Source organism: Nelumbo nucifera, chromosome 1 (genome assembly GCF_055504915.1).
Source record: "Nelumbo nucifera cultivar China Antique chromosome 1, China Antique-T2T, whole genome shotgun sequence".
Taxonomy (NCBI): domain Eukaryota; kingdom Viridiplantae; phylum Streptophyta; class Magnoliopsida; order Proteales; family Nelumbonaceae; genus Nelumbo; species Nelumbo nucifera.
This window is the reverse complement of record NC_142649.1, coordinates 64,240,927-64,313,015: the sequence shown is the minus strand read 5'-3', so window position 1 is coordinate 64,313,015 and position 72,089 is coordinate 64,240,927. Positions and strand designations below refer to the sequence as shown.

At 36.8% G+C, this 72,089-nt stretch overlaps 1 protein-coding gene across 2 annotated transcripts; it reads left to right on the top strand.

Moving 5' to 3' along the window:
- The first annotated feature begins 14,302 nt into the window (after window positions 1-14,302).
- On the top strand, window positions 14,303-61,314 carry SRT1 (sirtuin 1). 2 transcript variants are annotated; one of them, XM_010254471.3, is made up of 14 exons: window positions 14,303-14,534; window positions 15,960-15,989; window positions 16,234-16,326; window positions 19,178-19,297; window positions 20,471-20,571; window positions 20,721-20,829; window positions 27,037-27,116; window positions 31,284-31,362; window positions 32,743-32,796; window positions 52,526-52,625; window positions 57,132-57,214; window positions 57,695-57,762; window positions 58,286-58,388; window positions 60,450-61,098. In XM_010254471.3, the coding sequence occupies exons 1-14, from the start codon at window positions 14,436-14,438 to the stop codon at window positions 60,744-60,746; spliced, it is 1,416 nt and encodes a 471-aa protein (XP_010252773.1). In that variant the 5' UTR covers window positions 14,303-14,435; the 3' UTR covers window positions 60,747-61,098. The 2 variants fall into 2 exon arrangements, with proteins under 2 accessions (XP_010252773.1, XP_010252774.1); XM_010254472.3 differs by lacking the exon at window positions 60,450-61,098 and adding an exon at window positions 61,164-61,314 and having other exon boundaries at window positions 14,307-14,534.
- The last annotated feature ends 10,775 nt before the right edge of the window (window positions 61,315-72,089 follow it).

Genomic DNA, 72,089 nt, shown 5'->3' with positions numbered 1-72,089 from the left:
TCAATTAATCAAGAAAAATACAATGCAAAATGCCATATTCAGATATTTCAAAGCAATTGATATCCAAAGATAGAGTTCCATCGGGGATTTTTGCCAAACTTGAATAAGAGATAAAAGCAACAACTTCCTTCTCGGAAAATAATAATCAATATGTTTTAAATCTCAAAGACATAAACATTGGATATGCAATTATTATTGATTAAAGATTCATATTGAGAAACACCCATCAGAAGGGGGGCTACCCTAGTTTGGATTAATAAAAGGTAATTTAACGCAATGGGATTGGTTGCTCAGTTTAAGGCAGAAAAGTTGATGATCTCTCCAAAAATGGATATGTATGGAAAACTCCAAATGAGGGATGAGTTGAACTTGCTTGAATTGGGTCACTTCAAATGATTGATCACACAGCTTGATTACTCAATTTTCTGATGCATGGTATTTCTAACGAAGATATTCTTATTTTGGACCATTTTGCCCTGATTTTAAAGGATCACCAGGCTCAATTTCTTCTTTTCTTTTTTCTCTTCCCTTTTTTTCTTTCAATTCCTTCCTTGCCAGCTTATTAGATCCGTCCAATGTTACTTACCAATTTCTCAAGGATCAAGGAGTTCCGACTAGGATGAAACATGGCTTAGGACAAAGGGTTCTAAAACAAGGGATAAAAGGCTCAAGAAACTTAAACTATAATGGGCATCAAATGCTTGAATCCATATTTAGGGATTTATTCAAAATTATGCTCTTGTTCTCTTATTTTTCCTCAATCAAACACTCTCACAATCATAAATGAAACAAAGTACTCTTCATGTCTTTTAATACTATAGGTTATACACCCAGGTGATCAAGGAGGATTTTATTGTAGTACGAAATGTAAATATATATGGTTAAAATAAAAAAAGCTAAGAGCGGATGTCAATGTTGGATGGACAATATCTTATTGATTTGACCATCAAGTCTGCCCTAGTTGCTCTCACTTGTTCTTTTCTTCTTATCGCAACAGTTGGCTGCCCCAGTTTATCTTTACAACCCCCTTTCCCTTTTGCTCTTTTTTTCATTCTTATTCTAATTTGTACACTTGCCTTAATTTTTCAATTTCATTTCTTTCCTTCCGTTTTTCTCAATTTATTGAGATTCACATGTAGAATTGAACATTTCACATCTACCTCTTAGGAGGGTTTATTTGAAGGAATCATTCCTACAAAGGCTCAAAGGGATAACTAATGAAATGAATAATAAAGAGGATTTAACGAAAAAGGATAAAGCAATTGGCCAAAAAAGGGCCTCCCATCATTTCTCCATTAAATGCATAACACATAGGGAGGAAAACATGTCAAGCACAGCTCACTTTTAACTGACTCAAGGGAATTTATGTTATTTGAAAACTTTAACACTTGGAAACTTTGAGGTTACCCGAATGAGAGTGACTCTTTTTCCCTTTTTTTTCTTCTTTTCTTTTTTTACTTTTTTTCCTTTTTTATTTCCCATTTCCTCTTTTCTTTTATCCCTTTGGAAAGAAGCATCTTAAGAATTTAATTGGTTTAACAAAGAATAAAGCCTAATAAAATCAGATCAACGGATTAACTAGTGTTGTTGACAGTGGCAAAAGATATAGGGGAAATAAAAAAATGACCAATAATGGCCTCTAGTCCTTTCCTTAATTAATTAGCAGAGCATTAGGTTAATATGACACATTCGTTCTATATTGGCTTAGGAAACATATCAAATGGAGTGCATATCCCATTGCAATGACTTCAACCATATGACTGTCTTAGATTGAGCTATCAATGATGAATTTATTTGTGAATACACTTGGGAATAGATATTGCTGGCCTGATAGGGCTCCCCTCCCTCCTTAGACATTTCTAGCGATAGACCTTCAATTGACACTCATTTTTTCACAAAATTATATCTTTGAGACTTATTTTGAGCCTATGATCCAAGAGTTTCATGCTCATACAATCTTCCTGAGGGAAGCGACAACTTTATCCCTTTCCTAGGCTAGAAAGTCCCCTTATTAAAACTCATTGTTTTATTCAAAGCAAAAAGACCAAACTAAAATGAACCAAGTAAAAACTTTCATTAATACAAAATATGAGTTGTACAATGATCAAGTTCATTTCCAAACTACTAAAGAGAAAAAGTGAAAGGAATAACTAAAAATAAGTTCCTAAAGTAGCAAAACAAAATCGATGATATCCTCTAATGAATCAACTTCTTAGGCATTAGTGACATCATGTTTGGGATTTCCCTAGTGGGATCAAATACACCCTCATCAATGAAATCTTGAATAGAAAACTTCAGTGACCAACAATGATTGGTTATATGCCCAATCCTTTAGGGATAAGCACAAAATGCATTTTCATTGTACATCCTCGGCTTCGATTCTGGAGGTGGTTTCCTTTTCAATGGTTAGAGATATCCCTTCGAAATAAGAAAATGTAACAATTGAACATAAGAGCACGGTAATTGGGTGAGTACCCTTCTTTTCCTTCTTCTGGGGTGGTTGGTCATGATGGGTTGCTTGGGTTGGAGCAAGTGGTGGAGTTTGTGGTTTCGGCTTAGGTAATGAAGATGCGTGAAGTGAAATTGTTGGAGGTGAGATCGATATAACTAATGATTTCTTGGCAACTATAGGTCCACTAGGTAAACATCCTTGAATGACTGGTTTGGAAGATGAGGATGCTAGTTGAAGTGGTGGTCTAAAGGTTGTAGGAGTGGGCGTAGATGCTGTGGGGGTTGGCAAGGACAAAGGCATGCTAGATGGGGGTATGTGAAATGTGTTTGCCCCAGTTTGAGATATCAGCCAATCCATCTTGGAACCCAAGGCAACCACCATATGCTTAAGCTCATTAAACTCTTGGCGGTTACGAACCGGTTGTCAACAGGAGCATACATTTTTTTGAGCAAAACACCAAACTAAAGAAGTTGAACTTATTATGCACAATGCAAAAAAAAAAAGGATGAAAAGGAAAGATGATGAAAAGATTTTTTTCTAAGTAGACATTTTTCATAACAAAGAATTTTTTAACACAATTCAATAATCTAATAAATGGTCACTTCTATTTTGATTATAGAGTATTAGTAGCATGTCCAGAATTTTCAAGTTAATCTCATCTTGCTCTAGTGTTTCCCCTTTTCTTTTCCATCTGAAAGTAGCATTGATACTCAGACAACGGATAAAATATGCATGAAAATCACAAAGGGAAAACTTGTGCATGTGTGTGTGCATTGGTGAAGTGAATGAAGTGCAAGAAAACATACTATAAATGACAGGGCTGAGGTAGGGTAGGACCGATCAGGGAGGCATCCTAGGGTTGTTCAGTAGGTACAAAGAAATATAGCATTGAAAGGTTAGATAAATGAAAAGATGATTAATTGCCATTTCACTTGATTAAGAGACCTTATTTTTATTTTATTATTTTAGTTGAACCTGATAAGAATAAAAATTATCATATTTTTATCCCTAAATATTCAGTCTTTTAAACTTAATTAGACTTATTATGCTTGTTTTTCGATTCAGGGCATTAAAAAAGGCGTCAGGAGAAAAACAAGGCTAATCGGGTAATTTTGCATAGTTTCGGCGCCGTGTATTAATCTGGGCATAACTCTCTCATCCGAACTCCGATTGAGATGATTCAAAATGAATTGGAAAGACAAGGAAAAACTCTACAAATTTTATGTTTTGAGTTTTGATAAATTCGGAGTGAATCAAAGTTAAAATTGGGCCCGAAGTCTGAGCAAATTCGTAGCAGTAGCCCAATACGAATACAAGAATAAGCAAACCGCAAAGAGTCCTATCAGGTTTGATTTTCTGATGTAATTCTAGAAAGATAAAGAAGATTGAGATTACCAGATAAGAGATAGGATATGATTAGATCTAAACTAATTATTAGGAATTAGGACTTTCTATTTTTGAGAAAGAACTCAAAAAAGGAGTTGGAAACAGCCCCTCCTCCTAAAGCTATATAGGGGGGGGCTAGCACCAGGCATCAATCAATCTAGGGAGCAATCAAAATTCCTCCAAAAGAGCTTCAGCTTTCAAGGAAGCAGTCAGCAACCTAGGAGGAGAAGAAGGCGGCGGCAAGGAGAAGACAAGCTCATCGATCTCAACTTCAAGGGCGACATCATGAGTTCTTTCTTTTACCTTGTTTGTTTAATCTTCTTTATCATGAACTAGTTTATTTATAGTTAGGGCTATGGAAAGCCTAACCACGACCATGGATTGATTTTTATTTAATTCAACCAAGCTGTTTTTATTTTCATATTGTCTATGAGTTATTATGCGTAATGCAATTAGGAGCTTGGCCACCTCTTAGTTGATTTGGTTTATGTGAATGAACCGGAAGGGGAATTCATATAATAGACTAAATAACTCATAGTGTGAATTGAATGGTATATAGGAATATATATACATGATTCATCTGATGGCACAGGTTTTTCATAGAACTTAATGCACTTTCTATCTCGAGAACTCTAATCGAGGAATCGAAGAGTTATTTGATAGAAGTAGGTTTGATATATCCTAGAAGGGAATATTAAATAAATTAGGAAAAACTTCAGCTTATGAAAATAATAAATTATCTTGGTTAATTTAATAAATTTGATATTCATTGGAAAGGTTAGATAGACCAATTGTCCTGGCACTTTCAGTTAAATCGTTGCAAGTTCAGTCACTAATTGCCTTTGTTTTTATCTCTTTTCTTTTTCTATCTTTAATTTTCAGTAGTTCCTATTGTTAGATCTAAAGTTCGGTTGTCCAAATACTTATTTTGTTAAATCCTCATGGGAACGATATCTTTATACTACTTGATAACTAGTGCACTTGCTAGGGTTATATAATTATAGCTATCAGAACCCAAGCGCCACTGCCCAGGCTGCCTATGTACCCCTCGTGAGAGATCAGACTAAGCGTAATTCAGGTTATTTACAACTTTGATTATAATCAAGATGAAAAAGGAACACAAAACCACATGATGAAAACTTGTAGTATGCCACTAAGGCTGAAAGATTCCACTGTCGATAAGATTTTGTATTACAAGCCAGAAAGGTACACACTGATCAGTAGAATGTCTAGGCATCTGATGATAATTGTAGAATATATTCAATCTAAATCGAGGGAGCATATTTGGAACTGGTTTTGGCTAAAGTGGAACCAAACATCCATATTGTACCAGCCGTGGAAGTAACTGAGAAAGTGACATCGGAAGTGGAATAAATTTTCTCTTAACCCTTCTATCTGATTGGGAAGGAGAAGCAGGACGCTTAAAACCTGAGAGTCTAACTTGTTGATAATTACCAATAACGTCTTGTACTTCATTCACTTTCTGATATGGTGAAGGGCCTATAGTCGGACCACGGCTTCCTGACCAAAAGTTATGCTCAATTCTCTTTCCAATAGTGACTATGCTCTTGAAATCTTTGAAATCTTGATACTTCATAAATGTAGAGAATGGTGGATCTAAGGCCCTTAGAAACAACTCGATCATTTATTCTAAAGGGATGGGAATCTTCAATTGGACAGCAATGGATCTCCATCGATATGCATATTCAGCAAAACTTTTCTCGGGCACTTGTTGCATGCATTCTATTGTCTCTCTTGTCAGTGCCTAATCTATGTTGTAATCAAACCGTTCCAAAAAAGTTGTGGGCACTTGATTCAGGTCTTCTTCTCATCTGCTTCAAGTGATGCAAACCATGCTAGTGCTTCACCCTTAAAAATCCGCTGGAAAAGCTGAACGAGGATCCTCTCATCTACTCCAATCTAAATCATCTCTCCGTAGTAGGTGCTCAAATGCACCCTAGGACAATTTTTTCTATTATACTTCTCAGACTTTGGAATTTTAAACCCTTTTGGCAGGTCCAACCCTGGATGTATGCACAACTCATTGAAATTTGTTGCAGGAGGGGACTAAATATGCTTTAGTTCCTCCAGATCTTGCTTTAACTTAGCTATATCTTCACAAATGGGCACTATACTTAGTAGCAATGCTGCACTTACTAAGGACTGATGTTGATTCTCTATCCTAACATATGGCTCCCTAGAGTATTCTGATCTTGATGACCTGTAGTTCTTTGAGTCTGCTATCTTAACCTTTTTTGAACTAGCAGTCATGGTCTTGAAAGGAACTCCTCTAATTCAGAAAGGTGGCTAACAATTCTATCTTATTTATCCTTGCTCTTTTTAATGACGAATTTTCTTTTATTAATACATTATCTATTTTATTTGCACTTTTTTTATTAAATTATTTGACCAACCGAGGGGTGAGAAAACAACTAGAAACTATGTGGGGAGGTTTGCTTTAAGGCAACTAAAGTGGGATTTTCATAATGCAAAATTTATGTGAAAATCATGCAATATTGACAAAACATTGAGAAAATGATGGTAAAACTGGCCTGCTCCTAGTTCAGAACCAGATGGGGTGAACACCGAAGCAAATAAAGAAATATGCATTAAGGTAGGAGTGATTGGCCACCTATGAAGAGGGTAGGCTACTATGAATTAACTATCTAATCAAAGTGTCCAAGGGTATTAGTGGAAAGATGGGAACTAAGGAGTTGAGTGTGATGGATTGATTCATGAGGTTACAGTTGCACTAAAATGAAAATGAATTAACAAGGGGTAGTAGTGAAAAGCAATTTAGGAAGGTGGGTTAAGATTACCCTATGGCTGGAAATGGTTGTTAATGCTTCTATAGCCGACTAAGTTGAAGGGATGCAAAATGCAATATGATTCTAATAAGGTGGACCTCTATCATAAAAAACATAGAAATTAAGGAAATACTTTCAAACGAAACCAAAACTAAGGAAAATAGTTTATTCAAATTAAAACTAATGCATTAAGCGGTTTATTTGAATCACCACAAGTTTGAACAAAGTAAACTCATATTATTTCTTTCAATCCTCACTTTCAGAAAAAAAAAATATGCAGTCAATCAATAACAACTAGCACACATATTTTATTTAAGAACCCACAACAACATATTTGCATTATTTTATTAATTTTTACTTCACTCATTGATACTAACCTTTCTTTGTCGTTATTTTTTCTCATTTTTTAATTTTTCTTTGCTTTATTTTCTGTATTTCATTCTTCTTGTCCTTATCTTCTTTTTTATTTGATTTTTATTTTTCATGTTTTTTCATTTTTTATTTTTCATGTTTTTTCATTTTTTATTTTTTATTTTATTTTTATTATTTATGAACCTTTATGAGATTTCCTCTTGGTCTTTACTCCAACTTATTTAAAAAACTTAATTTTTTTTATTATCCTTTGCAGAATATTCCTAACCATTTCCCTCTTACTTTCCATTGCTTTCCTTTTTTTTCAGAATTTTATCCTTTTCTCTTTTTCTTATTTTTCATTGATTTTTATTTTTTATTATATTATATTATTTTTTATTTTTGTAATTTATTGTTTGTGTTTTTCGGCTATTCATGTAGTAGTAGTAGTAGTATTAGTAGTAGTTGTTGTTGTTGTTGTTGTTATTACTATTATACTTTATCTATTTATTTTTATTTGACTTTTCATTTTTATTATATTTTATATTTTTATTATTTTTTGTTTTTATTTTTATTTGCTTTTGAGATTTTGATCTTTTTATGATATCACACTATGTGGGTCCCACACCTTATATGCATTTTTTAACTTTCTCTCTTCTTTCTCCTTTTTCCTTTTTTTTTCACCACTCGTTCTTTTTATCTTTTATATATTTTTTATTTTTTTTTGGATTTCTTATGATTTTTTTTTTATTCTAGCATTTCTTGTTTCCTAATTAACTATCCAAAATAAACATTATTAATTTTTCCTTTTTAAATAATCTGGTTTTTTTTCTTTATTTTCCTTTTAATTTTATTATTTTTTATTTGTTATGAATTTCTACTAGATGTTTATTATATATATAAATTTTAATTTTTGAATTTTGATGATATATATTTTTTTGTTTTTTATATTTGTGCTATGATTGGTTTTTCTTAATTATTCAAAAGAAAAATGTAGAAATTTTCTTAAATGATTTTGTTTCTTTTAGCTTCTTTTTCTTTTTTTTCTTTCTTCTTATTTCTTTTTATTTTGCTTTTTGCTTTTTTTTCTATCTTTTCTTTTTTCTATTTTTAATTCTTTTCGTTTTTCTCTTTTTTGTATTTCTATTTTTTGTTGATTGTTGGAATTTCTTATTTTTATTACATTTTTGTTTTTTTTTTCACATATTTGGTATTTTTTATTTATTATGGTTTTTTTTATTTTATTTTGTTTATTCTGTAATTTTTTATTATTTTTATTATTTTCATAAAATTTTATTCTACTATTCTTTTTACCTTTTGTTTTCCTTACATTTTTTATTCTTTCTTTTTTTCCTTTGCTTTTTCTTTCTTTTGTATTTCTTACTTTTTCTATTTTCTCTACCTTTTTTTATTTTTCTTAGCTTTACTTTTCTTATTTTCCCTTGCCTACATCATCTTCTTCTCCTTTTTTTATCTTTTTCTTTTTGTGATGATTTGACCTTTTATTTTATTCTTTTATTCTTCTTCTTCTTCTTCTTCTTCTTCTTCTTCTTCTTCTTCTTCTTCTTCTTCTTCTTCTTCTTATTATTATTATTATTATTATTATTATTATTATTATTATTATTATTATTATTATTATTATTATTCTTATTATTATTGTTGTTGTTGTTGTTTGTGTTTTTGTCTGTTTTTTATCTGATGATGTTTGTATTTCATTTCCCAAAACCTTGTTTGATTAAAATATACTCTAAGAAATATAGATCATTCTCATCTTCTCTTTTTCACTTTTAATTCATTTTATTTATTTATTTATTTACTTATTATTTTTTATCCCTTAAATATTTTCTTCTTTTTGTTTTGTTTTTTTTTTTAATTTTCATTTTCTCTTTTTCTTTTCTTTCATTTCCTTACCTTCTTCTCTTTTTGTTTTCTTTTTTATTTTTGTGAACATCTTCGTTTATATATTTTTTAATACATTTTCATTTTTATTTTATTTATTTATATATTTTGTTTTTGGAATTTTAACTTTATTATGATTATTTTTTTGTTTACATTCTTCTGTTTTTTTCACCTTTTTTTCTTTTTCTTTCTTCCCTTGTTTTTGTTCCATTTCTATTCCATATTCTCTCATTTTTTTATTCCTATTTTTTATTTTATTATTTCTTATTTTTATTTTTGATATATTTGTAATTTGTAATTTTTTATTATTATATTATATTTTTTGCTTTTTATTTTATTTTGTTTTTTGTGACAATTTAATTTATTTTTGGATTTTCAAAAATATCTTATTATTTCTACCTTCCTTTACTTTTTCATTTTTATATATAATTCTTTTTCTTTTTCTTCTTCTTTTTTAAAGGCTTCACCTTTAATTTTTCTCTATTTTAACGATGTGGTTTGATGTATCTGGAGTTTAACGTTCTGGTTTTGATCAGTGCAGATGTGTTAAGATCGAGGGAATCTAAGTTGTGGGTGTTTGGGCTGGACTAGTGAGATGGCTCAGAATGGAATATTTGTTTGATAGAGGGTAAATGAAGGAATGTTGCTAAACTTTTATGAGTAAGTATTTTGGTTTGTTTGGGGTTTAATGCTGGTGTTTGATTTGAGAATTGAGGTATAGGTGGATGTTTATTGGGACCATCAAATTGGTATCGCACATATTTAACTGTGGATTTTATGGCTTTGGGGCTAAGAATTGGGCTTTTTGGGTATTTGGGTGTTTCAGAGAGATTGGATGGGTCTGATCGGGTGTTTGGGGCAAATTGAAGGTTCAGGCATAGACTGGACAAAAATAGGTGTTGACAAGTATAAAATTATTAATTATATGAATATTATTAAATCTACGATATGTTTTTTGTGTTTTTAATAAATATTTTAAAGTTATTACATAATTTTATTGCAATATTTAAATAATTCTTATTTTTTAATTCAAACTTTATTTTGATAGATATAGATGAAAAGTGGGAGAGAGAATAAATAGGAATTAGAGATAATTTAGGAGAAAAGTGGGGGATAGTGGTGCCACTTGGCTAGATTAAATTAGATTTTGGTAGAGAGATTTTAGGAATAGTTTTAGGAAGGGATATCCAAAGGGATAAACATAGTGGAAAGACGAGTGGGCCAAGCATGATGAGGTGTCATTATTAGAGAGGGATAAGGGAGTGATGATATGCCTTCATGAGAGAGCAAGGAAGGCTAAAACATGGTTTTCAAAACTAGACTGGACTGGACGATTGGACCGGAAAAACCAGGAACCGGTCAGGTGACCGGTTTCGGTTTTCCCCCAAATCGGATTTTCTTCAAAAATTGTTGATTTTGGTTAGCAAACTGCTGACCTGGGCGGTTAACCGTTCGAACGGTTTTGATCATTTTTTATTTTTATTTTGTCAAAACAGGCCGACCGTTTGACTCGATAGCCGGACCCCTGACCGGTTTGGTCTTTGGGTCGGTTTTAAAAACCATGGGCTAAAATGAGAGGGGCTGAGAGTTATTTGTTGGGGTAATGGAGAAAGCCCAAGCCATGATGTGGCATCATTCTACTTTAGTATATATATAGATTATGATTTAGATTGTGTACAAATAAAAAATGGCAAAACAATAGATTATATCAAAAAATAACACAATTTTATTTATAGGAGAAAATCAAATCTTCTATTAGTATGTATTAAAACAAAGGCGCCCATGTCAGATGGTTTCTCCTTTCTCCCCTTACGCAATCAAGCTTCTCCTTGCTCCTCAAAATACCATTCCTTTGCCACCTTAACACCACTATTTTTTTTTTCTAAAATCTCTCTCTCTCTCTCTCTCTCTCTCGTATAGTCATCTAAATCATATCCTCTCCTAATTTTTTCCTAAAGTATCTCCCCACCTAAAACTTCCTCCTAAAACATATCCTAATCTTGTCTCTTCCCTCCCCCTATATATCTATATTTATTTCCATCTCTATCTAAATACATGCATTCAATTTCTCGTCAATGTATTGAAATATTAATGTTTAAGTTAAAACTTTTTTTTGAAAACAATTTAAGTTAAAACTTAAAAATTGAAATAAGATGAATAAAAATATCTAAATAACAATTAGAGAAAACTAGATAATACAGCAAGACAAATAATAAAAGTAAAATAAAAATTTAATAATCAATTAAAAACCTTATTATAATTATAAGTGATGCAACTAAAAATAAATAAATACATTTGATTAATTAAATAGATTTAATTACTCTCAATAGTTATTTTTGTTCATTGAATACTCTATTAATTATTGAACTCTTCCAAAAAATAATTTAATAGTAAATTAAAATATTTATTGAATTATTTAAATTATAATTATTTTTATTTTAATTATTGCAAAGTTATTTAATAGTAATCATAAATAAATTATTATTGACAATTACTTAAATTATTAAGTATAAATATAATTACAAGTATGGTAATTATTATTGAAAATTACCATAATTTATGTAAATTGTGTTGCTTAATTAGTTATCGAACTATTTGAACAAAGTAATTTAATAGTAAATTACTAATTTAATGAATTCTTAAAGTAAAATATTAGTAATTAAAATAACAGTAAGTTAATAGTAAAATATTATTAAATTAGTGAATTTACCATAATTTTGCTATATAAAATAATTAATTAAATTACCAAATTATTTAAATAAAATATCATAGTAATTAAAATAATTTCATAATAGTTGAGTTCAACCCAAGTCCAACCCTTAGAGTTGGGCTTAAGGTCCAAGCCTGAGGTCAAGTTGGATCTGTCCAACCCAAGATCAACTTGCACTAAATTTTGGTTCACTTAGGTTAGGCTCAAGCCCGAACCACTGGGCTTGGGTTAGTCAATAAACACACACAGTGTGTGTGTGCATGTATAATTTAGCTAGGCTCGAGTTAGAATAAGGTCAGGTTGGGCTCATGTTGCCAAAGGGCTAAGCCTAGGCCCAACCCCAAAAATTAAGGAAGTCCAAACATTTAGGCTCAAACCTAACCTAAGGACTAAAGATCCAAGCCCAACCTATGTAAATTTGTGGGCCAGGTCAGTTTAGACTTAGGCTAATCTTGCCCAAGTTGCACCCCTATATATATAGGCCCTTCTTGAGTTTAGACCGTAATACATATGGGTCCATTAGTTTGATGCCAATATGGCTCCATGTGTTATACAACAATTGTAAGTGCAAACTATTTAACAAGCTTGTGCTTTAAGTTACCTAATATATATAAAACCTAAAGGCAAAAGGCTATACGACCAATTGCTATGCAATTGCCTAGTTGAATCTTTTTTTATATAACGTAAATGAAATCTTATAATCTTTCCATTTTCATGTTTTTAACCATTATCATTACAAATTTAATCAATTGCAATGATACCATTGAATAAAAAAATCATAACTTGTCCATTCTCCTTTTCGTCTTTTATATTTAATACTAAACATGTAATTATTTACAATGGTACCACTGTTAATTATTTACAATGATGCTAGTAAACGTTACCTTTTTTCATATTTGTTAAAAATTGTCTGTATCTCTCATTTAATTTTATAATAACTTTTTTTAATCGAAAGTCCAATTAAATTATTGATATTATAAATAAAAGTAATTTGTAATAATTTTTATAAATAAAAATAGTAATCTTATAAAATTAAATTTGCTATGAGTTAACTTTAAAACTATTTTTTTTATTAAATTGAATTCTATTTAAAATAAATACATTAATTAATCTCTATATTAGGCCTATACATAACTTGGCCCATGATCACACCAAATTAAGACTGTCACAGGGCCCTTTCTACTTCATTTTCTTTCGAAAAACTCCATACAAAATAAAAATAGAGCATATGAGAATAAGGATGTCAACCCAATGACTCATAAACCAATTTCCAACTTAAATTAATGGCTCTTGAATTTTCAAAATGCGTTACAAAAAATACAATTGAAAGATTGCAACATAGGTTAGGTTGGTATTTTGTTGAACATTATAGGGTTGAACGGGTTGGTACGGTTTGATTCAACTCTAACCCAACCCTCCCATGCTTTGACTCAAACCCAACCCAACCCAACTCAATGCTATGCAATTTTCTAAACCTACCCATTGTTTATAAGTTTAACTCCACACCAACCAAACCTGTCCTATAGTATTTCAATTGTATTTTTTTTGTGATATTTTTTTAAAAACTCAAGAACCATTAATTTAAGTTGAAAATTGGGTTATGGGTTCCAAGATATCACTTCTCCAAAGTGAAAGAAAAAAAAAAACCTCACAAACAAATAGTAAAATAAATCATATACTCCCCGTTGGGTACCCAGTCTTCCTATCCCTGGCGGGGTGGGGACGAGGATAGGGATTTAATAGGGATCCCGACAAGGGACGGGATCGGGGATGGAAAGTGAAGTCATTGCCATGCTTCAACCCCAATTATATATATAAAATATTGAGTGCATATTATTATTATATATGATATTATTTATGCATATTATATATGAACATATATATCAAAATATATTTAAAATGTTATCTATATGTTTAAAAAATTTCCTTATTTTGAGTAAATTTATTTTTTCAAAAAATATTGTTAATTAAAAAATTTTGGGGATTCGGGTCTTTGTGAGGAACCCATCTCCATTGAGGATTGAGGATGGAGGACAACTTTTATCTCCAATGGGGGGGTCAAGGTTGGGTCAATGAATGATTTATTTCAAAGTTGGGGTTGGGGACGGGGAATATGATCCTGACCCCAAACCTGCACCGTTACCATTCCTAAGGGTTAGCCACATTTGAACCTAATCAAAACTCTTACTTACCCCTAAATTCAAATTGGATTAAAACAATCATGAGAATAAATCATAAACTTGAATGTTAGGGGTTAGAAGTTAGACAAAATTACAAGAATACATATAGGGTATTATGACCCGATTGGCCAAATCAACCAAACCTGCACTCCATTTGAGTTAAATAATCAATAAACCATAATATGCCTGATCCTAACCGGGGTGAATCAAGATGATGTAAGGGTGATTCCAGATGAAGTTACCATTTAACTTTGACCTATTTACATCCGGTAGGTGATAAGTCCAACCTTGTCAGGCCCTGCCATGATTCCCAAGTTTAAAGTTTCCATCAAATAACAACTCTCTCTACTTCCCCTCTCTCTAGATTTGAAGTTTTAGGGTTTGTATGAGAAAGCTATTTGGAACGTTTGGGTTGGGTAATAAGGAGTTAAAAGGACATCAACATTTATTATGTGTGCTTTTGGAAAGATGGGCATTTTTGTCAATTGCTCTCTAATAGAAATCTTTCCTGTTGTGTAGGGGAGAAGCTTTGCGTACTTGGGAGAGCCAAAGAGACATACAAAAAAAACACTCCCACTTACGACTTCTCTTCTCGTTCGAAGAAACTTTCAGAGGGGGTTGAGAAAAAGAGTGTCCACAAAGAAACCAACATGTCTCTGGGTTATGCAGAGAAGCTTTCTTACAGGGAAGACGTGGGCACAGTTGGAATGTCCGAGATCTTCGACCCACCTGATCTTTTGCAACAAAAAGTGTGTGTTTTTTTTCTCTCGTTACCGTATTTCTCAAACGAGTTATCTGATTTGCTCTTGTTGTTTCTGTATCGGGTTATACTTGTCAGTTCAATTGAAGAGTTTAATCTTCCCAAAGTTGCAGAACTAATGTAATTTACTTATAAGCCATTCATAAAATTGGGAAAGTATAGTACGTCTGTTTACTGTATAACTAGTCTGTTGGCTTAAAATTGTGTTAGCTTTTTGTTGGATGTTTTGATCAGTGTGGGATTTTGTATGTGCAACATTGGAGTAATTCGCCTTTATTCTTCTATTGATTAATAACTTTGCTTTCAGTTCAAAATTGTTGAACATTGAAAATGCTTAATGCGTAGCGAGGTTAACTTGGATTCCCGTATCTTGTTTAATTATTTATTTATGCTGTTTAAGAAGCAAACAATGCCAAATCGTTGTTTTGGCTTTATTCAGGAGCGTGGAGGTTGGGAAAACCTTTTATCTTACGTTTTTTTTTTTTTACACTCTAGCTGATAAATTATTCAAGAAGATAATACATGATGGGAGCAAGTTTCTGATCAGGAAAGTATGATTCAAGCATGCATAAGTTTTTCCTTCGATTTTTTTTTTTGGAACCGCAAGTTCATTGTAAGCCAATTTGAGAATGAAATACCGAGAATGTCTGGTATGTATGGAGGAGTATGGAGATACCTGTATACCCCCGTAACCCCCCAGTCCACTCATTCAGATGCTATACTGTCTATGCTGTTGATTGAAGGGTTACCATATCCTTCATGAGATATAAATAGGTCATAACTTTGATGATTACAGTTGGGGAAATGACAGACTGGTGTAATCTGGTATTCTTTCATTACTTGGTGGGCAATGTGATGCTGTCATGTACGAGGCCTGGATGCGCAAAGAAATAGCAGAATCCTGTAAAGGCAGATAGTAAAACATTTCTATGGGTGTGGATAGGAATCTGGTAAAGCTGGGTGTCATTTAAGGTCTGCTTAGAGTTCGTAAGTAGGATCTTCATTTGTTATCAATTACCCTCAACATTTTTTCTTTGTTGTATATGAGTGTGGATAAATGAACTCTTGGATGTTAGCTCATACAATTGAGTTATAATCTTCCTCTGCATCTGGCTTTTAATATGTCTTTTTTGGACATTATGATGGCTCTATTATGAAGTTATTGATAAAATCTCTGCCACTGATGGTTGGCAGATAAAGTGTAAAAAATAGCAGAATAAAAAAATGATATGATCTATATCTCCACCTCACAAATGCTAGTATTTATTTTAGTTCTGTCTTGTTGAGTATTGTGGTTCTTGATTCTCCTGTTATCTTCTTATATTTGTTTAGTGGATTTTCTAATTTTTGAGATATGGTACTGTATTTTTCTCTGTTTTGCTTGTCCTGACTGTTTTAATTTGTTGAATGACAGATTGAGGAACTCGCTATGCTGATAAAAAAGGTTAGAACTTCCAATAAATTAATCAATTCTTTTTTCTCATTACCATTTTTAAGGGCATGTGCATATGATTCTGTTCCATTTAAACTGAATTCAGCTCAACTTAGCCTTAATCCCAATGCTTGTGGCTACATGAATCCTGTCCTACCCTTGTGCTCTGTCAAGGGCATAAATCTGAACTCTTTTTGGTTAGTTACATTGTTCTGTTCCATTTAATGTTTTCTAATTGTTTTGTCTGTTTTTGCAGAGTAAACACCTAGTAGTATTTACAGGTGCAGGAATATCAACCTCTTGTGGTATACCTGATTTTCGTGGTCCCAAAGGAGTTTGGACACTTCAGGTGAAAACCTTGGGCTTATTGAACAATTTATGAATCGGGATTTATTATGTTAGGGAAGTTATTCAAGACACCCCCTTCCCAGTTTAAAGGGAAACATAAGGTATCTCCATTTGTAGATTCTTTATCTTATCCAATCTAACCATAGTAGTATGCATATACACATGGCTCATGTGTGTGTGTGTGTGGGGGGGGGGTGCTATATACTTTACCTATGAAGCCTGAAATAGTGGGATCACATGCTCTTCATGATCTGTGCTATATACTTTAACTTTTTCCTAGCCATTTGAAAGAACAATAAATCCAAAGCATAGTAGCATGTATTGATATCCTTGGCTGTTTTATATTCTCTTGGTCAGTGAATAACTTGGAACTACTTGTATTCTCTTAGTAGCATATATTGTTCTCTTTTCTTCTCGTGGGTGATTGCTGGTCACCTTCCTTTGTATCCTGTCATTTCTTTTATTTTAATAAAAGTTTTCTTTTATTACCCAAAATTATCTAGAACTACTTGTTGGATGTAGTCATAGACCCTTGTCTTTTTGGGAGCCTATGGTACAGAGATTTACAAAGAGACTAGCATATTGGAGGTGAAATTATATTGATTTGTAGCAATCACACTCAAAATATACTTTTTCCCACTTCCTAATCTACTTTTTCTCAACCGTTAGTTGGATGCAAGGTTCAGAATTTTTATATGATACACCCTGTATTGGTATCATATTGTATTGAGAGGTCACCAGTATGCCTTTTTTAAGGCTTTTCCAAAATCTCACATTTTAAATGTTAAATAATATTTAAACGGGCTCCTGGTCAAAATATAGAAGTAAAAAAGGTTAGTTTTTGGTAGTCTTGAAACACCCAATATGGATGTTTGTGTGTATCGAGTGTATTGATACTTTGAACCATGGTTGGCTGCCAATGGGTTGAGTTTTGGTACAAGTTTTGCTTAACCTGACCAAGTAAAATGGGATCCAAGTCCAGTCTGCCCCTTCTCATGGATAATACTCCTATACCATGTCAATGAACCCGACCTGAGGGCTGAGACCCGATCCTGACTTGATAGGGTTGGGTCCCAAGGTGGGTTTTACCACTTAGCCCAACCCACTGACATCCCTAGGCTTTAGAGCCCCTATAAAGGTGAATAAGAGATTGGAGCATATAATGAGGGTTATTTTGTAGGAACTGATTCATCTTTTTTTTTTGGGTGTGGGAATTGGGAGATTCTAGGAGGGATCATCTTATAAAATGGGGAATGGTGTTTAGTATTGGGAGATGGACTAGGTAGATTAGCCTTGATAAACACCCTATAATCTTGTTTTGTGTCTTTGTCCAATACTTCTCTGTTATGGTTTTTATAGGGGTCTCAAGGATCATAGACTTACACTCTTGCTTCTAGAAATTTTAGAGGATGTTTGGTTGGATCATAATTTTAAGATGGTAGACTTTGAGGAATTGACTATTTGGCTACTTTTTCTTCTATAGCTTTTCTCAAGGCCCTTTTTTTCTGATAAAGGGTATATATTTATATTAAACAGCACGAAGGGAATGGGTAGATTTTCCCTGTACAACAAGAGGTTGTACTCGGGGAATACTTGGACCTTATCACCACACTTAATGCCTCCTTTCTCAATTTGCGATCCACTTCTGATCTCCTATTCTTTTGCTAGCAGTATCTAAGAATACCGTTTTTTTTTTTGTTTGGGGGGGGGTTGCTAGATGGTGACCTTTGCTTGATATATACACATTTTGGCCAAATTTTCTCTCCACAAAAATAGGAAAATATTATGGGAATGCATGAAAGCAGCCATCCCATGGATAATTTGGGAAGAATGAAATGCTAGGATCCTTTCAAATAAACAACAATCCAGAGATTCAATATTGGATTGATTGAAATCATATCTACTAATTGGGTGAAGACAAAGGAAGGAATTCTCATACTGGTCTATGGATGATATTTCTTAGAGGATGGTGAATGGTGGCAGCAGCAATGTTAGAAGGGAAATATATACTATTGCACTGACTCATCCTCCACATAACATGCTAAAATTGAATTTTGATGGTCTGGGAATCCTGGGGATTTAGGTATAAGAGGTGCCTTTTGGGGGGGCCACGGGAGGCGTTATATTGGTTTCTCAGGGTCAATAGGAGTTGGGAACTCATTTAGAATAGAATTATAAGCAGTTATTGTAGATTTGAGATTAGCAATGTCATCGGGTTTTAGTGGCTTGATTGTTGAAGGGGACTCTAAAATTGCAATAGGTTGGCTGAGAGGTGAAATGATGGGGCCATGGACTTATACTTAAGATCTGAGAGGCAAAATACCTGGATCATAGACTGAAGGCTGATTTTCCTCGCACCCCCCCCACCAACTCCCATGGTAGACTCATTGGTCTGTGAAGCTAAGTAGACATTGCCTAAACCGTAATCTTCTTTTGTAAGGAGAGGCCACACCTCATGCCTCTCCTTGGGATGCTTGTAGTAGTTCTCATATCATGCTAATAAAATCATACTTCAATTATAAAAAAAAAAGTCAAGTAAACATTGCCTAAAGTAGGATGATTATCCTTTAGACTAAAATTCAGCTTCATTAGGCTCTTTTGGGCATAGTTGAGGATGGGGGTGCATGCTGGTTACCCAGATTTGAAGAATTTACACTGCACAGGGACCGGGCTCTCGTGGTTGGCCCCTTCAAATTTTAAGCTATGCTCTGCCAAGCTTGCCCAAGTTTCACCATATACTTCTTTCTCTGTCATAAAAAATGTTTTACAAATTACTGATAAAAAAACACGATTTCTTTGTTAGAATTTTTTTTACTTGTTATGATTTTTTGCTTTTCCCTTTTGAGTTGTAGCGTGAAGGCAAAGGTGTCCCTGAAGCATCACTACCATTTCACCGGGCAATGCCAAGTGTGACTCATATGGCATTGGTTGAACTAGAGAAAGCTGGTATCTTGAAGTTTCTCATTAGCCAGGTATATTCACATTGTTGTTATCCTATGGACATAGGATATTAATATTTAATATCCATTGTGCACTGTGCATCTTCTGGTAAGAGAAATATGATCTTGGAGATGTTTGTTGAATTCTTTTTTCTGCAACTCTGAATTTTTTTTTTTTACATTATCTGAAGGCAAAGTTATACAAATCAGATGTTTTACGTTCCCTTACCTTCATCTTATCAAAAAATGAATTAGGGATGTTCATGCCCTTTCTTCCTTTTCCTCTTCCTCTTCCTCTTCCTCTTCCTCTTCCTCTTCCCCTTTCTTTTTTCTTTTTCTTTTATTTTGTTTTCTTTGCATGTTTCCATGGAATGCAAAACTGTCTTGCTGAAGAGATGTTGGTCTAATTTTTGGGCTTGTCCTTAAATGCCACATTTGATTGAATTGCCCTAATCAAATGAGTAGGAGGAGCAGAGCACTCTATTGGAGTTGGGCATCATTGAGGTTGTTGAATCTCAAGTCCTTGTATTGTTTTGACCTGTATCATTTTAATGGGTTCTTTTTGTATATATTATTTTTTTTTTCTAATAACAGAGATATGCCATCTTAGTGTTTTTATTTTTTATTTTTTAATTTCAATCTTGCGTCACTTTCTTGCTCCTTGAAAAATCTGATTGAGATTCTCAAATTACATTGGAGTACAGAACTTTATATATCCTTCAACTGGAACTCTGTTGAAAATTTGAATTTGCTTAATCAAAATGAAAGCTCAAAATTCTTGAATGTACATGCATATTGAAAGTCAAAACCCTGGTTTGGCTTGCCAGGTTGTAGAAGGCACTAGGGTGAAACTGAAGATACTATTGTCCTATTTTTGAATGCACAGCATTTCTGTTTCAACATATATTTTTCTGCATATGGATGGACTGCACATTTCACTTGCCATTAAGTGATTGACAAAACCTCAACATGACAGTATTATCAACACCTTGTAGGGATAAGCTGTTATTTCAAAAAAATAAAAAAAAGAGATAAGTTGTTTTGGTATCTTTTCTTTTCACATTCCTTGACTATTTGCTTTTACCTCATTAAGCCTTGCATCCTTTCTAGATGAGTATCTACCTGTATGTTAATCATCGTTAAAAATACTCAACTTTATTTTTTTTTTAATTTAACCTTTCTCCTTAAAATTTTTATACTTTCCAGAATGTGGATAGTCTTCATCTTCGATCTGGAATCCCAAGGGAGAAGCTTTCTGAATTACATGGAAACTCCTTCCGGGAACTTTGCCCTTCTTGTGGAGCAGAGTAAGTTGATATTTTACTTGCACTATCCGCTATGGAAACTGTAGTTGATGGATTGAGTGGGAAATTAGGTTTTAGTCTCTAGTGCAGAGTATAGACTTGGAAATTATTTGTCTTGATTCTCTTAGGGTTTGGTGTGTATTAATTTAAAGGTATTTGCGGGATTTTGAGGTGGAAACTATTGGAATGAAGGAGACATCTAGACGTTGTTCTGATGTTAATTGTGGTGCAAAGCTCAGGGATACAGTGCTTGATTGGGAGGTAACTTGTTTTCCTTTTCCTTGGTTGCCCTACAGTTAAAATGTTAAGATGTTGTATTTGTTTCTTTTAGTAATAATTTTTTTTTCCTTTATTGATCTTCAAAAAAAATGTTAAGATGTACAAAGTTATATTTTCTTTTTTCTGTTGTGAAGAAACATCTTTTAGGAATGGAAACCAATTGTGAGGGTCAACCCTTTGTTATATTTCTCCTTTTTGAAGGAGTGACACAAACTATGGGGAATCTGAATAATCACAAGTATTGGAAATGTATCCCTAAAATATTGATCTGTTCCAAACCTTGAAATATCAGTGATATCTGAGGCCAGAGAAATACAAAATTTCAAAAATTTAGGTAATATTGTTAAAGCCGAAGATTTAATGGGGAGAGTTTCTAAAGCCTAAATGATTACTTCAAATCCGATATTGTTTTTGTTTTTCACCATTTTGCTCCCAAATTCATTGTTTTGATCTTTTGATTTCTTGTTTTTTACTTTGATGTCCACTAAATAATTGCTGAAGTGGTTATCAGATATTTCTTATAAACACAAAGGAAGTTTACATGGAAATGCACATACTCTTGTGACTTTTTTTTTTTTTTTGATGAATTACTCTTGTGACTTTTTGGTTGCATTCTTTTAGTTCATCATGCTTACATGCATGATATTTCTTGTATTTATTTTTGAAAAAGACAATGAATTAATAGAGAAAAATAAAAAGAAAAATTATGAGCCAAATTGCAGCCGCCAATGAAGCGACAGCTCCATTTAGTGAGAAACTATACTATTTCAGCTCCAAAGTACATCTAACAAACTGGCTTACAACCCAAAAACATTTTGTCCCGTGTTATTGGCATGCATGGGTACATCTTTCAAGGCTCTGTCTTTTATTTTTTTGATAATTGAAGAAGAATTTTATTAAGAAAATATGAGAATTGTTACAAGCAGCCCACTGAGAGGCACGAGGTGCGACCTCCCTTAAAAAGTAAAAATCACATAGTACCAAGGATCAAGACCTGCCAACCCATTGTATGCTAACATTCATGTTTCTTAGTAACCAGTAGGCATTTTTTGATAGGATCTTGTAGCACCAAATACTTGAGTTTGGATCTGTTAACCAGCCTACAACAGTCTTGGAGTCACCTTCAGTTTGAAGGTTCTCAACACCAAGTTAATTAGCAATCTGAATACCTTGTAAAGCTGCCAACAATTCAGCCCTATTTGAGTGTCCTATTCCCATTGGGCCCGAGTACAGGACTAAGATATTACCATCCTTATCTCTCAAAACCCCTCCTATACCTGAGGGGCCAGGATTTCCTTGACTGCTTCCATCAAAGTTCAATTTTACACAACCTTCCGGTGGCGGATTCCATACTATAGATGTCCTTTCCTTCTTGAGGGAGGTACTAGCCACCTCTATCCAGTTCCTTCTAAAGTCATCAAAGGAGAACAAATGGAAGAATTCTGAAGTTCTCAACCAATGAATTGCCCTTATTAAGATACACTCTTTGATATTCGGGAGACTTCGTTCCTTTTCTTGAAAAATTCTTGCATTCCTTTCCTCCCAAATTGTCCAAAGTGTAGCTGCTCTGATACATTTCCACATGACCCTCCCTCTTTTTGTGGGCCATCCAAAGACTAACAGGTCAAAAAGCAGACTTACATCAGTGGGTAAATTCCACCTGGCACCTGCAACCATATAAGGCAAAAATCCAATCCCAAATAGCAACAACAAAGGAGCAGGAAATTAGTAAGTGGAAGCAGTCCTCACCATTAACTTTGCAAAGAATACACCAGCTAGGGGACAAGCACATAAAAGGCCTCCTTTTTTGTAAGAGGTCTAGCATATTGATTTTCCCATAAAACACTTCCCAACAAAGCAAGATAATTTTGGAGGGAACAGGCTTAGCCCAAAGCTCCTTTACAGGAAAAACCAACTCAATGGAGGAAGAACAAAGGACTTTCAAAAAGGAGGCACAAGAAAAGGAGCCTTTTGGGTGGGGGGACCAAATCCTCTTGTCTGATTGTAAAGGATTCAAAAAAACATTATAGGAATCAAAAGAAGTTGAGAAACATCACCAACTTCAGCATCCCTCAAGCCCCGACGGAAGCCAAAATCCCAATTTAAAGACATGCAAAAAGGGGGAGGAATGGAAATTAGAGACGACCTTATTCTTAAAAAAGGAAATAGAGTAGAGAGGAGGGAAAATGTCTTTTAAGGCTGAATTTCCCACTTTTATCTTTCCAAAAGAGAGCAGAAATCCCTGAGCAAACATCATACTTGACGAGATTAAGAAATTGGGGAAGGATGCTATGAATCGCTTTCCAAGGAGTTGTCAAAGTAGCCTGTTGAGAAACACCAACATCCCAACCATTATTTGAGTGGCCATGAATACTAGCTATCACCTCATGCCATAATCTCCCTCTTTTCAAGGGCCATCTCCATAGCCACTTACCTAACAAAGCTGTATTCTTCAAGACTAAATTTCCTATCCCCAATCCACCTTCTTCCCTACTTCTACACACACACACACACACACACTATATCCCACCTTATTAAGTAATCCTTCTTCTCTTCCCCTAGCTACCATAGAAAATTCCTCATTTTCTTCTCCAACTTCTTTGCCTCCCTAGAGGGGATTCTAAAAACAAAGAGATAATAAACTTGGCAAGTTAGCTAGAGTGGGTCTTAACAATGTTACTCTTACCTCCTAGAGAGATATAGTTCTTTCTTTTTCCAAGTAGCTAATCTTTTTTCAAACCTCTCTAGGATTGGAGTCCAAAAACTGCTTTCCTTCGGGTTAGCACCTAAAGGGAGCCCAAGATAAGACAGAGGCCAAGAAGCCACTTGACAATTTAAGCACTCAGCAATGGACTCAATGGTCCCTTCATCCAAATTTATTCCCACTACACAACTCTTATCCAGGTTTAGTTTTCAATTAGAGACACTTCAAAGTAACTTATCAAGCTCTTTAGATTCCTCACTCTCCATAAGTCACCCCCTTAATTGAAAATGATGATATCATTTTTTTTATTAGACTTGGAGTTTCCCTCTATCTCAATCTGCTGTAACCCCAATTGTTTGGCCAGTTTTACACCTTGATGTAGTGCCAAGATTTCCGCTCTTAAGGAATCTCCAACTCCTACTGGACCTGAATTTACCAACTCAGAAACTATACTTGGTCGAAGTTGTGTTTTCTTCCAAGTTCCAACTTCTAGGTAGAATTTGTATCCAGATACTTAAAAGAGGAAGCCTGCATGGTTCTGTGGACTATCGTGGATTTAAAGTGGAAAGAAAAAAAGGATAGGCTGTATGTACACTAGGTAGACTGCTTATGTTTTCAATTGTTATGGCTCAGTGATTTAAAAGGTGCGCCTAGGTGCTCAAAAGGCGCACGGCTAGTGCGCCTAGGCATGCGCCTTTTGAAAATTTGCCGCTTTTTCCTTTTTCTTGAATCTGACCGCTGGGCTTGGGGCTCCGCCCCCGGACCCCCGTGCCATACCCCTCGAGGCCAGCCCAAACAAGTCCATGTTAGGGTCTTAAATTCTTAGATTTCACACAAAAAATAATTTTATAGTTTTAATTGCTTTTAAGAAGATGTTGAAGGTTGGGCGAAATTTCAAAAATTTCTCTCTCCCATCTAGGAATCGCATTCCCTATTTTAGAAAACTACATTTTCAAGGATTGTTCTTGAATCCAAAACCAGACCAGATCTGAAACCAAAATAGAGGAGAGGGATATACTTGATACGAAGTAATAGTAACTCCCAATGAAGGTGTTTACGCCCAAGGAGAATACCAAAACCTGCTTCCACCGAAGACACAGTGTGAAATGAAGTAGGATCAGTAGGATGGCTCTTCAGCAAGAACCAGGATCCTTCAGCAAGAATCGTACAAGGGCTGGTGAGCACGACTTCAGATTGTTTCTTCAGTCAAGAAACAATATCAAGAACCTTTCTGGATCAATTCCTCAAGAGGAGATCGAACTGGGTAGAGATGGCAAGAATAGGAGAGAATTCTGCAGGTTGCTGTGTTGTATCACTAAGGAACTCACCCCTTTTATTTATAGCCTTCTCAAGATCAACCTCCTAATCTAATCAGGAGAGAGTTCCTTAATCCAAATATGATATTTGGATCTGGACTCTTGAATGGATAAGACTTATCTTATCCTTCAGCTAATCTTAATTAGATTATAAATCCTATCTTGCCTCCTTTTATTTAACTAACTTAAGCCCAGTTCGAATTGGGCTTTAGGCCCTTTAAGTTTATGTGCTCACTTAACCTCTTAACTTGCTGCCTAGTTGGCTCTCTTTGTATGGCGTGGGACCCAAACATTTTCCTACACATCAGCCACATGGGTTCAGCCCAACTTTTGTTACAAGGCTTGGCCGAATTCACTGTAGGACACAGTGAACCCTGAGTCCATCACCATTGGCTCTTAATGGGCCCAACATTTACACTAAATGGTCCTTGGGTCCCAACCACCTTATGAAAACCCAAGGACTATGGGCAGTTGCAAGATTAGCCCATCAGGTATTACCCTCAATGGTCTTACACTTAACCTCTCAACCCATAATGATTAAACACTGCCCGACAAGAGATTACCTCTCCCTTGGCTGCAAGGAACAGTGCTGCACTCTCTACTCACATGGATCCCGAGAATTAAAACCTTTTGCAAACATTTTGAAACCATAATATATATTTATATATATATGTATATCTCTATATAAATATATTTTGCAAAAACAAATTTCAACGGTTGAAATCAACTGTCGGTAGTTTAGATTTCCATCAGAGAGAGTGCATCCTCGATCATTCACTTTGTCTGACAAAGGGGCTGATCCTGTCACTATGATCACCCACTCAGATGAATTCTCGAACTGTCCCAACATACCCAGGTTTTGATCCCTTCTAAGGATCTCACTGATTGGTATATCAAAGGCAGCCTAATCCGACACCTAGTGAAGTACCATAATCGAGTCTAAGGGTCAGGTGTAACATTCCAGTTTTGCCCATCTATCTCCAAGGTTCAGGGCAATACTGGAATTTTGGTCCGGTTCAAGGTTTCAAGAAAACCCACACTGCATGTACCTCAGGTCTCACCTTGTTAGCTGAGACAAGCCACCCCAACCAACTTGGCGGCACATCAGTGTCAGCCTTGGTAGGATAAATCTCCCTAAATCTATCCAACGGCTGTGTAGATTCTAAACTAACACGAGTCTTATAAGTGTCCAGTTTAAGGGTATTACATAGAAACACACCACAATGACATGAATCAATTATGTATTTTATTCATTTACAATAAATGTCATAAGATACATCAATCTGATTGGAGCTAAGGGCATAACTGTCTAACAGATGCTTTATTAAGATGAATGAATGGACATCATTACCAAATAGGGGATTCTTGAAGCTTCGGTGAGTGAGCGAAATCCCCTATTTGGTAATGTTGTCCATTCATTCATCTTAATAAAATATCTTCTTAAAAGCAATTAAAACTATAAAATTATTATTTTTTTGTGTGAAATATATTTAAGACCCTAACATGGACTTGTTTGGGCTTGCCTCGAGGGGTGTGGCACAAAGGCAGCTTGTAGAATTAGGAATGTAATATGTCACATTAACTACTTGATGCAATTGAGAAAAAAAAAGAGATTGTGGGTTTTTATGCTTGAAAATGTTTTATATGTTTGATTTCATTTTTAAATTTTCATTTGAATATGCTTTACATATTGTATTTATGTATTTTAATTTTAGATAATGGGTTTTGTAAAACATTTATTTTAAAACTTAAGTTAATATTTTTATTAATATTATGTTTTATAATTTTTTGATTTTTTTGCAATTTTTAGCTCTTTTTTTATTTGTGCACCTTGCCTCAAAACGGCGTGCGCCTCGCCTTGCGCCTTGCGCCTTTTTTGCGCCTTGTGCTTTTAGAACACTGATATGGCTCAGCATTATGCATGCACTCATATGGGGGGATGAGGTATATGATTTCATGAACTCCATATAGAAGACACCTTACCCAGAATTGGCCCAACTAAATTAATTCAGTTATTTGGTCTTAATGTTACTTTCAGTTGTGAAAGAATTACACTAGTGGGTCTATCAAAAAATGTACTGGTCAAATTGCCATTTTTAACTAATCTTGAAGTTCAAGGTCATACTAAATTTGTTTCAATCTTTTTTTGTTCCTTCTCTCTCCTCTCAGGATGCATTGCCTCCAAAGGAGATGAATCTGGCAGAAAAGCACTGCAGGATGGCTGATGTTGTATTATGTTTAGGGACCAGGTATTTATTGGATTCTGCAACTTCTTTTGCCATCATATCTGTGTTTCCTATTAATTAGCTGATCAGATCTTTCTATTAGGATTTACATTATGTTTTATGAATTTGATAGAAAGCGCATTCCTCTAGATTTCTTTTAGTTGCCATGCTTTTTTCTGCTTATATTTATTAAATGATAAATAGACTGATCATTGAGGGAGACCCGAAAACTGTGATAAAATGGTAGCAGAAGGGGGGGGAAGGGGTGACATGGCAGTTGAGGAATGAAGTCAGGAGATTTAAATGGCTGTCAAGGGACATTCAATCTGTGTGAGATGGGTGAGGAGATCTGCCAACAGCTTGGCAGATAGCTTAGCTAAGCAAGGGGTACAAAGAACACATCTGTTTTGGGCTCAATTGTAAATTTGATTTGGGTCAGCTTACTAAAGCTGGTTTCTTTCACAACTTGTTGTATCCATGATTTTTTCTAATTAATGAAATCTTTTCTGTGTTGCTGATAATATATATATTTATTAAATGATATATTACTGATTATCTTGTGGAGAAATTACCAACTGGAGACCATGAATTGGAAGGGGAGGGGGTACCTAAGTTGGTTCCAAATCTTTTGAGTAAATACAATAACACCAAGCCATCTGAGAGAATGGAATGTAAGGCTTGATTTATAAATTACAAATTCTAGTATACTCTGTTTTCAATCAACTACCTTGATCTAGGAAATCAATAATATGAGAGGATCTTTGTGTGAAAGTGGGCCATTGGCACAGCTCTAAGAAGCTCTTGGGCAATACAAGACTGATCTAACCTGACAAGTTAGCTGCTTAAGAAGACTGGTGATAAATTTTGAAGGTCATATTCTTTCTTATTTTTGACCAAATATTTGAAGTTCCCCCTCTGTCCAAATGTAGATAGGGTTCTGCACTTCTGCTAGTCAGTCTTTATAGTGGGTAAGTCTAAACAACTTTGGGAATCTTACATGCAACAAGGTACACCTTTTTTAGTTAGACACTTAATAAATCAATAGTACAAACTTGGATATTTCATATCAGTTTAAGAAAACTGATTAACTTGTAGGCCCTGTTCGTTTACCAGTAAATAAAAGGGGGAGAGTTGGTCAATGGGTATCTCTTTCCCATTGACCAACTTTACAGTGTCCTTTTTGCATTATGTACTGTGCTCCATGGTAAGGAGGCTTCATTTACCCGGGTAAAACTTACCCATCTCCTAGGTGGGTAAGTAAATTTCCCACATGGGGGGAAAGTTTATAAAACATGATGGGACAACTTTGTCCATTTTAATATTAGCTTTTTATGGGTAAAAAGGCCATTATATTACTTGCCTGGCAATCAAAAGAATATGGGTAAGTGTTATCTAGGAAACATCTACCTTGGTAAGTGAGAAATTTGTAAACAAATGGGGCCATAATGTAAGGGGTGGCAGTTTTGTATTGGGGTCTCCAAGCCTACAGGTTCAGTATCAGTCATGTGGCTGAATGTGCCTTGTTCATCACACTGTGTATGGTAAGTCTGTTGGTTCAGCTGTATCCTGTGTATTTCCCCACTACATATTAGCTATGATACCAAAATACCTATACTAACATGGACAAAGATATAAATACAGGAAATGGGGGTGCTACTTTCTATTTTATGTTTGAAGGAAGAGCTACATATGAATTTGAATTCCAAATATTTGTTAGATTAAAGCATTCTGAATTCCATCCCTTTATAATTGAATTAAACATGGATGTACTCCAATCTGATTTGATAATATTTAAACTTTTATATTTGTACTTTGTTTTTGATCAATAACTCTGAAAAAATTTCATTAATTAAGGTGCTTTAGGATACAACATGAAGTTGCAAAAGAAATCAGCATAGAAGCTGACCCAGGACAGAATTACATTTATCTATATTTGTACTTGTATCAACATAAAATTAATATCTATCTATACTCATAAGAAAATTAATATCTATGAGTAAAGTTAATTTTGATATTGTATATTTATGAAAGAGTTTTAAGTTCAAGCCTTATAAAATTTATTTTCAAGCCATTGCATTCATGATGTATGGTATCGAGTTTTTTTTTTGGTTTATTTTATTAATAATATGTAATATTCTGATTATTTTTAGTTTGATTTACTAATGGTATTCAATTTCCATATTCAATCCAAGTTCAATCTAAACCTGATGAATAAGTTTTTATTCAATGATAAAATTCAATTTTCAATCTAGGTATATCTGATCTGATCCATGCCAGTCCAATTTTTATTCATAGCTTGAAGGACCCTCAGAATTTTGTCATTTTTATTTTTACGACTTTTTTGAAATATTTTTTATAACAAAATTGTGAAAACATAACTGAAGGCCATATGGGAAGGATCATGTCACCTAATGTTATCATCTATTGGGAGATTATACACCTGAAGATATATTTAAGACACTTTTCAAATGAGGAGGCCTTACTAGTATTTGTCCCCCATATGCGTTTTCTATGTAGAGCAAGCTGTAAGTCTACTTTCTATCTACTCATCTCCTGTTCGTTTGTAGCTAGCATTTGGGATTTCTTCTCGCTTTCTAGGTGTAGGTGGGTTCCTCCAGGAGATGTAGAAAGTCCAAGGAGGGTAGATGGGTGTAACTAGCATTTAAGGCTTGGATGAAGGGATAGGTAATTGGGATTAGCCTCTCACACCAAGGGGTTCTTGGCACACACATATATTATATCATTCTTTTTCTACATTAACAAAATTTGTTGTTAGTTGTTAGCAATGAAAAATCTATGTTGCATTATCTATCAAAAAACAAAAAATCTATGTTGCATCATATGCTGGCCCCAGTGTTATTGTTTCATATATTTTGATGCAGTATGTTAATTTGGGGCCATTTGGCCTCTTCTCAGTTTTGTTTTGTACATTTGTCCTTTTATTAGGAATAATTATTGCCATTATTTCTGATAAACAAGCTTGCTAATATCAGTGATTTAAAAGGCGTGCCTAGGCGCACAGGCAAGGTGCATTTTAGGGTAGGCGCCTCGCCCAGGTCCTAGGCGCAGCGCTTCCAAAAGGTGCACACCTGGTGTGCCTAGGGGCATGGCACAAAGGCGACTTGTAGAATCAGGAATGTAATATGTTTTACATCACATTAGCTACTTGAACTAATGCAATTGAGGAAAAAAAGAGATTGTGGGCTTTACATGCTTGAAAACGCTTTATATGTTGATTTTATTTTCAAAATTTCATTTGAATATGCTTTACATGTTATGTTTTTGTATTTTAATTTTAGATAATAGGTTTTTTAAACCATTAATTTTAAAACTTAAGTTTATATTTCTTATTAATATTATATTTAATATTTTTGATATTTTGTTTTTTTTTTTTGAATTTTCCGACTTGTTTTTTGATTTTTAGCAGTTTTTCTTTTTGTATTTTTCTGCCTTGCTTCAAAAAGGCGCGTGCCTTGCCTTGTGCCTTGTGCTTTTAAAACACTGGCCAATATTGATTTTTGTTGAGATTTTTACAGTTTTTTATCTTGTTTTTTATTTTTTATTTCTTTAGTTAGTAAGTTGGGACAACAGCCCATTGATTAGAAGTTGTTAGAATAGTGTTTTTTATGTTTCTTTTAAGTTGTTTGCGTCAGCTGCCCAATTAAGGGCACATCTGTCATTGTACATATTTTTTATGTAAAGTATAAATGAGGGCGGCCAGATTAGATTGTGTTCTCTTCCCTTCTTCAGTTCTCTTCTTCTTTTCTCTCACAAAACTCTTCCAACTTTTTCTCTTCTTTCTATAATGTTTTATTTTCTGCAGATTTCTACTTATTTTAAAAAATAAATAATGTGAGTAATGAGTTGGCAATGAGCTATTTTCTTCTTTCCAAGAAGTCCCAAAACATTGCATTAATCTCATTGCCTCAGCATGATTTAAAGTACGAAATAAAGACTGGGAAGTGGCAGTCTTATAGGAACTTCTTGAAGTAGGATCCTTACACCATATATGCCATTTGTTTAGTAAATTTTAAGAGGGTGCTTTATCTAGTTATACAGTCAGCCTAGTCAAATATGGATATTTAGGTGCAACTCTAATTACAAATTGCACCTTGGGATACTCTGTGTTGTTCATATTTTCTCCTTTTATGGGTTCACTTAGATGTTGATGTTTCTAAATGATCTGTGCAGTTTGCAGATTACTCCTGCATGCAACTTGCCTTTAAGATCCATCCGCGGAGGGGGGAAGGTTGTAATTGTAAATCTTCAGGTATACCCTTCTTCCTTCTTGGTCCATCTTAGCTCCCAAAGTAACAAAATATATACACTGTTTATAAAATTATTATTATTATTTATTATTATCAAAGTCTATAATTCTGAATTCCTAATTAGATTGTCTATTGAGGTAGCATGATCATTAACAATGTAAAATTTTAATTATCACTTTTGTGTAAAATGAATTACACCACTACTCCCCATTATCTAGAGAAGTTGGGACGTATCAATTAATAAAACAAGCATTGGCTGACTAATTCCAATATACAACAGAATTTCCTTAGTGCAGTTACAAATTAATATCAATCCCTGCCTCCAGCATTCTGCACTCTAAAAGTGTTTCTATACACACCTAACCTTGCTATTAGATGGGGTTGCCTCTCTTGCTGGATCACTTATCTGTTCATTTTCTTCTGTTGCCTTATTGTATTGAGGTGTCTCTGCCTCTTTTTCTTCAATTAATAATAGTTCACCTTATTTATAAAAAAAGTTAAAACACTTGGCATGTAATCTGAACTGCTCATTCGGGTGGACCCCATCCCAAGGTTGGGTGTGTATAGAAATCCAAGTCTGGTGAAAATATTAATTCTCAATTTGGAAATGTTCCCAATAGGCAACAGAAAAGTATCCATCTGATATAATATATTTTTTTGATGGGCAACTGTGAAATGTATTCATTAGTGAAAAAATATACAGTGCTAATTATAAAGATTACAGCAAATAGGCTAGTATCAGCTACCTAAACCCGAAGAACACATGCAACTAGGAAAGAGCATATACACAACGATCCCTCCCCCAAAGTTCCGACCAATGAAACTGATATCTATTAACCCTTGTTTAGCTAATGCATCAGGCATGCCTTTAGCTGGCCTTGGTAATCTTTGCTTGGATATTTCTAATCATCCACTTGAACTTCTTGAGCTCATTTCTATAGGACCAAAGAACACCCTTCTTGTTCAGAAACCAACTAATTATCATCTTGGATTCACCTTGTATAAGCAATTTATTCAGATTCATTTCATTTTACTTCTGCACACATTGAATCACAGCCATAAACTCAGTGGTATAGAATCTCTCTCTCTCTCTCTCTCTCTCTCCAATTGGAGCTGAGAATAAAGCAATTACATAACCGTATTTATTTCTAAACCCTGACTCTGATGGTCCCAGGTTCCCAAAGCTGTTACCATCAAAATTTAACTCTATAAAGCCCTTTTTGGGTGGTGTGGATAATATAACACTGATGCCCATTTTTTTCTTTTGTATTTCAACTTCTATGGTTGCATTCCTGCCAGGGAAATACTGAAATGGTTTGATGCAGGTTTTCATATGTTTAGTTCCTGATGTAGTTCCATTTTTTTCCTTGAAAAAAATACAGCAAACTCCAAAGGACAAGAAGGCAAATTTAGTGATCCATGGCTTTGTAGATAAGGTACTTATGTTTCTTTTTTCATGCACAGTTTCTCTTTAATATCTCATATCATGCATGTGTGTGACTGTTGCATGTTTAGAATTTTGAATATTCTGGGACAACAAAATCATAAAGTGGGTTTAGCTGATGAGATGGATGATGTGGACACGTTTATTGGGAAGAAGTATAGCCGCCGGCAGCAGCAGTAATTGGGTGTTCTCAGTTCTCATCTTATCTAATTCCAGCTAGATACAATTCTATCTTATCTATTCAGCATTCTTATCTTATGTGTTTTCAGTAGTAGGATTAGTAGGGAGTCTTACCTATTCAGTGTTCTTATCTTATCTGTTCAGTAGTATAGATTAGTAGGGAGTCTTCCTAAAAGTAGGATTCTTATCTCTTGTAATCTCCTATTTAAGGAGCTGATAATATTCAATAAAGGCATCGAAAATTTCAGTCAAGAAAGAGCAAAGGAGAGTTGGTGATCTCTTGAATAAATCACCATTAAGGCGCCAAGATAGGTTCCTCAAGAAAAGGGAGGAACAAGGGAAAACAAGAGGTTTTCCCTGTGGACCGACCCATGACGAGATCCTATTCACGGGCCCATAACAATTTGGTATCGGAGCAAGGCGTCATGGGTGACCTTGAGCAGTTGACGACTAGGGTTCATGAACTGGAGCACAAGCTCGCGGAAAACAGCACGGAGGTGCGCGGGATCAAGGAAGACGTCCGAGAATTAAGGCGCATGATGGAGCTTTATTTTTCTAGCAAGGAGAGGAATCCAGAAGGGGATGCAACCACAAACGGCCGCCGTCCAGACACGGCAGAATCGTCCGGCGAGCGGCAGGTCGTCGCCCAGGGAGCCACGATTGTTCCCAAATACAACAGTCTAAAGTTCCCTTCCTATAACGGCGCGGGAGATCCGTTGGGATGGCTGTACAAATGTGAGCAGTTCTTCCGCAACCAACAGACAGAGGACAGAGACAAGGTAAGCTTAGCCACATTCCACATGACGGAGGAGGCACAACTCTGGTTTTATAGATTAGAGCAGGAGGAACTCGGGCTCAGTTGGACCCAATTCAAATCCTACTGCCTTCTCAGATTTGGGCGCCATTAACAAGCAACCCATTAGGTGAACTAATCAACCTCAAACAGACGGGAACAGTGGCTGAATATCAGCGTCAGTTTCAGACCCTCCTTGCAAGAGCATCATCGGTACGACCAGACCAGTAGTCGACATGTTCACCGCAGGGTTAGCAGAAACTTTGAGGGTGGATGTGGAAATGCAAAATCCCCCCAATCTGGTTACTGCTATGAATTTGGCTCGCGCTTTTGAACGCAAGCTGCAACTCAACCGCGGAAGTATCAGTATGGGGAGGCCTCAAACAGCATGGGCACCCCCGAAACCACTCGGCATGGCCCCATCTTCTGCAGCCAACTGGGAATAGAAACCACAGCCGAGCCACGATTCCAGATCGACATCCAGTTTGGGAAGCAGTGTGGTGGCACCTCCTATTAAGCACTTGTCCAAGGCTGAGATAGCGGAACGCAGAGCGAGGGGACAATGTTTTAATTGTGATGAACTTTATTCAGCAGGGTACAAGTGCAAGAGACTTTAATGCCTTTTGGTGGAACAAGAGGAAGATGAGGATGAACCCTCTTCATTGGAACCCGATCCAGGAGGGCAAAATCATTCCACCTATCCTGGATTCCTTTGACTGAGTTTCAAGACACATATCTTGATTTCGAGCTTGAGGACAAGCTCTTAGTCCAGGAGGGGAGTAATAATGTGGACGCGTTTATTGGGAAGAAGTATAGCCGCCGGCAGCAGCAGTAATTGGGTGTTCTCAGTTCTCATCTTATCTAATTCCAACTAGATATACTTCTATCTTATCTATTCAGCATTCTTATCTTATCTGTTTCAGTAGTAGGATTAGTAGGGAGTCTTATCTATTCAGTGTTCTTATCTTATCTTATCTGTTTTCAGTAGTAGGATTAGTAGGGAGTCTTATCTATTCAGTGTTCTTATCTTATCTGTTCAGTAGTATAGATTAGTAGGGAGTTTTCCTAAAAGTAGGACTCTTATCTCTTGTTATCTCCTATTTAAGGAGCTGATAATATTCAATAAAGGCATCGAAAATTTCAGTCAAGAAAGAGCAAAGGAGAGTTGGTGATCTCTTGAACAAATCACCATTAAAGCGCCAAGATAGGTTCCTCAAGAAAAGGGAGGAACAAGGGAAAACAAGAGGTTTTCCCCGTGGACCGACCCGTGACGAGATCCTATTCGCGGGCCCATAACAATGGATCAGTAAGACTAGTGGGATTAAATTTGAGATGAGTATATTTTAATTCAACTTAGGGATGCGAGCAATAGGTTACATTATTAGGGAAGGCCGATTCGTAGAGTTTGCTATGTTAAAGGAATTCCTTAATTTTCTTTTAAAAAGCATGGGCGATAAATTGATTATTTTTGTTCCATTTTTTTTTGGGGGGGGGGTCTTTCTAGAAGCTTCAAATAACCACATTTTTTGGTTGGAGGGTGGAGGCTACATTGTTTAAGGTCTAAACAGAAGGTGCTATGAAGATTGAGCTCTTTGAGGTGGAGGCTTTAAATAAGATGAATGGGAAGGTGTTGGGGGTGATCATGGGTTGGATTGGGCTTGGGAATTGATATAAGGGGCTTCATGTAAGTTCATTCTCGGCTTGACCTGCACAGTGGACCTGAAATGTAGATCCACGTCTGGCCCTACTAGAGTCTTGGGTAAGCACTTGAGCTTCTTGGGAGTGTATATATGATATATCATATTACTTTGAGTCAGGCCTGGTGTTGCCCAGACTGGACTGGGGTTGAATAGAAAACCTAGGCCTAGGCTTGGAAGTTTGTAGGCTGGATGTGTTGGGACTTGTGGGCCAAGCTGGTAAATCACTCCTAAAAGTTGTTAGGACCTAGTGGTACTAAATAGAAGTGAAACATATGGAAGAGGTAGCTACTATATTATGGTTAAAAATAAGGAAAACAACGAAAGTGCTAGACAAATAGAGAAAAATCACCTTGGTGCCTATATTTTAAAAAATGGTGGCATACAAAATTGCAATCATTATTATAGGATCAAACATAGTTTTCAAGGCACCAAGGCGAGGCTAGGCGGCAGGGGGGTGCCTTGTCGCCTAGTCGCCTAGGCGATGGATTTTTTAAGTAAAAATCACATATCCTAGGGTAGTTCCCTAGGTTCCATAACCAACTTTCTTTAATAACTATCCATAATTTTCATAAGAAAATAATAAACTTCATGTTTAAGTCTAGAAAATCAACATATTTATGAGAAGAAAAAGAAGAAAGGAAAGAAATTTCAAAAAATATAGGGGCTGAACCCCTATTTTTGTTATAGGAAAAGAAGAAAAGAAAAGGTGGAAGAAAAGAAAATGTGTTGATTAGACAAAATTTTAAGTTCTTCCCTTATTGGTTCAGATTTTGAAGTCATTGAGGGTTCAATACATCAGTTAGCAATGTTTGTGTTGATTAAACCCTAACAAATAAGAAAATAATAAAAAAGAAATTAGTTTATAAACACAAAAAATGAATACTTTTCTTTAATAGTGTCTATTTTATAATTATAATCTCAAAAAAATAACAATATAAAAGTATTTTATCACATAGTATGCAAAAGTGTGTGGCGACTGGGCGAGACAAGCCTCCAAGGGTGCCTTGTCGCCTAGGCGTCGCCTTGACAACTATGGCATCCAATTTATAAGCCACACTATGAAACTGTAGGAGAGAGTGATTTATCAAAGTTTTTTTTGGTAGGCAAGTAGAAGCATGATTGTATTGATAAATAAAAGGAGGGTGTGATTCCCTCACTCAGAGGGTTACAAAAAACAACTCTGAGAAAGTGAGCTATACATCATATCCACAAAAGGATATTAGCCCCCGTAAACAACTCTGTGATTCCCATTGGTTTATAAACATACTATCCTTAATACCCTCAAAATGACTCAACACACCCACCCACTTTCAAAGCATCCATTCTATTTTCCTCAAAACTGAAGTTATAAACTTGGAAGCGTGGGCTGATGATTGGGGTTGGGGTTGCAGGGCTGGTAAACATACTTGGGTATGCCTTTGGGTGAAAATTGTAGATCCTATACCATTTGGGAGCCCATCATTGAAAAAGTGGAAAGAAAATTGACTTCTTGGAAGACCAAATATTTATCAGAAGGGGGCAAAGTCACTCTAATTAGAAGTGTGTTGTCTTCCCTTCTGTTTATTACTTGTCTTTGTTCCCAATTCTGATGAGTAGGGATGCTGTGTTAGAAAGAAAGATGAGAGACTTCCTATGTTGGGGGTGGAAGGAGTCAAAATGCCTCTGGTGAGCTGGAAGAAAGTCTGTTGCTCCAGGGCAAATGGGGGTTTAGGAATCAGATCAGTAAAAGAGGTCAACATTGCCTTGTGGAGATTCAATGACCAACCAGACAGTCTGTGGAGAAGGTTCATTGTATCCGAGTATGGTTCCAGCAGCAGGGAGCGGGAGACAGAAGAAGTAAGATTCCTCTTATGGGTGTTCAATTTGGAAGGCAATTCAGAAAATTCATCCACAGTTTTTGAAGGGTATAAAGTATGAAGTGGGCAATGGTCAGAGAGAGCTTTTTTTGGAAGAATTACTGGTGTGGAGATTTTTCATTAATAGTCTTATTCCCTGATCTGTTTGAGATTGCTATAATTAAGGATGCAACAGTGGCTGACTACTTAGAGAGGCAAAATGGGCAATGTATTTAGAACCCCCAATTCCGGAGGAATTTAAATGACTGGAAGGGTGGCTTCTTTGTTCTGTCTGCTTCAGATTCTTTATGACTCAGGAGCATCTGGAGGTGGGGAAGACGAAAGAAAATGGTTATTTGAGAAGTGGGGACCTTCTCTGTAAAACCATTTCTGATTTCACAACAACTTGATGAGGGAGGACCTTTCTTCCTTTCCAAGTGACAAGATTTGGATAAGGACTGTTCCGTCTAAACTCTTTACTGGCTTTTTTTATTGGTCTGCAGTGCTGGACAAGAAAGATCCTAACTAAGGACAATTTAGTTAGAAGAGGTATAGAGGTGGCAGATATGGCTTGCACACTATGTAATGGAAGTGTGGAATCTTCTAGCCATTTGTTACTACATTGTGATTTTACTTTCTGGATTTGGATAAGACTGTTGGATTTATTTGGTGTTAAAATGTGTTTCCCGGCTGATGTGAAGGGATTCATAGGGGTTTGGTGTATGTAAGAGGCTTAAGAAGGACTGGAAAATTAGCTTGGAGTTTCCTCCCATCAGCAGTCTTCTGGGCAGTGGGTGCAAAAGAAATAGTAGAATTTTTGAAGAGAGACAGCACAAAAGAAGAGGTTTATAGAAGGATTCTGGGAATGGTACATTCCTGGTTGGCAAATCACCCATTGTTCAAAAACAAACATTCATGTTCTTTTTTTATCAAGATTTCCTCTTTTTAAGGAGCTTATAGTCTTTTTGGTTTGGGGCTGGTTGTAGCAGGTATACTGGTTACTTTCCTCTTGTACAGATTTTATTTGTACAGGGGTTTCCATAGTTGTATGTTTTTAAAGTTATTAATGAAATTACCTTACAGTTAAAAAAAAAAGCACCCATTTCCCAGTTCATCTGTGATCTGCCATAATTAGCTCCTATAACCTGTCTCCAAAGGTGATTCTTCTCCACACTGAATCTCCACATACTGAGAAGGGCCTTATTCATAACCGCCAACTTCCTCGACCCCAACCCTCCAACTTCTTTAGGTTGACATGCAGAATCCCAAGCCACCAGGTGCAACTTTCTCTCCTCTTTATAACCTTCCCATAGAAAGTCCCTACTAAGTCTCTCTAAAGTTTGTGCCACCGAGGTTGGCATAGAAAAGAGAGACACGAAATAAACCAGCAGATTTGAAAGGGAACTATGAAGCCAAGTGAACTTTTCACCAATTTATTTTATGCTAGGGAGATTAACCATGGAAGCTATCCTTTTATTGATAAAATTGATAGAAAAGATTTGGGAGAAGAAAAGGAGAAATGATTACATGATAGTCAGAGTAAAGGGAACGGGCTGGAGGGGATGGTATGCAAGTTGGTCCTTGAAAAGGTTCATGATAGGGTGGACTGGGATGTTTGGAAGCTGAAAGGTTTTGGTGACAAATGGATTGGTTGGATGCTAGGTTCATAGCAAGGTTTAAAATGTTGATGTTGAAGGAAATGTCGCTTACCAAAATATAGGACATATGTCGGAAATGTCGGAAATGTCGAGGGGAAATATTGTAAAAATTAGAGACATTGTGGAAATATTATGAAATATGTGGAAATATGCAAAGATATTTTGTAAAATGATAAATGAAGCATTAATACATATTTCTAGACTATTATCTTATTCCCAACCATTATATAAAGCTAAGAAACTAAGATCAATAACAAATTAGTAAATGATGATTTACTGATTTATTATGCATTTTGATGTTTTTACAAGGTTATCTGATATTTTCTTTTCTTATTTTTAGTTCTGATTTATTATAAATTCTAATATGTTTATTTCACACTAGTAAATAGAAATACATTTATTCTGATTTTTTAAATATTAAAGTTATAATACATTATGTTTTATTATAAATTTAATAAACTGATTCTCCTTTTTGTAGTATTAAGATTATGATAAATTCTGATTTCTTATAAAACTTAATGAATTTATTATGATTTTTAATACTAAATTTATAATAAATTATGATTTAGTATAAAATTTATTAAATTTATTATGTTTTTTTATATTAAATGTAGAATATGGTTTATTATAAAATTAATAAACATTTTCTGATTTTAATAAATATTCTAAAAAATACTATTTAGTTAATATTTTATTACTTGAAAAATATTTTATGTTTTATATTATAAAGTAATTAATTTATTCTTTTTTTATATATTTTTTTAATTCTTTTTATAAATATTTTATTTGAAATATTAATGGAATAATCTCTATTAAAATACTGTATTATATTTGTTTTGGAGCAGCTACAGTAACCCGAACCAGTGAAGAAGGAAGAAGAAGATGAGGAAGAAGACGAGAAAGAGAGAACAGGAGGGTTTAGTCGAAACTGATTAGTCTCCCATTCAGTCGACCCCCTAATGTTTATTAGGTTCTAATTACACTTACAAAGACTAAACTGCCCTCACTTAAGTGTGGGGCAGAGTACTCTAATAAAACAATCACATAAGCAAAGTACTTAACTGACATGAGATTACTAAACTACCCCTATTCGGCTCACTCTAACACTCCCCCTCAAGCTGGAGAATATGTCATATAATCCCAGCTTGTTACATAGATAGTTCACTTTCCCTGAGTTTAGAGCTTTTGTAAACAAATCTGCCCATTGATCATTCGAGCCCACATGTTCTGTGTTTATCTCTCCAGCAAGGACCTTCTCCCTCACAAAGTGGCAATCAACCTCTATGTGCTTTGTTCTCTCATGAAATACAGGATTGGATGAGATATGGAGTGCAACTTGGTTGTCACAATACAGTCTTGTAGGTTTATCCATGTGAAACCCAATTTCTTGTAGAAGAATCCTCAACCACACTAACTCACAGGTAGTATGTGCCATGGCCCTATATTCAGCTTCAACACTACTTCTGGCCACAACCATCTGCTTTTTACTCTTCCATGTCACAAGATTTCCTCCAAGAAATGTGCAATAGCCCGTAGTAGATCTTCTATCATTCACCGAGCCTGCCCAGTCTGCATCTGTATACCCTACTACTTCAAGTTTTCCTCCTGGTTTATACAATAGTCCGCGGCCTGGAGCTCCTTTCAGATACCTCACAATTCTAAGAATTGCATCTCAGTGAGGTATACGAGGGTTCTGCATGAATTGGCTCACCACACTGACTGCAAAGGATATGTCGGGTCTTGTGATAGTCAGATAGTTCAGCTTCCCCACTAGTCGTCTATACCTTCCAGGATCTTCAAATACTTCTATTGTATCACTACTCAACTTAACATTTGGTTCCATAGGGGTCTCAACCGGTTTTGCACCTAACAGTCCTGTTTCTTCCAATAGATCAAGAACATATTTTCTTTGGCACAGATGTACACCTTGTTTTGACCTGGCAACCTCTATTCCCAAGAAATACTTCAATGTTCCAAGATCTTTTGTTTGGAAATGATTTTGCAGAAATACCTTTAATTTTCCAATCCCCAATTTATCACTGCCAGTAATGACAATATCATCCACATAGACCACTAATAGAATCTTCCCAACTTCTGAGTCATAGCTGAACACTGAGTGATCTACCTGGCACTGCTTCATTCCAAAACTCTTCACCACTTCACTGAACTTCCCAAACCAAGCACGCGGCGATTGTTTCAACTCATAAATTGCCTTCTTCAATCTGCATACCTTACCATCCTCCCCTTGAGCAACTAACCCAGGTGGTTGCTCTATATATACCTCCTCCACAAGATCACCATGGAAAAAGGCATTCTTTATATCAAGCTGAAACAGAGGCCAATCATACATAACTGCCAGGGAAATTAGTACACGAACAGAACCAATCTTAGCCACCGGAGAGAATGTCTCCATGTAGTCCACTCCATACAACTGTGAGTAACCTTTAGCAACAAGTCTGGCCTTTAGACGCTCCACACTACCATCTGGCAAGTATTTCACAGTATACACCCATTTACAGCCCACAACATGCTTACCAGGTGGGAGAGTAGTAAGTTCCCACGTTTGAGTATGTTGAAGAGCAGAAAGTTCCTCCTCCATTGCCCGCCGCCAATCAAGTGAACTGAGAGTTTCTTGAACATTGTTAGGTATGGAAATAGAGGATAAAAGGGAAACAAACTGGCGATGTGAGGTAGAAAGACGAGATAATGAAACAAAATTGGAAATGGGATGGAGGGTAGAACTGCGTTTACCTTTCCGTAAGGCAATGGGTAGGTCAAGGTCTGAAGGTTCAACAATAGGAGCCATGAGAGGATCCGCAGATGAGGTAGAAGCTGGAGGAGGGGCCGGTGTCGTTCGACATGTATACACTTGCTGGATTGGTGGACGTTCGATGGTGATCTGCACGGGATAAGGTGAAGAGTCTACTCCAACAACAACATCTGGAACTGGATCACTGACAGGAAGAGGAAGAGGAAGTACGGGTGGAGACGAAGGCACTTCAGGACTTGAGAAGAAGGGGACTGACTCAAAAAAGGTGACATCAGGGCAGACATAGCACTTCCGGGTAATGGGATTATAACACTTGTAAACTTTTTGAGTCCGTGAGTAGCCAAGGAAGACACATTTATTTGAGCGTGCATCTAGCTTGTCTATTCCAGGGCTCAGATTGTGGACAAAGCACACACAACCAAAGACACGAGGAATTAATGGGAATGGAGATAAAGTGGGAAACAAGATAGAGAAGGGGGACCGGCCATGAAGGATGAAGGAGGGCATCTGATTAATGAGAAAACATGCAGTGAGTACAACATCACTCCAAAACCGTTTAGGAACATTCATGTGGTGAAGAATAGACCGAGCAGTTTCTAGAAGCTGACGGTTCTTCCGTTCAACTACCCCATTTTGTTGAGGGGTGAATGCACATGATGTCTGATGAATAATGCCATGCTGTTCTAAATACTGTTGAAATGAAGTAAGAAAGTATTCACGACCATTATCTGAACGGAGAATTTTGATTGGAACACCAAATTGTGTGCGTATTTCAGCATGGAATTTTTGAAAAATGGAAAACAATTCACTTCTTTCTTTCATTAAGTAAATCCATGTCATTCTTGAACAATCATCAATAAAGGAGACAAAATACTTGTACCCATTATAAGACTCTATTTTGATTGGACCCCAAACATCTGAATGAACCAAAGAAAAAGGACTCAACATACGATTCTCAACTCTTGGACTGAAGGACACACGACGATGTTTCCCAAACTGACATGACTCACATTGCAAAACTAACAAATGACTCAATGACGGGACCAAAATCTTGAGAGCCTTGAGAGATGGATGTCCCAGTCGGCAATGCCATTGTAGAGGATTAAGTGAAGTCTGAAGAGTAATTGAAGATCCACCACCGTCAAGATAATACAATCCACCAGCTTCATGCCCCCCACCAATCTTCTTCCCCGTCTTGAGATCCTGAAAAACACAAGTGGAAGGAAAGAAGGTAACAGAACAGTTAAGAGCTTTGGTTATTTTACTAATAGACATAAGATTGAATGGAAACTTAGGGACATATAAAATAGATGATAAGGGCACAGAAGCCATGTCAACATTACCAACACCACATATGGGGGATGAGGACCCATTGGCAGGTGTAACAGTTTGTGATGTGGAGGTTTCAGAAAGAGAAGAGAACACACCTGGAGTCCCGGTCATATGATCTGAGGCTCCAGAGTCAATAATCCAGGGAGAGGTTTTAGATGACATGCAAGCAATACTTGATTGGGCAAGTGTGGTAGTGATATGCTATGAAGTAGTTTGAAGGAACCGTTCATACTCATCACGCGGTACGCTCACCATCTCCCTCCCAGAGGTAGATGTAGATGTGGGAGGAGTTCGGTCTGCCGGTTTACTGTCACTGATATCAACCTCACCTGCTACAGCATGATTAGCCCATTTAGAGGGAGGGCCATGTAGATCATAACAGAAATTCACTGTGTGTCCCTCTCTACCACAATGAGTACATTTCCTTGTAGAGGTATTCTTCCCTCTGCCACGACCTCCCCCTGAGTCACGACCACCCTGACTAATCATGGAACTGCCACGGCCTCCTCGGGGAGCATGACCTCCCCCTCTTGTACTATGTCCAACCCCTCTAGCTGTCACAAGTGCTGATCTATCAGACTGTGTGGAGTTCTTTGTCTGTCCCAAAGAAATTCTACGAAGCCTTGAGAATACTTCCTCAAGTGTAGGAAGAGTTGAGCCCCCCAATATTTGGGCTCTAATTGGTTCATATTCCGACTTCAGCCCCACTAAAAATCTTGTAACATCTAGTTGCTCCCTTTGCTGTTGCTGAACTTTAATATCTGGAGTAAGGGGGTGATAGACATTGAGTTCATTCCTTATATTCTTCATGCAAGCATAGTACTCTTCTAGTGTTTTGGTTCCTTGTTGTAAATCAAAATACTCCTGATAAAGCTGATACACTCTTGTTGTGTTATCTTGTCCAGAATATAGCTTCTTAGCATGCTCCCTTATATCCTTAGCCTTATCAAGGAACATGAAGTTGGCACTAATTTTGGGTTCCATACTATTCCACAGCCAAGTCATGATTTGAGCATCTTCTTGTTCCCAATCATCAAACCCTGGAGAGTCCTCCGGTGGCTTCTCATCTCTTACATGCTTTACTTTCTTCTTTGCCTTGAGAAACACTTCCACTGATTTAGCCCATTGTACATAGTTCTCCCCATTCAGCTTAATTGAGGTCATTTGTACCCCTAGGTAGTCGGAGGAAATTACCACACTAGGTTTTTGATCATTGTAGCCATCTCCTATTGCTGCCATTGTACTCTTTCACAGTTGCCTCTAACCTTACTTCTCAGCTACAAGCTGATTGATGTTGTTCACAGTTTGATACTTCAGCACCTATTGCAGCCCCTAAACACAACAGTGGGAGCACACACTTGTTCTTTTTCACACACCTACGGCCCACATAAGCATCACAAGCACCACAACACAACAGTAGGCCCTCTTACAACCACTCAATAAAAAAAAAAAATTGTGCATCACAAGCACCACAACACAGTCAAACTGCTACACCCAGTTCAGACTTGTTTAACACACTTAAGAGGGCATTACACAACCACAAGGAGCTTGGCAAGGTCACTGCATTCCACCTTACACCACTCGGCCACCTACAGCAGCCCTAACACCACTCAACAACTCACAGCAGCCCTACACCATTCGGCTACTGCACACACAGCCCTTCCTAGGGCAACAATGAACCTAGTTCTCTAGGTTCTAATCAGTACTAACTGATTCTTGAAGGGTTCCTACCCAGAAATACCAGCAACACAAAAGGACTAAATAACCAACCTTCCTTTGAGAGTATCAGCCAACCATTCACTGCTGAAATCACCTTCCTTGATGAAGAAAACTATGTGCAGCAGAGAGCAACGAACTGTGATGTCTCAGACCTAGGGCAAACCAACTCTCTCCATTAACTAACCAGAAACGAAGAAGAAGGTGTCACGAACACAGCTGAGATGCTTTACAAGCAGAAGCAGGTCAGAAACCTCGCTCTGATACCATGTTTTGGAGCAGCTACAGTAACCCGAACCAGTGAAGAAGGAAGAAGAAGGTGAGGAAGAAGACAAGAGAAAGAGAGAACAGGAGGGTTTAGTCGAAACTGATTAGTCTCCCATTCAGTCGACCCCCTAATGTTTATTAGGTTCTAATTACACTTACAAAGACTAAACTGCCCTCACTTAAGTGTGGGGCAGAGTACTCTAATAAAACAGCCACATAAGCAAAGTACTTAACTGACATGAGATTACTAAACTACCCCTATTCGGCTCACTCTAACAATATTAATATAATGTAATAATATATTATATTTTTAATGTACATTAGTCGACATCTTGTCGATATTAGTCGACATAATAGGAAAAACTGTATTTTTTTGGTTATTTGGACTGATTTGGTCGACATTTCTGAAATATAGGAAATGTCGACCGACATAATGTAAATTTTATATTACCATCCATTTTCATGTCGGTGAGCCTTGACATCGACATATGTCGGGCGACATTAGCGACATTTGGCGACATTTGAAACCATGGTTCATAGGTTGTATCAAATCAGCCTGGTTCTCCATCATATTAATGGCTCCTCAAGCAGTTACTTCAAAGTGTTTAGAGGCCTTTGGCAAGGTTGTCCCCTGCACCCCTTATTGTTCATGGTGATTGCAAACATTTTGGATGCATTTTTCAGCATTGCAACCAGTGACAACCTCATTCAGAGCTTTAAGGTAGGAAGAGAGAAGATTCACATTTCTCATTTACAGCATGCCATGAAGCAGATAGGGTATTACTTGGTGAATTAAGGAGTCTTGAAATGTTTTAAGGCTGTCAAAGGGCTCAAGAGCAACCTGGCTAAGAGTAGTATCATGTGGGTGAACCTCTCATAGGTGAAGTTGGAGGAGTTAGAAGTATATTAAACTATAAAGTGGAAAATTGGCCTGTAAAATACCTGTGATTGCCCCTTTGGGAGGAAATCCTAGAGGCACTAGCTTTTGGGATCTGATCATAGAGAGCTGTGATAGAAGACTTGATACTTGGAAGAGAAATCATCTTGCCAAAGGAGGCGAATGTACACTTATTAGGGCAACCCTCTCTAATTGGCCTTCATACTTTTTCTTTGTTTTTAAGATTTCAATCAGAGTAAGAAACTAGGTTGAAAAGTTACAAACGGATTCCCTTTGGGATGGTGGGGGTGGTTTGTAAACCTAAACCAGAGGGTGGACTGGAGTTGGGGCATATCCAAGAGAAGAATATTGCTTTTTTGGGCAAGTGTATGCCCATGGAGCAAGACGGTCTTTGGGCTTCTGTCATTGAAAGGAATAGGAATGGATGGCATAGCAACATGTCTCTTTACAGAGCCTCCTCCACCAGCTCCCGGAAAGGTATTATTTCTTACTTTGACCTCTTTGTTCCTTTGTTGAGATTTAGTTTAGGCAATGGTAATGTTACAATCCATTAGTCCCACATCGGTAGTATGGGATGCTGTTGTGGGGTGTATATGTGTCTGGGTTCCCTCCCTCTAACAGCTAGCTTTTAGGGGTGAGTTCTCCTAAGACACATAACAGATGGTATCAGAGCCTACACTATGCCTCCCAGTTGCAATCGTGCGGCGCAGGTGATGACATCTGTATTGCAGTGTTTGGCCGGGACTAGGTGGAATAGTGCAAAGCCAGCCTGCGTGAGTGCCGGGACTGCGGAGCATGGTGGAATGTTATGATCCATTAGTCCCACATCGGCAGTATGGGATTCTGTTGTGGGGTGTATATGTGTCTGGGTTCCCTCCCTCTAACAGCTAGCTTTTAGGGGTGAGTTCTCCTAAGACACATAACAGGTAATCATATCAAATTCTGGACTGACTTCTGGCTATGACAAAAACTCCTTTGCTCCTACCTCAACCTCGTTAGGCTCTTCTTGGATAAGGAGGCCTTAATCTCCTCAGTAATTGCTAGAGGGGAGCAAGGTCTCTTTTTCAACTTCAGTTTTTGTAGAGCATTAACATATGCTGAATCTCATTCTATTTCAGTTAGAGTAAGAAATTGATGCTGAGTCTCATTCTATCTCTATCTCTTCAAATGGTCAGTTTTTTGTTATATCCTTCTTCGTCAAGTTGGTGGAAGGCTTAGCAACCCCCTCTTTCCCCTATAAGAAGGTATAGCTTCCAATAGTCCCTCCCAGAATTTTGTTCTTTTTGTGGGAGGAATTAATACCTTCGAGTCTTCGACAGAATTTCAAGGAAGAGAAAAAGGTATTGCTTCTTAGCTCCTCATGTTTGTACCATGTGTATGAAAGATGGGGAGTACAGTAGCACAGTTGCAGCTATCTTTGCCTCCTCACCCCCCACGCCCCCTTCAATTCTATTGTTGATTTTCTTGGGCAGTGGCTGGGATGTAGACTGGGCAATAGAGGTATCTTGTATGGGAAGGTGGTGGTGCATGCAGTAATGTGGTGTATTAGAAAAGGGTCTTTGAGGGGAAAAGCTCATCTCTGGAAGACTTGAGATGGAAAATTCTTCTGTTATTTAAACTCTTGGGTAAGTGCAAATCAGTGTTTTAAAAATCACGGGAGGTGCCTCCAGGCGACCCAAAATGCCTTAAGGCGTATGCTAGAGGTGCTGACACCTCGGAGGCGTACACCTCATATGCTTTTTTCATGAGGCATGGTAGAGGCGTACGCCTCGTGCACACCCCATGTAAAAAGATAGAAAAACAAAGAAAAAAGAAAAAAAAAAGTAAAGGAAAGGAAAGAAAGGAAAGGGACAGAACAAGAAAGAAAAGGAAAGGAAAGTGGAATGATCACCCCTTTTAACTAGTGATATGCATCTTCATTCTTCTTAATATAAAAGATTTTTACTTAAAATAAAGAAAAAATGAAATCCCTTCCTCTTCTCCCTCCTCCCTCCTCATCCCCCCTTCTCTTAAGTAGGCCTACACCTCTTTGTGTTCGGGAGGCTTACGCCTCTTACATTCTGAACTACGCCTCATACCTCTAGGTAGTGGAACGCCTCGTGTCACGCCTCCACGTTTTAAAACATTGGTGCAAATAACTTGTTTAGAGGCATTTATTACAGGTCCTGAACTCTTCTGGCATGGCACCTTTTTGGAGGACCGGCCTTTCTCCTAGATCTCCTGTGGAGTTTATACTTAAGGTTTGATGGCAGTTGTAGAAGTTCATTGAATCATAGGGGTGAAGCTGGTATTGATGGTCAAATTATTAAATCTAATGGGGACCTGATCTGGGTATTTTGTGGGCTGATTGGTGTAGCAGATGCTGCTGAAACTGAAATTCATGCCTTGTTGGTGGGCTTGAGATCTGCGATGGCTCTTAACATCACTCAGATGGTGGTGGAAGACTGGAAGGTGACCCCTAAAATGTAATCGGTTGAATGAAAAGCACTCAAGTCTAACTTGATCTGTCATTTTAGATAGATTCCAAGAGAGCTGAACTATGTGACTGATGGTTTGGCCAAGTCAGGGGTGGGGAGGGATTTTTTGCATAATGACTCCTCAATGCCTTTGTAAATTCTAGCCTTCTAGGAGGTTCTTTTTTGCCTTTTTGGGTTTTGGTCCTGTTTGGTATTGCTGTACATCTCCTCATGTATATCCTTTTTGGTTTTTCCCACCTTTTTTTGCAATGAAAGTTATCCTTTTCTGAAATAAAAAAAAAGAAAGTTTACACGATAGTCATTAATTTGGAGAAAGCATATAGTAAAGTCCCTAGACCGATAGTATGGTGGGTTTTGGAAAAGAAAGGAGAATCAATGAGGTCAACTCATATTCACTTATCTTTAATCCCAACTATTTTGGGTTGGCTACACAATCTTGTTCTCACCAACATTGGTCTTTCAGGAGTCATGTTCTCTGTCAAATTGTAAATCACTATTATCATTTTTTCCCACATCAGACCATGTTGTCTTTGGTCTTCCCTTTGCTCTTTTAGAGCATTCTACATTTCTACTTGCCCCAGGTCACATTAAAAGGGGGCATTACTTGGTATAATGGTAAAACATTGGGTTGAGAAGCATGAGAATCTGGTAATGCCAAAGGTTAGGACCATATCCATTCTACCCCTTCCAAGACACCAAAGAGCTGGCACCAACATCAGGTAATGGCCTTTTTCTTACCAAATCATATGAAAAGTGGAGTACTAATCTGGTATGTGGATCATCTAATTAAGGACATGCATGATGGAGGAACAACTAGTGTTAGAACACTTGGGGGAGGGACATCAAAGTTTCCATGGTGTTTATTGTTTTCTGATGATATAGTATTAATTGATGAAACTAGAGGAGGACTAACTGCAAAGTTAGATCTATGGAGATGTCCGGAAGCAAGAGGTTTTAAGATGGTCAGAACTGAAACAGAAATATACAATGTCAGTTAATAATAATAAGGGAAAATTTCTTAAACTACCCTTAGGGATCTTAAAGTACCCCTAAGTTTTTTGACAGTTGACTAATTACTCCCCTACCATTAGAGTTGTCACAATCCACTCACATGCCACACCACATGACTGTTATATTTTGACAAAATGACAGTAATACCCTTTCCGTTACTGGAGTTTTTCTTCTTCCTCTGTTCAGAAGGATCTCGAGACACAGAGTGTGATAGAGGGAGGCGCATAGCCCCAAAGAAGAGAGTAGGACTACGGAGAGAAAAGAGCAAAATAAATAGAAAGGGTGACGTCTGAACTCTGAACTGGAGTTTTCCCGAATTTTCAAGGGTGTGTGAGATAGAAAGTTCCGTTTAAGCTCAGAAGTCAGAAGATAAAACACAAGAAATTTCTTCATCGTATAAGAGACTACTGATAGTTCTCCCCTAAACTCCTAAATTAATTTGCTTCGACCAAATTTAGCGGAATCTCAGCTGAGAAGATATCAGGGAAAAGTCTTCTTCTTTAATGTGTGGCCATGTCTGCAGAGGTGGGTGCTGCTTCAGCTGAAGAAAACAATATCAGAGGAATACTCATGGAGGTCGATATATTCAGTACAATGTTGATGGGAATCTTTTAAGGTCCCTACTAAGTTATGTTCTGCCAATATGGCCTGTCGGAAGAGGTGCTTTTGGCATTGTCTGGTATGTTATCTCCATTCTTGTTTCATCTGTTATGCCCCTGATTGCAGAGACTTATCTCTATCTTTGTTTTGGCGCAACACTCTCAGTCTCTCTCCCTCTCTCACTCTCAGAGTCTTCTTCCATTGGCTTTGTCGTTCAGCTGGGTTCTGTCAAGCGTCAGCTGTGGTTCAGCTGGCTTACTGGAAAATTCCCATTTTTCTTTTTCCGAAATCTGAGGTTCAGTCGCATGTGATAAAATATCATCTCAGCAAAAGATCTGCAACATACAAAGGGCTTTGGAAATCAGAACTTTTCTACACTTGGAGCTTCAAAGCAAAATAATTTAGATACATCTCTTTCATCTGTCACTCATTCCTTGGTGATACTTCCTATTCGTAATCTTCTCACTTTTCCAACTCCAAGCCCAAGAAAAACACATAGAAAACCATGAACCTAAACCTTCCTAATTTTCCTCATCACTGTCTCAGGTGATTTATGATCATTATCGGAATCAAAAGACAATTTCATCGGAATAAAAACAAGGGTAGAATAACCCAAAAAGAAAATTAGGAAAAAAAAAGTGAACACAGATTGCAAACCCCGAAATCCGATGTTTCACTCTATTCATTTGGGATTCCCTTGCTGCATCCCTTCCTCATGCCCAATGATCTTCTTAATTGGGTCAATTCCTCATGCCCAACCGTCGGATGTGACTTCCGGTAGTTGTTTGGCGAGTGTGGAGCAAATTACAGTATTTGAAAATTTTCATCAGTTGGGTTTTGTTTTGAAAATTTGAGGAATAGTGGAGGGAAAATTGGACATTTCATTTTTTCTGTTAGTACTTAACGACGATATCAATTGTCAGGAAACTTAGGGGGTACTTCAGGACAATATGTAAACAGTAAGGATAGAGTTAGTCAATTAGCTAAACCACAAGGGTAGTTTAAGAAATTTTCCCTAATAATAAAGAGCGTGAGGTACAACTAAGATTGGAGACCAAGAGATACCTCAATACAACATCTTATTTTATTACCTTGGTTTGATAATTTATAACGAGAAAGAGAATAAGGAGGATGCCTCCCAAAGAATCAGAGTGAGATGAGCAAAATGGAAGGGAGCATTTTAAATCCTATTTGATAGGAGAATGCCACTTGGGCTAGAAGGGAATTTTTTTTTGATAAATGGCTAGAAGGGAAATTTTAGAAAGGGACTTTGAGGCCAGCAACATTGTATGGAGCAGAGTGTAGGGCAGTTAAGAAGCAATATCTTCAAAAGATGAGTGTACAGAGACGTGCATGTTGAGATGGATGAGCAGGAAAACCTGTGGAAATAGGATAAAAATGAGCATATCTATTGGAAATCTAGGTGTGGCCTTTGTAGGTGAAAAATGAGGGAAGGAAGAGATGGTTGGGTCATGTATAGAGAAAACCCTCTATAACACCAGTAAGATGTAGTGACCTCTTGCAAATTGAAGGGTCTAGAAGAGGTAGGGGCAGACTAAGGACATGGGTTAAAATGGTAAGAAAAATTTTCTTCCTGGCTGAGGTTAAGAGGAAGTAAGAAAGCAAGGTTGCTCTGGAGCTATATCCCATTTGCAATTTGCTGGAATATATGGATGGAAAGAAATAGAAGAGTATTTGAAGACAAAATGCTGGAATCTGGACAAGATTGTGGCAGCTGTTAGCAACTCGGTCGTAGATTGGGTTCTGGTCACTCCAGAATTTAAACAAGTTTCCAGAGAACTGGGTGACCAATTAGGAGATATTTTGGGGCTTCAACTTCGTAACTTGGATGGTTTTTTTCAGTAATGTTCCCTAGCAGTTTTATTGGTCTTGTATGCGGGTGGTGCCTTATAACCTCTAGACTGTAATCTTGTTTTTTTTCTTTTAATGAAATTTCATTTTTCCATAAAAAAATAGTAAGAAATGATTTGAGGACCCATAGCTTAACAATGTATACCACACTGAATAGAACAGAATGGTGGAACAAGATTAATGTACAGATCCTACATAGCTAGGACAAGGTTCTATTGAGTTCAGCTAGTGAGGCCATGTGTCACATAGGATCAAAGTTTAGAACTTGCAGCAAGCCTCACAAATAAGCTAGCAAATATAAGTGGATCTAGTCTTTTAAGAATCTCAAGGGAGTTGGTCTTCTTATGTTGTGTTTCTGATGTCTGAATATTCTTGTGAAGTTTCTCAACTAGTTTGCTATTTTGCTTTTCTTGATAATCTTGAAAGGACCCACCATTGTGTTTAATGCAATAATTCTAAACATTTCTTTTATTCCCTAATCTGATTACTTTCTCTCTTAGATTTATTAATTGGATTTGGTTTTAGTTTCTGGTAACATTGTTGGCCTTATCTATTTTATTTTATGTTTTCCATTTTCAAACCTTTTTATGTGGGAATGTCGAACGAGAACAGGTTATTGCAGGTGTTATGCACTTGCTTAATCTGCGAATTCCTCCATATGTTCGAGTTGATCTTCTCCAGATCAGCCTCTCACAATTCTCTAGAAGTACAGGTAATCATTTGTTGCTTTTGTACATTAGTCGTTGATTATTTTAATCTACATAAAGTCAAGTACATATATATGCATACTATCTAGGACATGGCTTTTTGGACAAACCATGTTGGATGATACTTTGTACATCAATCAAATTGTTATACCATTTGATGATTAATATTCTCTCATTTCTGCTTAGTCTTTTAACATTCTGAACAACCATTTTAGAGTAGCATCTTTGTATAGTAAAGGTCATCAAATCTGGCTGATTTTTGGGCAAACTCTTTGAGCAGATGTCTAACTTCAAGGTGAACTTTGATAAGAGTTGTGTGGTGGGGGTGAATGTGGAGAGGGAGTTAAGGAATTATGCAGGTGTATTAGGTTGTGCTATCTCAAATTGGCCTTTGACATACTTGGGCCTTCCCTTAGGAGATAATCCTAAGAAAAAGCTTTTGGACTCCAGTAGTGGAGAGATTTGAGAAGAGGCTTGCGTCCTGGAAGAGAAGTTATCTTTCCTTAGGTGGGAGAGTCACTTTGATTAGGTCTACTCTAGCTAACCTACGTGTTTACTATTTGTCAGTGTTTAAGATCCCTACTAAGGTCTCCAACATATTGGAAAAATTAATGAGGAGTTTTCTATGAGAGCCTGGAGAGGAGAAGAGAGATTATAGGGTGAGATGGGAGGTGGTAATTAGATGTAAAAAACTAGGAGGCTTTGGGATTGGAAACATCAAGAAAAGGAATATGGCATTGTTGGGAAAATGGCTGTGGAGGTTTATAGTGGAAAAGGAAAAATTGTGGACAAAGATCGTGGCTAGCATACATGGGCTAGAAGACAACGACTAGGATTCTGGAATTGTGGCAAGGGCTACAACTGCTTCTCCGTGGAAATCCATCCATGATCTTTTCTAGCTTTCCCCCCTTGGATCAGGTACAATATTAACTCTGGTAATCGAATAAAATTATGGGAACATCTTTGGGTTGGGGTTTCACCTTTGAAGGACCAGTTTCCCTCCCTGTATGCTTTGTCAGATTTGAAAAATGAACCTATCTCTTATTTTTTAGGTCTATCAGACTCCACTTTTGGTTTTGGGTGGAATCTTGGCCTGCGAAGGACAATTAGGGATACTGACTTGGACAACCTCTTAACTTTGTTAGCCATCATCGAGAATATTTTCCTAGATCCCAATAGGGAGGGCACCAGAATTTGGAACCTTCTCTTGTGTTTCGTTTTTTGAAACATTAACTCAGTCATCTGTCCCTCCTGGTTTGTCCTTTTCGACCAAGGAAATTTGGAGCAAGCCCATTCCTCCTTGGGTTGGTTTTTTTTGTTAGGAAATTTTCTTGGAAAGAATAAACACAAATGATGTACTTTAGAAAAAGAGACCCAATTATTGTTTACTTCCTAATAGATGTTCTCTTTGTAAAGATGATGGGGAATCCGGTTACCACCTTATGGTTGGTTTCTTGTAAGGGTACTAAAACTATTTGGGAGTGGGTACTTTCCCGTTTTGGGTGTTCTTGGAACCCTCCTAAGAGTGTCCGAAGTTTGTTCTCTCCTTTGTTTATTAGATGGCCTAAGAAGTGAGGGAAGATGATGTGGAGGAGTATTAGGGCAGTCGTGTGTTGGTCATTGTAGGAGGAAAGAAATTCTCGAATTTTTTCAGATAAGGAAAGATCCCTGGAAGACCTATTAGACCTAATACTTCTAAGGGCTGCCCACTGGCTAAAAACTACGGAACTGTTTTTAGACTTTCCTATAGCTGAGCTGTTAAGAAATTGGAAAGAGATAGCAACCTCTACTCTGTGCAGGAGGGCTCTTAGCCCCTCGTGGTCCCCGCCTCCCTTTGGATTTATAAAATTGAACTTTGATGGAAGTAGCCTAAGGAATCCAAGGCCCTCTGGGATTGGAGGAGTTTTTAGGAATGAGGAAGGGATTGTTATTGCTTTGTTCTCAGGCCCTATTGGAGAAGGAGACTCTCTTAGGGCTGAGATCTTTGCAGCTATGGAAGGAGTTCAAAGAGCAATGGAACTAAATATCAGTCGACTGATATTGGAAGGCGATTCAAAGGTGGTGATTAGCTGGTTAAAGAAAGAGGATAGTGGTTTGTGGAGCTACAATAATGAAAAGAAAAAATTTTATGGCTGTGTAGGGGCACTGAGATACAATACAGTTGGGTGAAGAGGACCGCTAATTCTTTTGCAGATGGGTTGGCCAAGCAAGGGGTGAATAGGGAGTCTATATTTTGGGCTAATTTTTAATTTCCTTTCATTGTAATTTGTTGATGGGGAGCTAAGACTTTTTATCTCCCCCTTATTGTATCTAAAGCTTCATAAATTTTCTCCTAATTAATAAAGTTTCTGTTATTGATAAAAAAAAAAGATATATAAGGAAAACAATATTTGAATCTTCTGGATTTGCTATTTTAATTTCACAAAGTTGACAGTTCAAGTGAGGAATTTTTTTAATCTTATATTGCTCAAAACACAACTGTAACTGAAAAAACACTCTGAACTCTTAATACCAAATCTCCTGGGAGAGTAGATCCCAATGCAAATAACTCCACCTAAGCCCTGGCAAATCCATCAGCTAAAAAGCTAGCCAATCCTAGAACCCATCTAAATGAATGCTTATTTTGGATGCAAATGCTATAGCCTCTCCAATGTGTTTATGTAGTAAAATGGGCCTTAGAGCCCTCACTTATTCTACTACTGCTGCAATAAATCCCGGTGACATCACCAATCCAAGTTCCTGCAAAAGTTTCAAGAATTGAGTGTCTCAATTTTGTTGGGCTTGTTCAACTAGGATAGCCTCTCCTTCATGCAGGAAAAAATTAGTCCTTTGTTCTCAATCCATTTATCTAACTGTACACCCAGTGCTTGTATTGTTTTAGGGTGATTCTGCTGATCCTTTCCATCAATCAAATTGTAGATCTAATGCTTTATTAGAGTTGATTGTTCTCCACCATCTCCTTTTTTTAGGGCCCTCTTCTCTATGGATTGTCTTCATGTGAAGCAATCCAAACCCCTTCATAAATTCTACATGAAAGTTGGGGAAAATACTGGTTTGTGTTTGGAAAGCAGCATCAATCCGATAAGTGTAGGTGACACCAATAGGGCATCATGGTTGTGGTGAACCACAGAAGCTCAAGTAGTAGAGCTTTGATACCGTGTTGTAATTCTGAGTTGGTAATTACAAAAGAAAGTAAAAGTAAAATAAGAAAGGAAAAGAAGAAGAAAAGAAACATAAGGAAAGATGCTCCAAAGATGTGGATGTCCAAATCTTTGGAAACATAGTGCAGTGATAACACTATCTGGCCTGAAAGGAATAGATGGTTGTTCCAAAATGTCTCCGGAGTTTTGGATGTTTTAATTTCTTTCACCTTTGGCAAGCTGGTTTCTTAGGTTTCGGTTGCGAAAGGTTTTCATACCTCAGGCTTAGGGGCTTTGTTGAGGCAAGGAGCTTATCTGAATTGTAATCTTGTATGGGGGTGGGGGGGGCTAAATCCTGCTCAAGGGGCTCCCCTTGGGGGTTCTGTTGTACTTCTTTTTTTTTTTTCTCTAAAGTCTAATAAAATTACATTACCTTTTCTTAAAAAAGCAAACATAAGAGAGATGCTGGTTTGGGAGAACCTTAGGATTCTATTCCATTTGGATCAGATATCTATCAGCTACTGAATCTGGTTAATTGCTACCTAGATTTTTGTCCAAATTTTCTTTTGTAGTGAAGAGCAGAGACTTAAAGCTTATCTTATCAAGATAAAAAGATCAAATTCAATGAAAGAGTGTTTCTTCCATGGCTGGAGAAATCTTGTGGACAGAAACAACTAAAACCTGCTATGCAAAGGTAATATTCCATGGCAGTAGGACTGTAATGGGTCAGGTTTGGATTGGATCTACCTAGATATGAATCCAACCTTTAATGTGTTAAATCCTGTCCATATTTTGATTGGACCTGGATTGGGTTTGGATATCATATTATCATAATTTAACAATAAACAACCAAAACATTGTATGCTATTATAAAATGGATTATATATTACACATAATTAATGTAATAAATATAAATAATTTCCACGAGACTTAACTTCTGATCCTTTAGAGAAAATATACCAAGTAAACCCACTTCATTAGTTCATTAATGAACATCTGTGAATTTTATATAGACATGCACATGCATACAACTAATATTGGACTCGGATCTTAATTGGATTGGATTGGGGTGGATCCAGATTTGGCGTGATTATATGTGGATCTGATTTTTGAGATCCAAATCTGGTTTAATCAAATTGGATTTCAAATTTGGGTTTGGATAGTCAGATATTGTTTACAGCCCTACGTACCAAAGTCATCCCTTCTACCTGGACCAACTGTTTCTCTCCCTCTTATTATTGTTTTATCATTCCAGTTCCACTATATGATATATGTCAGCTGACCCACAACTAACACTTGATGAAACATCTAATTGTTATTTGCTCAACTTGGTTATTGCTTTCTCACTCTGTTCTTTTGCTTGTCATGTAGAGGAAAGATATGTCAAATGGACATTGAGAATATCTAGTGTACATGGACAGAAAGCTCCATTGCCATTCCTTGAATCAGTCGAGGTAAAAATGTTCTTAGATATTCTTGCAGTTATTCTCCTACGAATAATATGAATATTTCTTACTAGTGTTTTTTCTTTAGGTCTTTAATGCTTGTTTCTTTGAAACAGTTTATAGTGCAAATATTTTGTTAAATCTTCAAGAATGGAATAGTGCACTAACAAGTAACAAGCTGTCATAAGTTGTCTTGCTCCCTCAGAAATTGCTATTTGCTACAGCAACTTTACATATTGGTTGACATAGTACATAAGGTCTTCTGGTATCCAGTTAAATGAGAGAATCCTTCAGATATTTGGTCTAATGTTCCTGACCATTGCAGGGGTTTGATCATTGTAATGTTTCTGTATTGTTAGTTACTTTGAATGATCAGTGTTGGAGCAGGGTTTAGAACACTTGTTATATTTTATACTCATGAGCCTCTATTACCTTGTAGCTTTGTTGGCTCCTCTACTTGAACTTAATCCTTATCTTTTTGCAATCCAGATTTCTTTTTCAGATAGGCCAGACTTAAAGACTGCCATTCTTCATAAGCAACCATTTCAGCTAAAAAGGTACCTCCAATTGGTTCAATATGTAATGTCATCTTGAATAAAGGTTAACAAACTACTGTTCATTTGTTTTACATTTTGAGAAGCACTGATGCATGGATGTGTATACATATGACTTCTATTGCACATAGCCGTTCTATATATGTTATCCACCATCTTATAAAGCCCATTAGGATATATGGACGAGAAATTGGTAATCATGTAATCTTCAACATCTGACATATTATCTGGAATTCTGGATATTTAACCTTGTTTTCTGATCCCTTCAGTAGGATGTAACAATGGTTAAGATAAAGGAGGGGTGTGGTTCTGGGTCTGTCTTCCTTATTTCTTTTGTTTTGGTGATGTCTTATCACTTACCTTTGTATGACTCAGTTAAATCTAGGAATAACCTAAATCTATTGGGGGGGGGGGGATTCCCATCCCTCAATGTTTGTTTTTTGAGTACTGCATAGTAGGTCAGATTCCTGACATGTATTCCTTGCGCATATGTTTTTAATATTCTTCTTGTTTGTTTTTATACCAGGGAGATGGTGAAGACAAGACCATTGATATTGGTGTTGAAGCTAAACTTTGGGGATGGCTGTGGTTGTCCAAGCACTAAGATTGAGTTCCCGGTTGACTTTGAGGTTAGATGTTAATGCATATTTAATTATGGACTTTATGGTTAGAAATTTTATTTACTAATTGAAGTTAATGTGAAAGAAACTAGCTGGCTAATATGCACAATAATCTTTTTCCCATTCTCCCTCTTACCTCAAGTGGTCTGCAACCAGGTGGTTATTGTTCATATTCATTTTTTTTTTGGAAGAGTAAAATGCAAAAAAATTATAGATATAAAAGAAAACGAGATACAACCCGACCAAGGGTGTTAAGATTACACCTGAAACATGAGATCAAGACACAAAAACTAATAAAAGAAATCAAGGGACTCCACGTAATGCATAATGTCTAGTCTTCAGGATCAAATGCCTCATCACATATGTCATCATCCTCATCCCAAATTAAATCCTGTTTCCGTCGAAGCTTCTTCTTCTCTTTCTCTTCCTTTTTCCCTTTTTCAAATACTTCGAAAGCTCTTCTAGATAACTTTTCACCTCCCCGAAAGAAAAGCCCTAAAGTCTTGCCAATTCTAGCTTCCCTGTCCACCAAATTCTTAAGTTCCACTTTTCCCCCCTCAATTTTATCAGCATGTTGAGACAAAACTAAACTACTCTCATCCACTTGGCTTCCTCCTCATCCCCTGACCCCTTCTGACCTCTAGATATTCCCTTATCAAGGAGATGTAACCTCCTCTCCTATAGCTTGAACCTCCTCCTCCCTCCTTTCATCACCTTTCTTCGATTCCACAACTTTTAATTTCTTCCAGCCTTGAAAAAACCTTTGACACGTGGGCGAAGTGAGTGCTATTTGCCTCCTTGGCTTTCTTCATCCCTTCTGAAGTTCAAGGTCTCCTTCCTTGTGAAAACGTCTTCTCCGACCTAAATGGACTCCAAAGCCGAGCCAGAATTGTCATCCTTGCTCAGAGCTTCTTTTGCACCCTCAGCACAGCGTCCCTTGACATCAATCCCTTCCTCTTCATCCCTGCCTATCACTTCTTGCTTGTCCTCCCCTTCCCCCCTTCCTGGCCCCTTCACCACTTCCCCAGAAACTACCTCCCTTCCCTCCGACTGAATTTCCGAGCAAACTACCCCTCAGTTCTCCTTTTCCAAACTTCTTTGATGTGACGATAAGGAAGAGAAGAAGAGGAAGGAAGCTCGACTTCGAAATCACCAAAACACAGAACAATACCGGCTTGCTGACCAGAACTCGACTTCTGAATCCTCCCTTCCCCTGGATCAGGCCCTTCAGTTGTGCTTCCACTTGGATCTGTCTCCTCCCGGTTCTTATGCACAATCCATTTTCGCAGATCTTCAGACTGAAACACACACCCAGCTCTTTGGAACTGCTTAAATTTTCTCTTTCAAAACCCCCAGCCTGAGACGAGGAGTCTTTGAAGTCTCCCCAGCTTTCTTGACTGCACTGTCTTTCGAAACTCGAACCTCATTCGAGCCCTCACCTTCTTTACCTCCCTGAGACGCCTCTTCGTCTTCTGACAGTCCTGATTCCGCTCTCTCTTTTAACTCTCCTCTCCCCTGACAAGCTGACAGGTGCAACCATTTCATATTCATCTTACTGATCATAATGAAACATTTAAGGAAAGAGAAGAAACAGAAAAGCTGACAGGTGCAACTGTTAAAATGCCTGACAAGTATTAAGAATGTCATTTACTTTCATTATAAGCAAAAAAGAAAATATCACTTTGGATAACTATAACCATTCGTCTACTTTGGGTTTCCTTTTGCTTTTCTGTGTTGTCGGGGGTTTGCCCCACATTGGACCCAAATGTGCACCATAGCTGTTGGGTGACAATACTTCTATCTTCATTCTAATTGTCCATACCAACTTCATCCCATTATAGTGTAGTCCAAGTTGTCAGTTATCCCACTAACTACAGATTTATCATATAGCACCTTACCCGCCCATATAAGGGACCAAAACCTCATTGTAAATTTGCAATAACCCCAGAAAATACCTTTCTTGGTAGAAAAATACTAACCACGTTAAACTCCAGTAATTGTACCACCTTAATAGCATATAAAACAAGTGTCCTGGTTGTGAAGTGTATCCTTAATCTTCATATGGTGCAGATTGTGACAGATGGCTTCAATTATGACAAGGATGTCATCTTACAGAAGCTGAACGACAGAGCAATCCAAGAGGGATGCTGTGGGCAATATGCATCCATAGAGAGGAAGATCCTTACAACCCCGAGAAGTGAGGTCACAGTCTATGCCATTGCAACCAATATAGTCAGTTATGACAATCTTCTGGGAACCTCTAAAGCATCTGAAATCGTTCCTCAGAGTGGTGGCTATATGGTGAAAAGGCTCAATGAGGACACTAATGGGGTTGAAACATCCCTGAAGAGACCAAAGGGGTGTTAACTGTCATTTCTTTTCCTATTATGTGCCTTTTTTTCTTGGTCTATACTACTATAAGTAGAGGAGAGGATCCAGATTGTATAGATATTCTAGTTGTAGTACTTACAGGCAGGCATATATGTTTAGGGACTGAGTGAATTTTGTGTAACCACACTCAGTCTCCCCAACAGTGGATATGTAGAAGGGGAAGGGGACATGGCTGCCATGGCCCAGTTTTGTAAATTCTCAACAGCTTTGAAAACCGTCTTAGTGGAAAAAGGATTCTGGAATAGGTAGTTTTTGGGGGTTCCTTGCCATTCTTCTTTTGTGTATAAATGTAAACAGCTTTAGATGGATTCCTTGATATTCTCGAAACCTCCCATCTTATAAGGAGTAAATGGTGCACAAAGATTATATAATATGCTAACGTGGCCTTTACAGGTAACGCCTAAATAGATGACATGCTGCAAATGCTCTCCAACTGTGACTGTTGAAGGTGAACAACTGGTAGGCTTGAGATTGCAACCCCCTGGACAACAAAGACATCGGGTTATGCTAGCAATTAATTGAGAACAATCAAAGAGATGGCACTATGTTAAAGTCATGTGTCCTCCCTCTATCAGCGGCATTTATGTTCTGGGGATTACTAAACTGACTGCCCTGCCCCTCCTGGCCTTTGCTGCCCATATGGTTATTTGAGAACAACCAATCAAAGACATGATGGAAAACAATGGCCTTCCCACTCCCAAGTCCAAATTGGTACATGCCTACATGGCTGAGGCATATTCTGCCTGACTGTTTAACATTGCTCATGCTCCATCAAAGCAGGAAACTATTCACATTAAATGACATTTTCTATTGATTTGAGATCTCAATCTAATAAAAGAATTTTGTCATTCTTTTTTCCCTTTTTCTATTATTTATTTGGATGTCCTGATTAGGAGTCGTCCAAGAACCCTAGCTTTTCTTTGTCTTACCTTGGTTGATCAGATGCTATGTTCGCAATCTATGACTAAGAAATCCCATCTACTTGATCAATGCCCTAGATTTTTTATTTTTTATTTTTGATGGTAAAGGAGGTTAAAGTAGCTGGTGAATTATTTAGTCTGAAAAGCAAATAGTGCTACACTACAGGTGGCTTGCTTGTCCCCCTAAGCCTCCAACCCTGGTAAATGTGGGAATTGATTTCAAGATTTGGCCACATCCAGCTAGACCTTATCAGCTGGGGTTTGGCACATTGTCCTTCAAACATGTTGCTAGACCCAAGTCACCCAACGCCCGAAGTGGGAAGTATTGTTATCGGCTTATCCCAATAATATTAAACTCAAGGCTCAAATAGCCGTATCCCAAATTCCCAATGTAATTCAACCTTGAAAATGGTAGTGGAGTTAAAAGTAGATGTTCGGTTCCGTTGGGAGTTTTTTAGGGAGGCGTTTATCAGATAAATGTTTATTCGATAAACACTACTTTAAACGCTTTTTCTTTTCGTTATTTGGTTGGGCTGATTTGTGGGCGTTTCAAGAAATGATGTTTAAAGGCACTTGCCAACTCAGCGATGAGAAACATTTCCTACTTTGTGCTGTTTGGAAGGGCGTTTCAAGAAGTGAGCCATATGGGTGATTCGGTGTGGCACCTCTTCTTGAGTTGAGTGCCATATTTTGAAATCTAATGGTCCAAACTACCCTTTGTGCATATTTTGAAATCCAAGGGTTGATTTTGGATGAAAATCACATCCGACGGCCAAAATGATAGGTATAGAGGATCATTATGAGCCGATGGTCGAAAATACCCTTTGCGCATCCAATGTATATATGGTATATCCTAATAACAATTTTCGGAGTCATTTTACTTGTTACTATACATCTATCTTAATGCATTTTACTTCTTACTACCCTTTGCGCATTCAATGCTATATGAATTCAACGAATACCAAGCTTCCAAAATTTGTCATTCACATGTTAGAATTGGAAAGAATTCAACAAATTGGCATACATTTGACTCGCACAAGATATGGAAATTTCTTCCATCACATGTACAGATTCACCAAATTTGTTAATCATCTGGTTTTGTACAGATTCACCAAACTAGCTTCACGTTGATCAGCTTAAATTGATTGATGCACCATTCAAAGGAGTAGTTAGTTGTAGCCCATGTCCTCTTCAATTCTCATCTTTTAGCTTTACCACTTGTTTCTGTACCCGAAGCGGTTGCAATGGACTCTTAGAAATGAAAAAGAAAGAAGACGACAGAGTTAACATCATATTAAAGCAAAGGAAAGTTCACCGGATGATCGACTTTCAGAGGAAGGGGTAGGTATGACATACCGTTCAGATCGGGAAATAAACAACAACGAAGCACCTTCCCGGTGTATGCAACAGCAACACCTCGCTGGATTAGGGCTGCCAGAAAAAAAAAAAAAAGTCGCAATGGTCAGTATGAAACATACGACTGGCGTCGAGGAGAGGGATTTGTAGCAGTCTATGACAAACTTACTGGTGACTAGACCTGTTCATGGGCCGGGTGGCCTGACGGGCCGGGCTGGGCCATAGACGGGCTTGAACACGCAAATGAGCCCACAGACTTGACCTCGGGCCAAAAAGTCTGGCCCACAATAAATTCGAGCCGGGCTTGGGATTTGCCAAAACAGCCCGGCCCATCCCGACTTATAGACTAAACCCCAAAACCCTAATATCTAAGTAACCCTTCTCATTCATCTCTTTCCACTTTTCCGGTTAGCCGAGCTGCCCAGTGCCCATTGCCAAACCTCTCTTCTCTTCACATCCTCCTCACACTCTCAAGCAACCGTAGAACTGGTGAGCATTTACCGGTGCAACAACTCCGGCAGACCGGTGGTGAGTCCTCTCTCTCTCTCTCTCTCTCTCTCTCTTTCTCTCTCACATTCCCCTTCTCACTTCTTCTCTTTCAAATCTCAGACACTAGCGAGGCGGCGAACACAGGCATTGGCGCCGGTGGTGAATCCTCTCTCTCTCTCTCTCTCTCTCTCTCACACACACACACACACACAGACGTGAACTGACTCCACTTTTCACTGTTAAAATCGCATCTCACCGCGAACTGAGCACCGGCAGTGGCAGTGAATCCTCTCTCTCTCTCTCTCACACATACACACACAGAGACGCGAACTCAACACCGACAAACAGTCACCGACGATGAGATCTTTCTTCTGTTAGGTTGGGCTTTGGGCTTTTTATTAGGGCCGGGCTCGGGCTTGGGCTCGGGCCTAACTAAATCATGTTTATGAAGAGTAAAACCCGGTCAGAGCCTGGCTCGGCCCGACCCATGAACAGGTCTACTGGTGACACACCCTCTCTAGTTAGCGTGAGAAGAAAATCTCCCTGCGCAAGTCCCTCTCTATGGCTATCCTTGCGAAAAGTCCCTCATGCATAGTGGTAAGGGTTTGGGGCATGGGGGTTTTCTTCGCAGTTTCAGTGATCCGCGAAACACCAAATATCTCTCCCTTAATTGCCACATTGCCGATATAGAAGCGTATCGACCATGGTTTCGACTAATGACGCATTTGCTCAATGATTCACATTTGCAAATGTTTTGGTGTGAAGTCATCAATGGACTTTTACATCAATGACGTTTTACATCGCTTACAAGCACAACCTTAGGTTCAAATTGTAGTATTTAGCATGTCACTAGGTCTCATGCTAGCATACTATTTTTTTTTTTCAATTTGAGTTAGAGAATTAATCATGGTTCCCAAAACCGGACCAGACTGGATGGTCGGACCAGAAAACCGAGAACCAATCACCTGACCGGTTTTGTTTTTCCCCATAACTGCTTTTTTCCCCAAAACCGTTGATTTTGGTCAGCAAATTGCTGAACCGGCAAGGTTAACCATTCAAACCGTTCGAACGGTTTTGACCATTTTTCAAATTTTTAAATATTTTTGTCAGAACGGGCCAGCCGTTCAGGTCGAACAATCAGATCGTTCGACCCGGTAATTGGACCCTGATTGGTTTAGTCGTTGGGTCAGTTTTAAAAACCATGAAATTAATAGATGTAGTTGATAACAAGGATTAAAACATTGACATGATATGCCTGATATGGGGCGTATCATATCAATACTAGGTTGCACTGATACGGGATACGTTACGATTGCATGTGTATCTTGCCAGTCATAGCGTATCGGTCCGATACACCACCATATCGGTGTGTATCGCATAGTATCGATCGATACAAAAGCGTATCGACTAATGAGGCAACATCTTACAATAAAAAAATGAGAGCATCGCGACTTAAACCTACATTGTTCAATACGCGCCCAATGCTTAGGTGCGCATTTAACCACAAAGCGATTTGTTATTTCATGTTAGTAAATGTAATAAATTAACTTTTAGTAAACTTATTGTTTACATGCAAACAAAAAACAACATACATTTATTTTCAAAAACTTCAACTATATATTAAAATGAACAATATTCAAAAATAGTATTTTATAAATAAATGAAATAAATTATTTATAAAATCCACATATATATAAAAAATAACTTTAATTTTAAAAATTTATAGAAATAAAATATTTATAATAGAATAATTATTTTATTAAATTTTATAAATTTTCACATGGTACATATCTTAAATTTTTATAAATTATTAATTAATAATTTAATTTACATTAAATAACAATGTATTTATTATTTACAAAAATAAAAGTATTGTTCACAAAGTATTTGAAAATATAATATAAATTGAATATATCAAATCCATTAATCTACATTTTATATGGAAAATAATTTTTAACTTCAAAATTTTATACAAATAAAATATTAATAATGGAATAATTATTTTAGTAATTAAAATTTATGAATTCTCATATGATAAGCATTTTCAAAATTTTAATAGATTTGATATATTTTAACTTATGATTATATATTTTTATAAATTATTAATCGATATTTTAATTTACATTTTATAATAACATATTTATTTTTTACAAAAATATAAATATTATTTATCAAACATTTAAGAATTAATTTTTAGTTGAATTTTTTGTTAATGTTAAAAAATAAAAATAGAAAAATAGAAAAATGATATAATAATTCAAATATAATAGTTGCATTAGCTTTATGCCTTACACTTTAATAGATAATAAAATAATATTGGCTTTTTGCATATATTAATTTGTAAAAATCTATATAATATTTGTCTGGGACTCTTGATTGATGCATTATTAATAAAATCGTACAATATCTACATGTCTTGGTATATTAATTATAATATATTTCTTCATATGTGTGTGTGTGTGTGTGTATATATATATATATTATTTAAATAAACAATTCCTATGTATTTATATATTATTTATAATTGTTTTGACATTAAACTTAATGCTATTAATATATTTATGGAATTTGTGTGCATTTTCTTAGCATATCCAAGCGTTTCCATATTTTTTCATTCGTATCCATGCATTTCCCAAGCATATATCCATATCTAAGTTGTCCAATATGATACTTAGTACCGATACTTTAATCCTTGATTGATAACCGGTTTTCATGACTTAATATAGTGGGTCCCTACATGCTTTTTAGATGTTAAGCACATGTTCGATCTTGTCTTTCATGCACTCTTAGGCTGTGTTTAGTTTGAAAGAGAAGGTAGGGAAACTTGGTGGGAAGTTAGCCTGCTTGCCCATGAGGTGGCATGGATGGCAAAGCACTTGCAATAAGGGTTATAGGCTTATAGCCCAGACCAATATATGACATATAATATGTATATAAAATTTATTTTATATTATATAATATAAAATATTCTATATAATATTTAATAGAATTTTTTTTAAAATAGCGTATATATAAAATAGTGTATATAGATCATGTATAAATTACATAGACATAAATATGTGCACAGGTTAAGCCCTGATTGGGCTTGGAGAATTACGCCCAGGCTCAACCATAGAATTTGTATGTATGATACAGACCCGACCTTTTTCTAGGCTGAACTGAAAATGATCACCCAAGAGTATAATTTGCTTTTATAACTAGACATCTGGTTCACCCAGGACCAGACATTTTTTCCATGCGGATTTTGCGACTATGTACCCCATTAAGGGTTTAGTATTAATAAAATTTCCTTCGAGAAACACAATATAACTTGCTACATATTCAGTAGTCAGCAATAGGTCATCATGTATCCTATAGAGAAGCAAATGCAGCAAGGCCATGTTTAGGTAAAAAGATTTGCTACTTCTGTATTATAAGGCCACACTTCCTTTTTTTTGAAAAGAAAAAAATGATGTTGGTGAGGTGGTTCTGTATTATATTTTCATGTAGGCACTTCTTTGAAGGAGTGAAGTAAAGGTGATGTTTGGGAGTGTTCTTTCTAATGGATTTCTTTTTGTTTTTGTAATTTTCATGTTAGGAAAATCCAAAAGCCCATCGAGAATTTGTTTAGTGAAAAAAAGGGAAAATTATAGTTAGATCCGATTGTACATTTAAAATTAGGCTATAGGTTGGTCCAGAAACCAACAAAAACCTTGACAACCAGCTTTACATTTCAAATCATAAAAACCCCCACCATTTCATCAGAAGCTTATGTGGTTGTTGCCAATATGAGACTCTTAATCCATCTTGGACACAACAAAAAGCCTATACCAAAAATAGGTTTTTAGTTTCTCTCTCATTTCCTATGTCTCTCAATCTCCCTCCTTTCTCTTTCACTCTCACAGTCATCTCTTGATTTCCCTCTCCCTTTGTCTTTCCCACTTTCTCACCCTTGGTCTACAACCAAATCAAAACATCTTTTTCTTTCCCGTTCTCTTTGTCAATCTCTCTCTCTCTCTCTCTCTCAATCTATCATTCTCCCTCATTCTCTCTCGGTCAATATCTCCTTCTCCCTCAGTCTTTCTCCCACTCCCTCTCTTGTTCATTTTTTTTCCTACACACTTATATGGTATTAACTAGACCGTATAAAAAAAACTAAAGGGACCAACCACTTGTACAATCAAATTATAAAATTCTATCAAGTTGGTGTATAAGTGTGTAAGAAAATAAAAAAGGAATGTGTGAGGGAGCGGGAGAGGAACTGAGGAAGAATCATAAAAATCAAGGGAGAAGGAGTGATCGATTGAGAAGAGTGAAAGAGAGAGTAAATACAAAAACAAAAAACTATTTTTATTTATTTTCAAATCACACAGTCGTTGAGCAAAGAGAAAGAGACCACCATGAGAGAGAGAGAGAGAGAGAGAGAGAGGAAGTGGAAGAGAAACTAAAAACTTTTTTTTTTTTCAAATCATCTAGCATTAAAGGGCAATTTTAGTATAAGTAGTGGGAGAGAGAGAGAGAGAGAGAGAGAAAGAGAGAGAGAGAGAGGAAGTGGGAGAGAAGCTAAAAACTTTTTTTTTTTATTTCAAATCATCCAGCATTAAGGGCAATTTTGGTATAAGTTTTTGGCTGTGTCCAACATGGATTAAGAATCCCATGTTGGCAATAGTCACCTAAGCCTCTGAAGACATGACTAGGGTTTTTATAATTTAAAATATAGAGCCAATTGTTAGAGTTTTGTTGGTTTCACCTGCAACTTAATTTTAAATGTACAACCAGCTCTCACTATAATTTTCCCAAAAAAATATAGATTGGACTATTATTTTTTTACATAAAAAAGTCCATTTGAAAAAATAAAAGAAAAACTCTAACTAGTTTTTTATGTTTGTATAAATTATTTTGAAAATATGGGAAAATTCCCGATTAATACCCTGTACTTTGGGTCTAGTGCTAATTTTGGTCCCCGAACTTTAAAACTCAACAATTTAGTACCCAAACTTTCAAAACATGCCAATTTAGTACCTACCATTAACCAACCGTCAATTACGTGCATCACGTGACATCATGTGTGACTTAGAACTTTTGAAAATGACAAAGTTACCCTTATAAATAAAACCATGTTCATCAACTTCTTCCTCGAGAAGATGAAACAAAGGTGTAATCCCATTTGATTTCCTAGCGACCATATATTGCTCGACCATCTAAAAGGGTCCAATATGCTACTCGAAATACATGATACTTGAAAAAAACTTATAACCACTTCATTTAGAGAATCTCCCTTGATACAAATATCTGAGAGCAATGATTGCGATTAAGAACTTAGAAATCACTTATCTCTTTGCTATCCTTTGTTTCACCACTAAATACCAATGAAACACATAGTTGTAAAAAATGTTGTTTTGTATTTATTTAGTCATTGCTTGGAGATTCCATTTCAATTCAAGAACCATTAAGTGAGTTACAGATTAGAATACTTGGATTTGAATGCTAAATCTTGAATCCATCAAGATTGCCAATTCATCCAACGATTTTGTTGGGTAGCTATGAGTGAGGTGGTTAGGCTACATACGGGGTCTCCTTGAAGGACAAAGGAAAGTTGGGAGCAGGAGGTAGGCTAAAGGCTAGGGCGAATGAAGTGATATAATGATATCTCATTACGAGTTGGACCCCTATTTATAGGGAGAGATCCCGAGGTCCCAAAAGGAAGAAGCCAAAAGCGTTTGATTCCCATTAGGAAAGGGAATTTCAGATTCTGTGTCAGTTGTTAGAGAGCACTACAAGGGTTTTGCCATGTGTCTTATGAGATATCTCAAGGATGAGCTTTCCTTTCGTTTGAGGATTCTCATAATACACGTATGCTACTTCCTTTCGTGACCTTCTTAAACCGATGTGGAGCAGGTGATGTCACTATTTAGCTCGCGTGTCCTCATTAAGCCCATGAGGTGTCTCGTCACGTGCATTATTAATGACGCACATGCCTCTTTCATTTACTTATGTCCTGTGATGAGTACAAGTTTTATGCTCAATACAAAGTCACACGGGTCTAATGTTCATCGCAACATGTTTCAGGTCATGAGTTCGTCGCAGATGTGCGATGAGTTATGGATAATTCGTGTAGTATTGGTTCAACACCTTCTGTGTTCTGATGTCTGAATGACCATCATGTACCTACAACAACAATTTACAATAATGGAGGCAACAAAAAAAGCCTTGTATCACTATTGTTGTAGCGACAAGGTAAGTCCATTGGTTGAATCCTTACTGAGTCGTAAGCAGAGGCAAGGAAGCAAACTAGTGATGTGCATCAGAAGTTGTGTCTTAACATCCTCGATTATGGAGTCACATGAGTGCACTATGATCCATGAGAGAACCTCAATAGAGAAGCCATGACTCATTGTTGACATGAGACCTTTAAGAATGAGAGAAATCACCGTTGGTCCCCACTCCCCAGACTCTATGTGTTGGTGTTTTGGATAGAGTCCATAATAGATTTGGGATCTCTCTTCACCCTCTCATATCTTTACTTATTTCTTATATGTACTTTATCTCCTAACTTATAGTTACCAGTGTTGTAATCCAACTCATGCTCCTAAGTGTTGTGTTGTAATCAATTTGTCATCAATTGATCACTATAAATACTTAAGGGTTTGATCGTTTAACCCATCAAACCATTCTTCAATCTTCACTATGTTATTTGTTTAACTTGGTATCAGAGCCTAATACCATGGCCTCCAATGGTGACTCAGTTTTTGCTTTAATTCAAAATTCTTAGAATTCTCAATCCAACATGTCCTCAACCAGTGATGTGATTTCTTCTTCGACCTCTACTTCCTCTCACTATCTCCCCATCAACTGAGTGGAGATAATTACTTACTCTAGAATGTGCAACTACTTCCAATCTTCTACACTCACAAGGTCATGGGAATTGTTGATGATACCACCAAGGCTCCTCTAAAAAAAGTCATCGATCTTAGTGATCCCAACAACAAGGTGCCAAACCTTGCTTATGTTGAATGGTTTCATAGGACCAACTGGTCCTCAACTAGACTATTTCTACTCTCACCAAAGGGATATTCTCTCAAGTGGCAGGCCTTCAATCATCACTTGAGGTAAGGACTACTCTTGTGAAATATTTTTATGCTCATTCTCGATTCTAGATTCTTCAGATGTGTTGATAGTTACAGAGTTTAAATAAAAGAAATCTCTCTCTATCATTAAATATATTAATAAAGCTAAGTGTCTCTTTAATAACTTATCTATTGTTGGTGATCCCATTAGTTCTACAAATCTTGTATTATTTGTTTTAATTGGAGTTGGTTTGGAATACGAATCGGTGGTTACTATTTTCACCAACCGATCTGATATAGAGCAGCTCGATATTGATGATATATTGGGCATTCTCCTAAGCCATGAAGCGTGGTTAGAGTAATATCATCCTCAGTCCATGGACAACTCATCATTGATCAATCTCACTTCTTTCAATGGCAAAAATTAGTCCTCTCAATAGCATCCTTGGAAAATGTTCTCCTTCTAACAACTATGGTTGTAGTTGTGGTCGTGGACATGGTGGATCTAATGGAGGTTGAGGTCGTGTTTGTTCTATCATCATCTGTTAAGTGTGCAACACTCCCAGGCATGATGCACTCAAATGTAAGTGCCATTATGATCTTAATTTTAATAATCTACAAATAGAGAAATCCAAACCAACAACTTTTCATGGAGGAGTCTCCTCCAATTTTGATCCCACATGGTATCCCAATTCTGGAGTCACACATCATATGATGCACAATGTTGATAATTTGCAAAATCGTTTTTGATTATGGTGGCTCTGATCAAATTAAGGTCGGCAAAGAGGCAGATTTATAGATTTCTCATATTGGTTCTTCTCTGATGTCTCATAATTCTCATACTTTTCAGTTGAATGATTTAATGCATGTACCTTACATCTCGAAGAATTTATTATCTATTAGCAAGTTTACTCATAATAATGATATCTTTTTTGAATTCCATTGTGATTATTTTGTTTTTAAAGATTATATGGGGAGACAAATTCTACATGGACCTAGTAGAGACGGGCTATATTGTTTCCCAAGTAGTCTCAGCATCAAGAATGGTTCTCTAACTACTTTTGTAGGTGAAAGTACTTCCATTGTTGGTTGGCATCGACAACTAGGACCTCCAACTCTTCAAGTGGTATGACAAGTGGTCTCCAAGTTCGGACTCTTGTCTTATGCCAATGATGTTCCGTCTGTGTGTGAGTCTTGTCAGTTAAGGAAGAGTCATAGGTTAAATCTTTCTTCTTTTGATAGTCAGTATAGTGGTCCTCTAAATTTAATTTACTTAGATGTTTGTTCAACCCTTGTTGTGTCCACTAGTGGTTACAGATATTATGTAATATTTCTTGATGACTATATCAATTTTACCTAGTTATTCTTGATGCACAATAAGTCCGATGTATTTGATATTTTTCTTAAATTTAAGAAGCATGTAAAAGTATTGTTTAAGAAAAAAATTAAGTGTTTACTATTCGACCAGGGAGGAGAATAAAAATGGGTATCATCGTTTTTGGCTGAGC

Bases quoted from the DNA above. Each gene is read 5' to 3' on its own strand.
- SRT1 (XM_010254471.3), top strand. From the start codon at position 14,436: ATGTCTCTGGGTTATGCAGAGAAGCTTTCTTACAGGGAAGACGTGGGC. The intron at 32,797-52,525 runs GTACTTATGTTT...GAACGAGAACAG, and splicing joins TCCATGGCTTTGTAGATAAG to GTTATTGCAGGTGTTATGCA. The intron at 58,389-60,449 runs GTTAGATGTTAA...CATATGGTGCAG, and splicing joins AGTTCCCGGTTGACTTTGAG to ATTGTGACAGATGGCTTCAA.